The following is a 72,089-nucleotide window of genomic DNA, read 5'->3' on the forward strand; positions in this document are numbered from 1 at the left end:
GGCAAGAATTAACGGCAATGTCTAAAATATAGATGAAACCATTTATTTTAAATTTATCTTCTTCTATTAAGAACTTATCCATAGATTTTTCGTAATCAAATTGGCGCCTTTTTCTCGTGGCTCGAATTTCATTTTTCGCTGGAAATTCGAAACTTATATCAAGATTTTCTGCAATTTCATTAGCAGTAATTTTCATTTGGTCACAGCCAGATTGTCTGTAAATTTTCATTTTTTCTGTAGTTGCTGACACATTTTTACACAATCTGACAAATTTATAGTTACATGTTGCAACATCTTTATACTACACCGCTTTTCTATCTTCTTCTTCTTCAGGTGCCATTTCCGCTACGGAGGTGGGCAATCATCATAGCTATTTTAATCTTTGAGGCAGTAGCTCTAAATAGTTGTTTTGAGCTACATCCAAACCATTCTCTCAGGTTCTTCAGCCATGAAATTCGTCTTCTTCCGATGCTTCTTCTGCCATCTATCTTTCCTTGCATTATGAGTCGTAGGATGCCATACTTCTCGTCCCGCATCACATGTCCGAGATACTGTAGCTTTGTTTCTTTAATTGTAAGTTCAACTTCCTTCTCTTTACCTATTCTTCTCAGTATTTCATTGTTCGTAACTCTATCTACCCAGGAAACCCTCATAATTCTTCTAAAGTCCACATTTCAAAGGCGTTAGGTCGTCTCATAACGTCTCATAATCTCAGTCGGCTTTTCTATAACTTTTCTAAATTTGTCAAAATAAGTCCTCTTAAACCTTCACCGGTTGAATCACTAGCTTAAAAAAACAGTAAAAAATTCGTCGATAATTTATTCTGACTAAAATTAAAAGCGACAACTCTTATCGTCAATAAGAGCTGTTTAATATGACTTACGTCTGGGGTACAATCGGCGATTATCGAAAAATATTTAGCGATTTTTGCTACATATTTCGACAATTTGTTTAAAATAACATTACCCATTAAACTTATCAATGCTTCTTGCCTTCTGTTGCTTAAATAAGTCACAAACCACTTATCAGACTCTCGTTAACACGTTGACGGACAGAACGTCTATAGACGTCTAATTTCCATTTATGTAATGTGGCACAACGTCTATAAACGTTGTATTTTTCTCTATTCTACTTTGCAAAATACATATAGTGTCACAACACTTGCTTATACATTTGACGCACTGTCCGTCAACGTGTTAAACTCTCCTGATATGTTCTTCCATTACTGTATCAAACTCAGAGAGCAATTGTACTAACTTCAAAAAGTTTTCATTATTAGGTTGAAACAAATGAGCAGTTGTTCCACGAAAAGCTAAACATTGTGAGGCCAAAAGTCTAATTCTTTTCAATTCACAACTTCTCCCCAATCTTGAATTATCCATTATTACATTAGATTTTACTGATTATGCCGCTTCCCTTGTGATGCCGCCTAATGCGACTGTCTGATTATAATATAAATTACCTGAGTAGTTAAAAAAATTAATATTGTACAAAAATGACCCCTTTTTAATTATTTAAACAATGATCCCCTCATATGATTTGGATACTTTTTTGAAAATATCTTTTGTATTCACCTAAATTTTGATATAAAATTTATTCCAACCTGTACGGAATTACATTTTGATTTTTTTTTATTTTATTAGGCTATTCTGCGTTTAAATTTTTTCAAAAATACTTTAAAATAGTTTTCTCAGGATTCGAAAAAAATTAATACATTTAAAACACATTGAAAATTTTGACAGGCGACATTTTGCGCCTTTCCCCTTAATGATATGTTGCTGGTGGAAAATATACAGTGTGTTTAACAGGTTCAGTGCCAAGTTGGTTAGAGCAATGTCTACCTAGAACCAAATAGTTATTTTTGCAATAGATGTATAAAATATAAATATCACCTTCGACTTAGTTTTGACATGTTTGGAAGATATCTGTCAAATTGACAGCTTTAGACAAGTGTCCAGTTGACTGGACGTCAGTATATTTTGTCAATATTCATTTCAGTTACCAGCGTCCAGTTAACTGGACACACAGAAAAATTGATTTTTTCATTAGTATTTAGAATATAACAAAAGAAATAAAACAACTATTTGAACTTGCAAAAAACTTTAATCAAGAAACAAACTAATGAAATTAACAGAGGAAAAATATCATTCATCTAAATAGAGCAAAAAAATAAAGAGAAGTCAAGGCCAGATCTTAGGCCAGGGCCCGTTTCAAAATCTGTAATATAGCGCAAGATCCCACCATTTTAAGGAACTCGTATATTTAACATTAAATTGACGTCCTGAACCTACTTTTACACTCCAAAACTTTATTTTTTATTAGAATGCTATCATTTGATAAATTTCTTCTAGTTTTCTGAATACCATAATAAGAATATGGTATGTCTCTTGTCACAGCTTCCATGAATCCATTCCATCCTAAAATACCGAGGATGTCTCTGCTTTTCCCTTAGAGCCACAGAAGATCAGGCACAGAGGTGGAGTTACAGTATCAGTTGGTGTGAACATTCCCTTCGGATCTGTTATCTTGATTTCTGATAAACCTTGAGGTTTTGTCCTTTCAAAATGTATTAGTTGAACAGCTCCCTGACTTTCATAAACCTCAGGAGCGGGTTTAGTTTTTAACCGAGGAATGGATTGGTTAGGAGCTACTGCATGTTTTGGTGAAATACAAGAAATGCCACCCATGACTTGAAAAATGTGGTATCCGTCGATTGTATGTACGTTAAAATTAGTGTATACACGTGTTGTGTAAAGCACGGCTGGTCAATTTTTTGCGGATCGCCTGCGATTGCTGACACTTCCAGACAAGTAACGCGGTTGCTCAAAATCTTGTAGCGGCAGTAAGGCCCAGATAATTCGTCTCGCCATTCCTTGCAGGGTTTGGCCGTTTTCTCTACAAAAAGTACGGCTCCAGAAAATAGGTTGATGTAGTTTCCTCTTTGGGGTTTTGTTCATCCTATACAAAAGATGTAAATAAAAACACGGCTTTGAAGGTTTATTTAATTAAAAATATCAAACGCACTAAAATTAACAACACAAAACAATATTAACAACAAAACAAAACAATTCAATAGCGGATATGTCCACCTCTCGCAGCAACAACTGCTCACACTATGTTTGGCATCGAATAAAGACTCTTTATTAAAGAGCTGTTATTCTTGGCTGGGGAATAGCCCGATATTCCTCTACCAGGGTCATAACTGTACCAAATTTTCTGGAGGCCTATAATGACAGCGAAGAACTATTTTTAATTCATCCTATTAATGCTCAATAGGATTGAGATCTGGGCTGCATGCGGGCTGTTCTAATCTTATCAATCCAACCTCTATTTAAGGTATTGATGCTTATGAGTCAATCAGTGTTTTTATTTACAAAAAATTGTACAGCTCTTACAAGAAAAGAGATATTCGGATAATTCAAAAAACAAAATCTTAGGAATACCTGCAGGATATTACAAAAGGAGTATGAAACAAAATCAGCCCTCGAATTATTACACAGAATTTTTTAAAACTTAGAAGAAAATACAACGCTTCAATTCAAACCCGTATAATTCCATCTAAACACAAAATATTTTTGTTACCAGAATAATAACAAACGACATCAATACACGTATAGTACCCTCGGAGATCCGTGGAAAAAATTTACACCCAAAATAACAAAATTCAGTTTGGCAACACTGTGCGAATGTTGATACTAACATATCCTTTTTAAGATAAGCACAACGTTAATTTAGTCCAAACAAATTAATATATTTTTTTTGCCAACAAAAATGAGATTTTTCAACCAAATTATGTTTCAAATATGATGTGCAAAATAATTTTTAATTGGGTTCTGCTAATGGGCTTGCTTTTTTTGTCATTAAAATAAAAAAAACTAAATTTTACTCACTAAATCAATGTTGTCCGGTTATCGTCTTAATTATTTTAACTGTACTAATATCCGTCGAGTAATTATGAATGATTAATAGGTCGTTAAAACATTTTATCTATAGCGGCTTCTGAAATATCTTAAAAATATCGAATTTCATTGATAAAATGCGCATATTCCACCGATCTTCGCTTCGACAATACCTACAAACTGATGCAAGAATCTTGAAAATCGGAGTACAAATAATAAAGTTATAAATTATCAAACTTGATAAAAAATTTTGGGTGGCGGCATTTTGTGCCGGTGAGTGTATAGTATATTAAAATATTAAAATTAATATTATTTCTACATTTTTAGATTAGCGAATTTCAGCGAAAGTCCGCCACCCAAAATTTTTGATTAAGTTTGACAATTTATAACTTCATTATTTGTATTCTGTTATTCAAGATTTCAAGATTTCGATTTCAGCGAAAACCGCATATTTCTATCTTGAACCGTTTAGAAGTTATAGGCAGTTAAAATGGGGGAAGATATAAGTGGACACCTGGTATAAAACTGTATGAGGGAATTGATTAGGAATAATTGTCTACTAAAAAAACATATGGATGTAACGAAATTTTGGTCATATTTGTATAATCTCACCAAAGAATTTGTATGTATGTTATTTTTATTTTGTGTATAATGACAATAGGGATGTTCACAAAAAATTAAAAAGTCATTTCAAACATGTAAAACGATTAAGAAACACCCTAGGAATAATTGTCCAAAATTTCAACAAAATTGAAAAAGCCTTTCTATAAAAAATCTTTATTAGAAATCTAGCATTATTTTAAATTTCAAGAACGCTTCTCTATTGGCCTGACGTCACTAGTTGCATACCCCAAGCGCGCGCCATTCTGATAGTGTTACTGTTTACCTGTTTGACGTTAAAATAAACAAATAAAATGGAAGAAGGTTTTCAGAAAGCCGATTCATATAAACTACCGACTGTAGTGTAGATCTAACAATGGTGTATGATTTATTGGCATCTTGTAAAAAAATAAATCTACCACAGCTTTACTGAGTGTATATTCCATATAATTTTCCATGTCTTCTTTAAGCTAAAAAAATAAATGCTTAATACTCCACAAAAAAAATAGAGAAAGTTGTATGCATGCATTGTACGCATGCATATTGTATACATACATTGGCTGGTTATTACTTTACCTTGGTTAGGTGTATTAAAAATATTTTTATTCTTCTTCATGTGCCTTGTCCGTTGTGGACGTTGGCTATCATCATGGCAATTTTAATTTCATTTGAAGCGTTTCTGAATAACTCGATCGATTTTTGTCCAAATCATTGGCGTAAGTTTTTAAGTCATGAGTGTCTTTTCTTCCGGGTCCGCGTTTGCTCTCTATTTTACCTTGCGTTATCAGTTGGAGTATACGATATTTATCATGCCTCATGATATGACCGAAATATTTAAGATTTCGTTTCTTACTTGTAAAAGAGATTTCTTTTTGTTTTCCCATTCGACGCAATACCTGTACGTTGGTGTGGGTCGCCCAGGATATTTTGAGGATACGTGGGTACACCCACATCTCGAATGCCTCTAGCTTTTTCATTAATGTTTCCATTATTGTCCAGGCCTCTGCGCCATATAGCAAGACCGGAAATAATAACGTTTTAGCAGCCGCATTTTTAGTGGGAGAGATATTATGTCGCAATGGGTGAAAATATTTCTCATGCATGTTGTTAAATGTTGCTATGTCCTTTTCAACTCTAGATCTTATTTCGGTTGTTTCGTATTTCGAGTTGACAACTGTTCCAAGGTAAAAAATATTTTTGAACTTGGGTATTATACATTTTCATTTCAACCAATCTTTTCACTAAATTATTAATGATTTTAATATAATATAAAGTCATACCTACATCCACATGTAGTTATTTCAAGGTTTACTTTTACTGTATGTATTATTAGAATTCCGTTTTTAGGAATATCCCAGTTTAAGGAATACAAATTTGAGGTCCCGAAACTTTTTCATTTACTCTTTAAGGGGGTAGGTGCAAAATCTTGGTCCAATGCTATTTAAATTCATTCATTTTTTTCGAATCCTGAGAAAACTAATAAGTATTTTTGAAAAATGTAAATGCAGAAAGAACAATTACATTATTACCAAGGGCCGAAAGTCTCTGGAAAACTTCTATAATGTTTATTTTATTAAGTTAGTTCTTTAAGTTGGTTATTTTTAAGTTCTAGCTGCAACAAACCATTTCTTTTTCTGTTTTAAATTGGCTGGAACGGTCATAAAAATCTTGTCAGAACTGTTTTTTGATGTATTTACACACCTAGGAACAAAACACCACTTATTTGGCTTTATTTTTAATAATTAAATACGTAAAAAACTGCGCACATTCAAATACACTGAGTAAATAAGTATACAAAACTAGTCGTCGATCAAAGACGTTACGACTGCTGACGTCACAGACCGTAGCCTCGCTGCAGGGTACCGTTTTTCTAGCCTCCAAGAAAATCAACATTATGAACTCATTTATCTTAAAAAATATATATTTTTAAACAGTTTTATGATTGTTACGTTTTTATATACCTTGTAATCTATTGAATTTAACTATATTTAAAAATTAGTGAACATCCCTATTATATACAGAAATTTATATGACATATGTTTTTCTTTCTTAATAAAATGTTCCAAATAGGAGTTTTACTAAATAGAAAAAACCTCTTAACAAAATTAACAAACTAAAACTAAGTAATATTTGATGAATTTTATTGTACGGGGTTGACACTGGCAAGGCTTCTCAAACAGATGGAAAACAAAAATAATAATCAGAGGACAAAGAGAAGATATAAAGAACTACTAAAAACGAAGCACATTCAGAAGGAAACATGGGCAGACTACTTTCGATCCCTATTTCCTAAAGGTGACGATAATTAACCACCAACACCAGCAGTGACGACAAGCGAAGAAATAAACATGAGGAAGAAGAGATGAGATGAAGGAAGCATTAAGGAAATTAAAAAATAGAAAATCAACAGAAGAATACATAATACCAAATGAACTCATAACGTACGGAGGACCAGATCTGATCAAACAACAATCCAAAAAATAATAGAACAAAACAGAATACCACAACAATGGATATCTAGCATCCTAATACCTATCTACAAAAAGGTAGGTAAATCGGACCCGAAAAATTAGAGAGGAATTAATTTATTAAACACGTCACTAAATTTAAAACCAAAATGATAACAAACTGAATGAAATCACACTAGAAGAACAACAAGGTTTTAGGCCGGGAAATCATGCACCGTCGCTAAATTTATAATAGGGCAAGTGCAAGAGAAATCATTAGAATACAACAAACCGGCTTTATTATGTTTCTTGGACCTTAAGAAGGCATTTGACAGGGTCAAATTAAAGGACGTTATCCACTTATTGTACGCAAGAGAGATACCTCTAGGAATAATCAAAACTATCAAAAATATCTACCAGAACAACACAATAAAAGTAGAAGAAGAATTAACTTACTCAATTAAAGCTGGCAATAGGATAAGACAGGTGGATTAAATAATATAAAAAATGGAATAATATAAAAAGTAAAGTTGGATTTATAGTTTGACGTAGCGTAGACGTAGACGCAACGGAGACGCACTGGAAAAGATCAACACCGAATTTTGTGTACTCGTGTTTATAAATGAACGCAAGCGCCTGACGGAACGTAAGAGAAACGTAACGGAACGGAAGAGTTCACCAACGTTCATCTTTTACAGTGCGTTTCTTACGTCTGGCCAATCAAAATGAAAAATTTTGTTCTGTCATCCAAAGTGGACACGCCCTCATCAATTTTGTAAAGAAGTTGTTTATCAACATATTCGAATTTTGTTAATTATTTGTTAATACAGTGGATGTTAAGTTATTCATTTAATAAAAATATATCATAGAGTCATTTTAATATTTCAGATAAATATGAGATGTTTATTAGCCTAATTCGGGGTTATCCACACATATTATACGATAGGTAAATCCAATAAACATTTTAAAGACCAGGAAATGAAACAAAATAGTTGGAAATCCCACGGCATGCGGCACTAAGGAGCATGGAGCATACCTTTGTTTATTTCCTAATCCATGTAACACACAAAACAGATAAATATTATAATAAATAATAGTATAAGTATAAATAAATAAACACAAAGTTTGTTTACTGTTCGTATAATTTATAGGCTATGTTGTTGAATTAGAATTAAGTCATTGTTTACTCTTTCTACTCATGCGCAAAAATTCCGCTACGTCGATTTATAAATTGGCATATTATTTTCTTACGTCTCCAGTCCGTTTCTTCCGTCTCCGTTGCGTCTACGTCTACGCTACGTCAAACTATAAATCCAACTTAAGAACTAAAAACGGATACCAAATGGGAGAAAAACAACTTAAAATAATCTGCTATGCAGTCGACGCAATACTGATCTCTCAAAGTGAAGATGATTCACAACGTATGCTGCACCAATTTACCGCCAAAAAAATTAACATGTTTATTTCCCCACAAGAAAAATTAATAGTTACAACATCTACTAAGATGTGAATTAGAGCTGGAGGGTTATATATATATATATATATATATATATATATATATATATATATATATATATATATATATATATATATAGGATATATATATAAATATATAAATATGTATACCAATTTTCGTTTTTCTAACTAGAAACGTTCTGGAGGTATTTAAGAAAAACTAATTAAAAGACGCCATCTTCAAAGAGCTCTAGCCCCCTTAGGAAGCATTATCGGACTAGGTGAATTTGGTTAAATTGTCTTAAAATTATCTGAGGAATCTCCCGTTTTCGTTTGTCGGTAGAGTTTCTGGACACCCTGTATATATAGAACAAGTGATGGGGTTTAAATATCTATGCATCACACTATCTAGCTCCGTTAAGTTCGAAACAGAAATCGAAGATCAAGTAAATAGAGCACACAGAGCCACAGGTTGCATGAATGAAACAATATGGAGAAATAAAAATATCAGGAAAGCAAAAAGGCGGAATTTACAGAACAGTCATGAGGACATACAGAGGACAACAAGATTACTAGAAACAGCAGAGACGAAAACCCTTAGAAAATTCTATGGTAAGATACTGTGGGACAGTAACAAGGTGGAGAACATCAAGGAAGAAATAGAAATGTAGAATGGGACGATCCAACAAATAGAGTGGGAAGACCACGAAAACGATGGAACGACAACTTACTAAAAGCACATTGAAAAACAGACTGAGTTATGTCTGCACAAAAAGAAGGTCGAAATGTGGAGAGTGATAAACTCTGAAAGGAATAAAAAAAGACCACACAAGAACCCTTTAAACATGGACAGAGGAAGAAAAAAGTACATAAAGAACAAAATAAATGTATAAAGGAACTGAAATATTTAGAAAGACGAAAAATGATTGTGCTGTTAACTACCTCCGAATTTTCCTAAAAGCGAACCAAAACCCATCACTCGGGCAAAGATTAGGAGAAGTAGGCTTGAGTTTGATCGGTATTTGACTTTTCTGCGTCTTAACTATTTCAAAATGGTATAAAAGATGGAAGAGAAATGTCTTCACTTCCAAGAACGCCAGCCTATACCCTATGCAACTTCTAGGGCCAGATCCAAACGCTAGAAATGTGCCAGCCTTGATGTTTTGCTTGTTTTCTGGATTAAATCGTTCTGGGTCAAACGTCTCTGGATCTGGAAAGTACGAAGGATCATAATGAAGAGCGTAAATGGGCAACCAGAAGATTGAGCCCTCTTTTAAGTATACTGGTTGCTCATCTGGCACTTTCGGTTGAATTGTGAATGACTTGGTGCACACTCTGTCCGCTGCAAAGACTGGAGGCCATTTTCTAAGAGTTTCTATAATAAAAAAATGTTAACAACCAGCACAAGCTTATTAATGATAAACTTGCCTTTTAGAACCATGCCAAAGTATTTTAACTCATTGATCGTGTCATATGTGACTGCTCCTCCACACTTGTCGAAGCTTTCCTGTACTTCTGCCCTTAGTCTATCTTGTATTTCGGGATTTACAACAATTTCGTAGCAGCAAAAACATAAGAGAGTAGCTACATTGTCGAATCCTGCCAGATAGAAGAAGAAAGCTTGGGCTGCGATATCTTTATTCGTTAGTTGGATTCTTTTGTTATCTGAAAGAACAAAGAACAATTCAATAAAGTAAGTATATGGTAGATAATCCCTTTACTCGACCCCTGACCAACTTAACAATAAAAAATAGGAAATATATATTGTCGGGTCTAAGAAAGTTGGTCGACAACACTTCGTCGACGGAAAATTAGTCGACAACATTTGGTCGACAAACAGTTGGTCGAATGCACAATTCATCGAATGTACCGGGTGTCCCAATAAGAATGGCTCTCGGCCATATCTCAGGAACCCTTTATAGTAGAGCTTTGAAATAAAAATTTTTATAACAAAAGTTGCCTCAGGAAAAGCCTGGAAATTATTTTCATAATTGTGGGACCACCGCTAGAGGGCGTAATTGAATATCAAAAATTAAAAAATCTAAATTTTACAAAATTTTCCTAATGAAGGGGCACTGGAAATCCGATCATTGTATTTTTCATAAAATTCTACGCATATTTGATTTGACAAGTTTAGGTCTACCTTTGGAAATAAGAGGTGGGGGTGAGTGGGAACCTTGTTATGAAAAACTGGCTGTGAGTCCGGTTCTGCTTAATCAAATTTTGCAAACTTGGTCTTGTTGAAGACAGATCTTTTTCGTCAATGTAAAAGTTATGATTTCGAACCAACTTACTGAGTAATATGCCAGCTAGAAGGCGTTATTTAATTTTTTTCAGAAATCTAGTGTTCCTTGGAAAATATTAAATACAAACATGCATTTTTATTACCATATTACAAAATTAGACAAAATTAGCAACAGAATAGCGAAAACCATATGTTGATACCTTTTTTCTATCTCAAGATATCTTACAAAACGTGTAAATTTAAAAACATAACTGTTACTGTCACCGGTAAACGAAATAATTCATTAAAAGTAGTGTGCTATGGAAACAACAAAGAAAGTTTTCCAGCTATCAACGTATATTAGGTCTTTTCAACGCTTCTCATTTGTTTCGGGCCTCGTTCATATCTCGTATATTAATATTATACACGGATTATACGGCATATGACAAAGGCTCGAAACAAATGAGAAGCGTTGAAAAGCCCTATTACAAAGAAATAAAAACAACTATTTAGTGATCACATAAACGTTCAAATTTTTGCCCATCATTTTCGTTGCAAACATTTACTCTTTCAAGAGTAGATTGAACAGCAGTCTCAATTTCTGCTCTCGATATGCTTTGAATGGCGTTTAGTATTCTCTGGATAATGTATTCTAGAGTAGTGTATGGTGGGCAACAATTTGAATATTTAGGTCGTCACTAAGTAGTTCTTTTTGTTCTGTGTTATATTTAATTTTAATAGTATTGTTTCTCTTTATATTGTTGTTTTAATTAATTATATTTTTATACGTTGACATCTGGAAAATGTTATTTTGTTTTTTTCCACAGCACACTACTTTTCATTAACTTAGTTTACCGGTGATAGTAACAGTTATGTATAAAATTTACACCTTTCTCGAGATATCTTGAGATAGAAAAAAGGTATCGACATGCGGTTTTCGCTATTCTATTGCTAATTTAATCTAATTTTATAAAGTATGATTAAAAATGCATACTTGTATTTAATATTTTCCAAAGAAAACTAGATTTCTGAAAAAAATTAAATAACGCCTCCCAGCTGGTTTATTACTTATTAGGATGGTTCAAAATTATCACACTTACATTGAAGAAAAAGATCTGTCTTCAACAAGACCTAGTTTTCAAAATTTTATTTAGCAGAACCGGACTTACAGCCATTTTTTCATAAGAAGGTTCCCACTCACCCCCACCTCTTATTTGCAAAGGTAGAGTTAAACTTGTTAAATCAAATATGCGCAGAATTTGATGAAGAATACAATAATCGGATTTCCAGTGCCCCTTCATTATGACAATTTTGTAAAATTTAGATTTTTTTATTTTTGATATTCAATTACGCCCTCTAGCGGTGGACCCACAATTATGAAAATAATTTCCAGGCTTTTCCTGAGGCAACTTTTGTTATAAAATTTTTTATTTCAAAGCTCTACTATAAACGGTTCCTGAGATATGGCCGAGAGCCATTCTTATTGGGACACCCGGTACAATAATTCGCCGACGAACATTTGTTCAAATGGATTTTTCGTCGACAAACTGTTATTTATCTTTAGGATAAAGGGATTAATGGTGACAAACGACGGATTATTGGTTTTTATTTTGTTAACTGGAATATTGTATTATACATATCTGAATTTATTTATTTTTTGGGGTTTTGTTAATTTTTTTTTCTAAATCTTAATTATTTTTAAATTTAATGAAAAAATTGGCTGCGGTGGGAGAGTAGACAGCAAATTAAACCGATATTTTAATAATTAGTGGTGTTGTACCGTTCTTCTTTTTGGTGTCGGCGCACTTGCGAACGGATCATTTCCGGACAATTGATACTTATCAACATTTTAGAATACAGCAGAAAATTTAAACAAAATCTTGAAAAAAAAATAAAAATCAATAATCCTTCATTTGTCACCATTATTCTCTTTGGGTCTTTGTCGACGAAAAATCCATTCGATCAAATGTTCGTCGACGAATTGTACATTCTATGAATTGTGCATTCGACCAACTGTTTGTCGACCAAATGTTGTCGACTAATTTTCCGTCGACGAAGTGTTCTCGACCAAACTTTCCGACACCGAATAAGGGTAATGAGCACGGTTGAAGACCGTGCGCCATTGCGCACTCTGCTCTATAGTAGAGCTATTGCTGAGATGTTCAACTATATACAATACAAATTATTGTGCTCTTCTTTTATCATGTGCAACTTCAAATAATCGTTAAGCTAACTCGTTAGGATGCACAGATAGTGTCACGTAATATCTTACATTATATCCACTTATCATTTCTTTTAATGACAAGATTGCTATATCTTATTGGGACATGCTACAGAGTATAAGAATCATCCTTATTGTGTTGTCTTAGAACCTCTGTATTATATTTAATATTGCTCTTAGAAGTGGCTTCCCAAAGCTAGATACCATAAAGTGAAAATAGATTTTAAAATGGCTTTGCAGACCAGCAGTATGTTTTCTAGAGGAAACCTAACGGTTTGCGTATATTTTCACTTATTTTTCGATATAGTATCTGTTGAGGTTGACACATTTTCCATCTATGTTCTAATATCTGTAATATTTCTCGAAAGAAAAGTTGTAAGACACTGCTATACCGCTCATCCTATTATTTAAAGAAAATCGTATACCAAGCAAGTCTTCTTTAAGTTTTGTAAACAGGTGGTAATCGCTAGCGGCTAAATTTGGAGAATATGGTGGATATAGTCGATTCGCTAAACTCAGACACAACTGGCTAGTGATTTTAGTTGGTAATTTTTTTGTTTTTTGCCAATTTTGTCAAAATTGGCAAAATTACTAACTATTTAGTAGTTATTAACTATTTAGTAATTATTTTTTGCCAATTTTACCAAACTGGCAAAATTACTTGTATTGCTAAAATTAGCCAGTTGTGTCTGAGTTTAGCGAACCGACTATACTAAACTAATTTGAAGCTTTCTGGAGCGATTCTAGTCTCTATATATGTGCATATCCGTCTGCGTACCACTATATCATTCATATTCATACGTTAGGCTACGGCCAGACAAGACCTATAATTTACAGCGCTGTAAGGCTACGGCCAGACAAACGGCGCCGTAAGAGCAGTAAAGTGAAGCGCGAAAGTGGGTCCCACGGTGAGTTTAGTGGATGGCCAGACTGAGCTGTAAAATATCGCGCAGTAACATCGAACGGGCCCATCTTAGGCGTCGTGTCGCAAACGAATGGACCTGGGTCCAAATTTGTAGCTCATCTAGCCACAACAACGACCAACACGTTGTATTTACATCACGCGACACGCCGTAATTTACATCCCCGTCTGGCCATGCTTTTTACTGCAGCTACCGCCGCTTCATTTTACTGCACTCACTGCTCTTAAGGCCGCGTCCCACCATCAAATAATTTGATCAAACTGGTTTGAGCAAACTGAAAGTGACAGTTAGTGACGTCACATCCTGAGTGTTCATTGTGGATAATAATGAAAAATTTTAATTTTAAATAAAGTACAAACAAGTTAAGGCCGCGTCCCACCATCAAATAATTTGATCAAACTTGACAGTTAGTGACACAAAGTGATAGTTAGTGACGTCACATCCTGAGTGTTCATTGTGGATAATAATGAAAAATTTTAATTTTAAATAAAGTACAAACAAGTTAGACAACTCAATACAAAGAATTTGATCAAACTAGACTGATAGTGAGAGCACAGATTTTTAGAATTTCAAAAAAACTGCAATTGTGACGTCACTTTGACGTACTTCCGGAGTTTGCTCAAACTGTTTGATCAAATTATTTGATGGTGAGACTCGGCCTTTACGCTTTGGCAACACGAGCGATTTTTTACGGCACGATAATTTACGGCGCCCATTGGTTTGACTACCTCCTCCACCAATTTTAGATGAAATTTCATCTAAAATTGGTGGAGATCAATTTTAGATGAAATTTCATCTAAAATTGGTGGAGGAGGTAGTCAAACCAATGGGTGCCGTAAATTATCGTGCCGTAAAAAATCACCAGTGTGGCCAATGCCTTACAGCGCCGTAAATTATTGCTGTTCTGTCCGTAGCCTAAGAGCAGTAAAATGAAGTGCGAAAATGGGTCCTATCCTATGTTGCTATGTTACTGCGCGATATTTTACAGCTCAGCCTGGACATCCACTACACTCACCGTGGGACCCTTTTTTGAGCTTCATTTTACTGCTCTTACAGCGCTGTAAATTGTTGCTTGTCTGGCCGTAGCCTTACGCTTTGGCCACACGGGCGATTTTTTACGGCGCGATAATTTACGGCGCCTATTGGTTTGACTACCTCCTCCACCAATTTTAGGTGAATAAGAAATCGCCCGTGTGGCCAAACCGTTAGGCTAAGGCTCCACGGGCGAGAAATTGACGCTAGCAGTAGCCGTAAAACGAACTTAAAGTTCCGCGGAACGGAATAGGAATAGCCGAACTGAACCGACTACAGGATTTGTGCGTAGTCGGTTCAGTTCGGCTATTCCTCTTCCGTTCCGCGGAACCTTAAGTTCGTTTTACGGCTACTGCTAGCGTAAATTTGTCGCCCGTGGAGCTTAGGATCAACTCTTTTAAATCCAAGTAATTAATCACCGCTCGTTGCTCGACACAGTTCATTTTGAGATTAAGATCTGACTCTCTGGAACTCAGGCCTTTATTGTAGGCACGCTTTAACAGCTTTAAACTTGTAATTTGGTAGCTTGAGTCTATACATAACAGGTTACAATATAATGTAAAGATAGTTCCTTCACTGACTGAATTTTAAAAAACCGCTTGGATTTACATGGAATTTGGCATACACATAACTAACATATTAAAGAAAAAAAGTGATATTATGCCGATGCGTGCCTTTGCTCTGGGGGTGAGTTTCACCCCTACTCGGGGGTGAAAAAATATACGTTCAAAATAAGTCCGGAAATTGATATAACTGACTAATTTTAAGCAACTTTTGTTGTATAGCGTTTTTTGATTAAGTTAAATTTCGAGCTATTTGCGAGTAAATATTTATGTTCATTTTTCAACAAAAAAAAACATGTTTTTAGACGGTTTTTGGCAAATAACTCAAAAAGTAATTATTTTATCGAAAAAACATTCTTAGCAAAAATAAAGCTCATACCATTGTGAAAAAAAGTAATGTATGCATGAGATCTCTAGACCCAGTAAAAGAAGAGTTGTAGCTAATGAAAAATAGGTTCATACTTGCCTAATTCCAAATCGAATATTTCAACGTCAAAAAACCAAAAACTGGAGCACTTTTTTTAAGGCGTTTAGAAAAAGCTTCATTTTATTTTAAGTTTATACATTAAAAGTAAGCAAGTTACGCTCAAAATAAATTTGGTGTCTTTTTTTTTGGTAAAAAATTCGTGAAAATCACTCCCAAATTAGAATCCCAAATGAAATTAATCGTTACCACTTCACAAGTTGCTTTACTCGTGTACGGATTTTTTTAAATGATCTGTAAGTTTCATCGGTTTAAAGTGCTTATTTTTGAAAAGGCTGTAGTTGAAAGGGTTTGAATGAGTCACTAATAATAAGTGTAAAATTTATACTTTTTAAGTTATTTGCGAAAGACAATCTAAAAACTTGTTTTTTTTTATTGAAAAATGAACATATTCACTCGCAAATAACTCGAAAAGTAATAACTTAGTGAAAAAACGCTATAGAACAAAAGTTTCATAGAATTAGTCAGTTTATCTATTTCCGGAATTATTTTGAACGTATATTGTTTCACCCCCGAGAAGGGGTGAAACTTACCACCAGGGTAAAAGCACACATCGGCATAATATCACTTTTTTCTGTGATATGTTAGCCATGTGTATTTATGCCAAATTCCATGTCAATCCAAGCGGTTTTTTTAAATTTAGAGCAAAAACCGTGAGTAAATGAACTAAGATACATGTGTTGACTTATAAATGGGTCAGAGGCAGCGCAAAGAATCAGTCCTCATATTTATTTCGCAGAAACTCTTAAAAAATCTGTGCCGATGCCACAAAGGCGTTAAAATAAAGGGGCACGCCAGGTTTTCTCAATACGACTCTACCTTATCGGCAGAGTCTACTAGAAGTGTACGGTAAATTGAAGCTGTAATTACAAAAAAAAAGAAATATGTATGTCTTTGTACTCACTTTATAACGCTCAAAAAATTACGGAATCTGGATTTCGATGCATATTTTTTTTATAATTCTCGTATTAAAGTTACACGTGAAGTTAGTCGTATTGATGACAGTTGAGAAAACGTGAGCGACCCAAAATAAAGATACTAAAATGGAAGAAAATCCTCTTCCTTACCTACGTTACCTAGTTTCAAAAGCATAGACAGTAGAGATCTACAAATTATATCGAATCTGTATCAAAATCAGAGAGCAAGAGTAGGAGTCGAATGAGAACTGACAGAGGAAGTAAGTATACTTAGAGGAGTTCGACAAGGGTGCATACTTTCACCACTCTTATTCAACGTCTACAGTGAAGTGATATTTCAAGAAGCTTTATTGGATATTGTGGAAGGTATTTTGGTCAACGGAAGTAGCATTAATAATATTAGATATGCGGACGATACGGTCATATTCGCAAGTGACATGGAAGATTTACAGTACATAATACAACACGTATACAATGCATGTGAAAGGCACGGACTGCAAATAAATCTCAAGAAAACGAAATCAATGATAGTCTCAAAAAAACCACAAAATGTAGATAACCTGATCATCAATAATATCTACAACAATCGAAAGAGTAACAACATATAAATATTTAGGAACGTGGCTAACCGAAGATGGAGATTAAACAAAAGAAATCAGATCTAGAATAAAAATGGTAAGAAACACGTTCATAAAATTAAAGAACTTACTTTGCAACCGTACCCTTAATCTAGAGATCCGCACAAGAATTCTACGTTGTTACGTTGTTTCTACTTTACTATACGGCATGGAAGCGTGGACAATAAAACAGTCTGAAATCAAAAAATTAAACTCCTTTGAGATGTGGTGCTACAGGAGAATCCACAGAATATCGTGCACTGAAAAAGTAACTAATATAGAGGTGTTACAAAGAATGAAGAAAGAATGTGAAGTAATAAAAACTGTTAAAATTAGAAAGATTCAATATCTGGGTCATATAATGAGGGGCGAGAAGTACGTATTACTTAGGTTAATTATGCAAGGGAAGATACAAGGGAAGAGAAACCCAGGACGATGCAAAATATCCTGGCTAAGAAATTTGAGAGAGTGGTTCGGTTGCAGCTCACTAGAATTATTCAGAAGTGCGGCCAATAAAATTAAAATAGCGATGATGATTTTCAACCTCCGATAGGGGAAGGAACCTGAAGAAGAAGACTTCTTTTTGTTTCCAAACTTGAAAAAGTTACTCTCCGGGCAGAAATGTAAGTCGAATAATGAGTTCATCACGGCCACGGAAGCCTACTTTGCAGACCTCGAGAAAAGGTATTTTTCAGATGGGTTAAAGAAGGTGGAGCATCGCTGGGTTAAGTGTATCGAGCTAAAAGGAGAGTACGTTCACAAATAAACCGCCACTTTCCAAAATTTTCGATTTTCTTTTAAAGGCTAAGTACTTATCGGACCGCCCTAGTAGTTTTCATATAAATAACACAAAAGTAAAAGCAGGAACGCAAACATTAAAGAATACATTAACACCGGGAAGAATCAGACCAGAAGACAGTTTTCATAAGCCAACTTCATTTTAATGGACAAAATAATAGAGCGTGTAACTGATCGCAGCATGGGATACAGAATCAACAACAATTGCGCGGTAATTATAGCCGATGGCAAATACAATGCAGGACTATGATATTTCATGATAAAAAAACTGTAAATATCAGAGATAATTGCGTAATAGAGGTAAAAGGGGTTGAAGTTTAAAATTTGAAAGCTGGGCCATCAGCACTATTAAATGTGAAGGTCAAGTACATATTAATGGATCTTAAAAAAAGGATAATAAGAGAAGACGAAGATATATTATGATAAAAACTGCAAAAATCTTATACAATTCCATAATACAGCAAAACATGGATTTATAAAAAAAAGTGCAAGAGAAAAAAATCCTAGGCAGATTTGTTGATATTATATGCTATAAGAAGGCCATGAACCGTTCATTCCCGTACCTGCATCTTCAGATTTTCCATTATCAATATGTATCTCTTTAAGAGATTCTTTCTTGGCTTCCATCAGCAAGTGGATCATGTCAGGTCGTACTATTCCCCGCTCTTCACGCATATGGATGGTATCTTCCACAAGCTTTTCAAAGAAGTCGTTAACAGTGGTGTCAAATACTGGTAAGCCTAGAAACTATAAAACAAATCCTTTATAAAAGGTATATATTTAAAATCCCTAAAAAGGGCTACATCACAGAAATAGTTTTCGATTGGTTGACCAATCATCATCAGTGCTTACGTGAAATTTACATGCTAACCACCACCAAGATATGTATATTTTTACAAAAATATGTGGGTCATAGCCCTTTATAAGTGATCCGTCAAGGAAACATCGGTTAAAAATGCTAACTTGAGCATGGATGTTAGAAATATTTCGTTAATACGCCCCAGGTAACATCTGAGCTATGGTTGGACTTGTTCACATAGTGACAGTATGGCAGCAAGTGATTGCTGTAGCCCTTTGTAGGGATTTTAAATATATACCTTTTATAAAGGATTTTATTGTTTTTTGTATTACATGGTATACAGCCAACTACAGGAAAACTTTTTCCTTGTGAATTTTTAGAAACTATAAACATATGATTAGAGAAAAAACTTATTATGCATATGATTATCACAATATTGTCTCCATAGGCGGATTTGTAGTGGCGTAGCTGAAGATTGGGAGTCCTTCCGCGACAATTTTTGCGGGCCCTCCTATTATAAACATGACGGCAACAACTAATAACAGTATAATTACTAAAACATGTGTAAATGAGAACATTTGGCCTTTATTTAATAAATCTTCATCAGTTAGTGTTTATAAATTTTGTGGGAATAGACATGAAAACCTATTATACCTACATGTCTCTTAATCCGACAAACCTATTGGTAAGTTGTTATTTAATATTACATATAGTCCGTCCGCTATAACTTTTCCCATGCGGTACGATTCATTTTCAATCAAATTAAGTCAAAACATAAATTGAAACGAACGTCGATGTGTATATACATTTTGTATACTGTATACTATATACTACAAACATCGGCGTATGTTTCACTTTCTGTTTTGACTTAATTTGATTGAAAATGAATCGTACCGCATGGGAAAAGTTATAGCGGACGGACTAGATATCTAAATTTACATTGAAAACATTAACTTCAAAACTTTTTTTGTTACAAGTGATTTTTTCGTCGCAGATGAGCTCATCGTACAATTTTTTATACGATTTATTCGTTTATTTTTAAATTCCGATATAATACTACACTATTCTGCTATTTCTGCTGCTTGTTCTAAAGTTTCGGAATACGAATTTCTCATTTCTCGAAGATTATCACGAGTTTTTTCAAAAAGTTGAAGGGTGTCCGTTAACGCTGCCGTTTTAGATTGCGCAAGTTTTGATGTTAGATTAATAAAGTTAATACACCAGGGAAATAAGGCAAAAATATACCATGTTCGGGACACTTGAGCAGCCAGGTTTCAAATGGGTTTTTTGGGTACTATATACCTAATACATTATAAATACAAAAATACTCGTCACAGTTTGGACGAGAAATTTAGTTATTAACAAATAAGGGTCAAAAATGAGAGTTTTTTCGTTTAAATCGCTACAGGTAAAAATAGGGTAATTAAATGTCTTATTTATAATATTTTTCTTTTAGCAGATAATCCAAGGTTTAAAATAGCGTTTTTTGAATTTTGGTCCGATTATTTGTTGCTTCGGATATTGCAAAATAAAACAAACATTTCGAAAATAAAAAATTTGCTATAACTTTTGCGAAAATGAATTTAGGACTTTAATATTGGACGAAAAGTTGAGTCAAACAGTCCGTACAATGCACACAAAATTTTGAAACGATGTGTCAATTAGTTTAAATTTTATTCAATTTGTTTATCTCAAAGAGCTTTTTTTTCGCAATGTTATTGTTTAGAAAATAATAATGATACAGCAATTCTGTGAAAACAACCAGAAAGAAGAATAGTCACATTTTCAACTCATTTAAAAAAAAACATTAAAAAGTCATTTTTATCACTCAGAAAACATTTTACTAAAGTAGAGTCATTTTTGGCTTATAAACAATTTGAATAAGTTTGTTAATGTTGGCTGTAGGCTAAAACTGCAATATAATTTGAAGAACTGATATTTTTATACGAATTTTCGAAGAAAAACTTTTCTCCTAGGTTAATTATGATCAAAGTTAGCCACTTTTTTATTTAATTGACGGCTACTTTGTTTATAACAATTAAGCAACCTAACTAGAGCCATGTTGAAGTTGAAGATATATAGGTTATGTGTAAAAGTTTAAGTAAACTTTGAACCTCAACAGAGTGGTTAATAAAGCTTTAAAGGTCGGTGGAGGGGAATTACTAAAATACGTTCACTCAAAAAATGAAACTGATTCTGCAAACATATGCTGCGATTAATATCGCTGGAACTTGTTGATGGATTTTGATCATAATTTTTATAATTTGTATGTACTCGTAGTCTTATAGATTATAGAGTACGTTATGTACACACAACCCCACCTAACATTACAAAATGTTAGGGGGAACTCTCCTTATCACTCAGGGATATGACAAATATAATATAATATAATATAATATAAGACCTACCGAATATACATATATAATTTCATAAAAATCGGTCAAGCGGTCTCGGAGGAGTATGGAAACTAACACTGTGACAGGAGAATTTTATAGATGTAAATATAGAGATGGCTATTAACAAATAGGGGTTGGTGATAGAAGAGTGAAAATTAAGGGTTATATGTATTTTTTAATTCTACATCATATAAAATTAAAGTAGATAATTTTGTCCCAAAAAAATATAAAAAAATGTCAGGGGGGCAACCCCCTTATAACTTATGGGTATAAAAAATAGATTAAAACCTCTTCAACGTCCTACAGGATAAACGTGTAAAATGTTATAAAAATCGGCCAAGCCGTTTCGGAGTAGTATGGTAACTAATACTGTTACAGGAGAATTTGATGTATATAGAAGTAACTGCGAATTAAATAATAAAAGTGGCTAACTTTGAACCTAATTAACCTAGGCAAAAAGTTTTTTTCTGAAAATTCGTATAAAAATACCAGCTTTTGAAGTCCTAAAGTAGATTTACTCTATAGTCAATATTAACAAAGTTATTCAAATTGTTTAGAAGCCAAAAATGACTCTATTTTATTAACCTTTTTTCGGAATGATAAAAACGACTTTTTAATTATTTGTTTCAAAACTTTAAAAATATAACTATTATTCTTGCACGTGATTTTCACAGCATTGCTACAATGTATGTCATTATTATTTTCTGAACAATAACATTGCGAAAAAAAGCTCTTTGCGATAAACAAATTGAATAAAATTTAAACTAATTGACGAATCGTCTTAAAATTTTTTGTGCATTATATGGAATGTTTGACTCAACTTTTTGTGCAATAATAAAGTCTTAAGGTTATTTTCGCAAAATTTATAGCACATTTTTTATTTTTAAATTTTAGTCTTATTTTGCACTTTCCGAAACAAAAAAGGATAGGACCAAAATTAAAAAGTGCCACTTTAAACCTTGGCTCATCTACAAAAAGAAAAATATTATAAATAAGATATTTAATTACCCTATTTTTACCTGTAGCGATTTAAACGGAAAAACTGCCATTTTTGACCCTTATTTGTTAATGACTAAGTTTCTCGTCCGAACTGTGACGGGCCTTTTTGTATTTATAATGTATTAGGTATATAGTCTGGGCTGATTATCGGAGAAGAGGCCATTTTTAGGAAAAGTTATTTACCAGCAATTTTATTGCTGGAATCGAATTATAATATCCTGTATATTAATAATATAGATATGCAAAGTCCTCAGATAGTGTGCTACTTTTTTTATAAACAAAATGGCGCCCGAAAATCGTGTTTTTTTCAATTATTGCTCTATAACTCCGAAGATTTTAACTTTACAACAAAAACACCCAAATAAAAATTCACCGTGATTAAATTCTGCATAGAAACATGTTTTCCCGATCTGCTCCGACGAAAATTTTCCTCGGAAAATGCGGGTTTTCCCAACAAAATCTTTAATTTTCAAATAAAGTTTTAGATAAGTAATTATCTACCAATAATTAAATAATTTGGTGACTTAAAACCCTTCTTGGTTTAGATTACAGTTCCAGAAGCTGGTGAAAATTAAATGAATATTTTAGCAACAATTCAATTGTTAATTAATAAGTTACGGTCGCAATAATAACCAAAATAATTAAGATACACTGATCAAACTTTGAAACCATATAAAGATGAGATGCCTATTTAACATTTTGTCGACAAAATATAATTTTTTTATTTTTTTGCATAATCTTTAAATGTTCAAAAAAAAATAGTTATAAACAAATTAACGTTTCTCAGAAAGTTTTTATTATATTATAATTTTAAAAAATATCTAAAATGCGCATTTTAAACATCTTGAAAATGAATGCTTTAAAACTTTTTTGCAACTATTTGCAAAAAAGTTATGAAACAGCAAAGTAAACATACGATTATTACGGTGTTTATAATTTTTTTTAATTATTTCAAAGCGTAGAAGTGAGTTTAAAGTACAAGCTAATTATTTACAAAAAAATATCGATTATCAGATTAATGGTTATATTTTAATTAAAGATTATAAATATATTTTTTTGTAATTTACACGCGCGAAAGTAGAATAATACAGGACTGTAGCTAAAAATTTTCACTCGGAGCGACGGTCGACCGCGCGACGTACACTTTTAATAAATAATTTATGCGGCGTGTCAGTCGCTTCGAGTGAACATTATAGCTCCGACTCTGTATCAGGCCTACTTTTGCGCTAAAAATTACAAAAAAAAGTATTTTTAATCTTTGATTAAAATATAACCATTGCACTAATTTTTGACATTTTTTGTGAGTAATTATATTGTACCATAGACTCACTTTTAAGCTTTGAAACAATTAAAACAAATTATAAACAACGGAGAATTCGTATATTTATTTTGCTGTTTCATAACTTTTTTGCAAATGGTTGGAAAATTTTTTTAAAGCATTCATTTTCAAGACCTATGAAATGCGCATTTTAAGTATTTTTTAAAATTAGAATATAATAAACAATTTCTGAGAAATGTTAATTTGTTTATAACAATTTTTTTTAAACATTTAAAGATTATGCAAAAAAATGAAAAAATTATATTTTGTCGACAAAATATTAAATAGGCATCACACTTTTATAATCTTTCTAAGTTTGATCAATGTCTCATGATTATTTTGGTTGTTATTGCGACTGTAAATTGTTAATTAACAATTGAATTGTTGCTAAAATATTCGTTTCATTTTCACCGGCTTCTGAATTTATAATCTATACCAAGAAAGCTTTTATTTCACCAAGCTATATAATTATTGATAAATAATTACTGGCCCAAAAAATTTATTTGAAAATTCGAGATTTTGTTGGGAAAACCCGCATTTTCTGAGGAAAATTTTCATCGGAGCAAATCGGGAAAAACATGCCTCTATGTAGAATTAAATTGGGGTGAATTTTTATTTGGGTGTTTTTGGTGTAAAGTTAAAATCTTCGGAGTTAGAGAGCAATAATTGAAAAAAATACTATTTGTCGGCGCCATTTTGTTTATAAAAAAAGTAGCACACTATCTGCGGACTTTGAATACCTATATTAATAATATATAGGATCTTATAATTCGATTCCAGCAATAAAATTGCTGGTAAATAACCTTTCTTTGTATTTTACTAATTAGACCAGCGTATTATAACTATTTCTTTTTCAGAATTTAAAGATTATGCAAAAAAAAGAAAAATTTATATTTTGTCGATAAAATCTTAAATAAGCATCTCATCTTTATAATCTTTATAAGTTTGATCAATGTATCATGATTATTTTGAAGTTGTTCTGAAGCTATTTTCTTGTGGCATTTTTACAATTTTAACTATTTAGAATGGGAAATAAGCCACAATATTATTAAAAAATGATTTTTATTAACGTTTCGACGCCCAAATCGGGTGCCGTTGTCAAAATACAAAATACTATTAATATAAACAAAAATGTTGTTGCTTAGTAAAAAAATTCTTCTAATAATTTATTTAATTTGACTCATTTATATCGGCAATTCAGATACATATGATACATTTTAAAGTAGAAGACTTTAAAATGATATTGCCAATATTTATGAGTTGCGTTCCTGGGACGACTTTACTGAAAGATAGTTCATTCGATTACATGAAATCAACCCCAACTCAAGAATATCCGTCACAAAAAATCATAGCATGTGATCTGTCTTTAAAAAGACAACCACATGCAACGGTGACATTAAAATTCTCGCGTTAGAGATCTCATAAAAAGAGAAAAATCAAAGAAGCGGCTCTAATTATGCTAAACGAAACCAATTGTGTCGCAAATTCCTCGGTGGAATGCAGTAGGATGTGGATACCCATACTGAAAGAGGAAGTCAATAGAAAGAAAATACCACAATTAGTAAGTCAATAGTCGAGTTAGTACATATTTTATATTTTAGTATTACTTATATACCCATGTATTATTGATATTATTTATAATTTAAACAAAATTATAGTAAAGTCAGAATTTGGTATTAATTTTGAGAGTAAATTAAATGTAAGACCAAATACTTACGATGTCGGGATAGTATCACGAGGTTTTTCCTGGTTTTCCCTCGTGATTTACTATGAGATCTCTAACGCGAGAATTTTAATGTCACCGTTGCATGTGGTTGTCTTTTTAAAGACAGTTCACATGCTATGATTTTTTGTGACGGATATTCTTGAGTTGGGGTTGATTTCATGTAATCGAATGAACTATCTTTCAGTAAAGTCGTCCCAGGAACGCAACTCATAAATATTGGCAATATCATTTTAAAGTCTTCTACTTTAAAATGTATCATATGTATCTGAATTGCCGATATAAATGAGTCAAATTAAATAAATTATTAGAAGAATTTTTTTACTAAGCAACAACATTTTTGTTTATATTAATAGTATTTTGTATTTTGACAACGGCACCCGATTTGGGCGTCGAAACGTTAATAAAAATCATTTTTTAATAATATTGTGGCTTATTTCCCATTCTAAATAGTTAAAAATGATTATTTTGGTTATTATTGCGATCGTAAATTGTTAATTAACAATTGAATTGTTGCTAAAATATTCGTTTAATTTTCACAGGCTTCTGGAATTTCAATCTACACCAAGAAAGCTTTGATGTCACTAAGTTATTTAATTATTGATTAATAATTACTTACCTAAAACTTTATTTGAAAATTAGAGTTTTTGTTAGGAAAACCCGCATTTTCCGAGGAAAATTTTCGTCGGAGCAAATCGTGAAAAACATAACTCTATGCAGAATTTTATTGCGGTGAATTTTTATTTGGGTGTTTTTGTTGTAAAGTTAAAATCTTTGGAGTTATAGAGCAATAATTGAAAAAAATACGATTTTTCGGCGCCATTTTGTTTATAAAAAAAGTAGCACACTATCTGCGGACTTTGCATACCTATATTATTAATATATAGGATCTTATAATTCGATTCCAGCAATAAAATTGCTGGTAAATAACTTTTCCATGAATTTTGCTAATTAGCCCAGAGTAATATACTACCCAAAAAATCCATTTGCAACCTGGCTGCTCAAGTGTCCCAACAAAAACCTTATTTCTCTGGACTATAAGTGTTTTAGATTGAACAGTAATGTTAACGGCAAATTCAAAATTATTCATATGCTCTAATAAGCTTCTTATTTTTCATAGTTTTTTAGATAAGTTTTGCTTTTAGTTTCGTGTTTAAGGTTTAGGATTTCGTTAAAAATTTAATTATTTAGTACTCAACGGAATTCTCAATATTGATATAATACACACACCGGCAAAATTAGCCGAACACCTGAAAAATGGGACATGTTTGATGTCTCGAATTTTCTATACCAGTGGTCCGATTTGAGTGATTCTTTTAGTATGTTATAGCCTTATTATTTAAGAATATCGTTGTGATAATATTGTTGCTATACAGGTAAAAATCATTTTATACCGGGTGTACCAATCATACTGTGTTTTTTTCTTAAAGAAAATATTCCACCTTGTGGAATATTCTAGCATATGTAAAATATTAAAATTAAAACTCGATTATAGAGTTAGGCATTCTTAACATTTTCCTTTTCGATTCATTTAATTATGTGGGATAATAAAAAAGTTATATGCGTTAACAACTATCCATGTTTTTCATCAATAAATCCTCATAGTAGGGGAGGAAAGTATGCTAAATTTGCAGTTACTCGAGCGTTATGGGGACCTATTGGATTGTGAAGAGTATGTGCTAAAACCAGAAAAAGGTTAAGTTAAGTTTTCCGTATAGTGGGGGACTTTTCAATTTTTAATTTAATTTTCCATTTGAAACAATCGTTTTTTTTTCGATTATAGCGCGATCTATCCATAATTCGAAAAAATGTGTCGAATAAAAGTTGCTTATTTTTAAGTAAAGAATCCAAATCTACAATAAAAATTGGGGGATCCTATTTAAGATTTTAAATTAAATCCCCCACCCCACCTCCGTGGGGGCTCGTGTTTGGTGTCATTCGATAGATTTTTCAAAAATATTAAATAGGTACGTGTTTTTGCAGTTTTTCGATCTGATGTTAATTTTTCGCCGATGTTGTATATAAAATTTGTAAAAAACATGCAAAAATAAATACTGAATATTACATACTTGATTCAAATGCATGTGCGCTCAGCGTTTGACATTGGGTGCGTTCGGACGACCACAGCGGCTGGACAGCTGAGCCAGCAGTAGCTGTCAGACGTCACCGCTGGAAGCCAGCCGCTGAGAGATTTACTAAGCTTTCCCTATCACGGCTGGATGCAACCACTCAGCCGATTTCTGCTGTCAGCCAGCCGCTATGGTCGTCCGAACGCACCCATTAAAACTCCCCTCGAAGCTAGTTCAGCTGAAATCCACGGGAGGTCGTCATTGTGACATCGCTTAGTAATTTATTTATTTAATACATCTATTGAATTACTTTATGCTTGTTTATTAAACTAAGCAGATAATGATGGTAGTGGAGCCCAAGCGGGGATTTTTGCAGTTACTCGAGCGCGTCAAATTATCACATGGGGAGAAACCTTGTACCTTGTAAATGTACCTATACCATATATTGGTTCTTAACACCGGGGAATTCATTAAGGGGGGACCGAAAAAAATCTATTCTTAGAAAAACTCGAAATCGTCATGTTAAGATAAGGTAACTTAAGTACCTACATGCAAAATAGTGTATATTTCAAAAATCTGACGATTTGGCGTAAGAAAATGGGCGAGCCACAAAGTGTCACAAAAAAAAGCGAATATTTCGCGAAATAAAAGTCAGATCGAAAAACTAAAAAATACGTGTTCAATATTTTTCAAGAATCAATCGAATAATACTAAACACGACACCCCACGGAGAGTGGTGGGGGGTAAATTAAAAATTTTAAATATGATATTTCGCGAAATGAACATCAGATCGTAAAACTGCAAAATACACGTATTCAATATTTTTCAAAAATCTATCGAATGGCACCAAACACGACCCCCCACGGAGGTGGGGTGTGGGGTTTCTTTGAAATCTTAAGTAGGAGCCCCAATTTTTATTGCAGATTTGGATTCTTGACGTAAAAATAAGCAACTTTTATTTGCAACATTTTTTCCAATTATGGATAGATGGCGCTATAATCAGAAAAAACGATTGGTGGAAATGGAAAATTAAATTAAAATATGGAGAGTCCCACAGTTTATGGAAAACTTAACTTAACTTTTTTTTGCTTTTAGCACCCACTCTTCACAATCCAATAGGTCCCCATAACGCTCGAGTAACTGCAAATTTAGCATACTTTCCTCACCTACTATGAGGTTTTATTGATGAAAAACATGGCTAGTTAGTTATAGCCCATAACTTTTTTATTTTTCAACGTAAGCAAATAAATCAAAAAAGAAAATGTTAAGAAAGCCTAAGGCTATAATCGAATTTTAATTTCAATATTTGATGTAGGCTAGCTAGAATATTCCACAGGGTGTTCCGAACTTTGAGAAAAAACACAGTATGATTGTTACACCCGGTATAAAATGAGATTTACCTGTCTAGCAACAATATTATTACACCGATATTCTTAAATAATAAGGCTATAACATACTAAAAAAAATCACTAAAATCGGATAACAGGTTTAGGAAATTCGAAACATCAAACATGTCCCATTTTTAAGGTGTTCGGCTAATTTTGCCGGTGTGTGTATATAATGAAACATCTCAAAAATATTCATTTTCCTTTAAGTCATCCAAGATGTTCTATCATATTATTATATGCATCTATAAAAAAGTTAGTGGTTGAATGTTTTGGGAAGACTGTCCTGGCGAGATGCCAGAAGCGTGTCAGATGAATAATTGTGAGCAGGGCGTCGGGATGACTGGTGAGCAGAAAGTCTTCATTTGCGCTTTTATAATAATAGCTAATTTTGACTTACCTCATACAAAGCTGGCCACTGCACCATAATATTAAACTTAATAAGATTTCCAAACCCACTAGTAAAGTTACACATCTTCTCAGCAATTTCCAAGAACTGATTGTTCGGATTTTTAAAAGAATCAACGGCCAGACCAAACGACGTAGATGTCAATACGTCGTTGGTGAATCTTGTAAAAACATCCTTCAGTTCTACTTCGATGACGTCTTCATTTTTCTGCAAGAAATGGTCCGTGAAATTCTTAGCACTATCGGTGATAAGGCCGAACATGATTTTTAGTTTATTAGAGGTGAAAGAAGGGGAGATTATGTGTCGTATTGTTCTCCATCTTTGACCTAAACAAAATTAATTGAAATAAATAAAAATACATTATTTTTCAAGTCTTATGACCTATATAAATATATAGGTTCGACTATTTGGATTGAGACTAAATCGATACAAGAGCAAACATGATAGATCAGTACCTCTTTATCAGATCTCTTTGTAGTATCAGTATAGCCATAGTTGTTAAAAATACCAATTAAATATACCTACTTAACCCTAGAATACGGGACCGTTTTTGCCAAACGTAAATACGGGACTATCGTAAATTTTACTATTCCATAGAAAAAAGCCTATATTTTTTACTTTGAATTTTTTATTCATTGTATAGAAAACAATTAAGATTTTTAGTATAAAAACAAAAACATAAATTTATGAAACAAAGATATTTGGGTATTTTTAGGAACATAGGAAACAAATATCTCCTCGGTGTTCTCCGCAAATTGACTTCTTGCACTTCTTGCTATAGTTGGTGGTCATGCGCTTTTCTTTGCTTGGACAGTAGAAACAAGTCTTCCTCTTCTTTTTCTGGGTCATATTTGCATCATCTCCTTTAGTTATGTTGAGGATTTAAGCTATGTCTTGGAGAATATTTCGATGTAAACTTGCGGTGTTGTATCTGCTTATCGCCATGACTATGACTGCTATCGGAGCCAGAGGATTCAGTTTTTAAATTCTCCTCTTCCCAGTCACTACCACTATCTTCAAACGGATCTGGATCACTCTCTTCCCCGTTCATAATACGTGCCGCTTCCTCCTCCAGTTGTTTTGCGAACAAAAACTTTGAATTTGACATCCCAATCAGAAAAGCCCAAATATTTAATAGTATATCATGTAATGAGGATGAAAAACAATTTACCTTAATTTTTTGTTACTTAAACACTCAAAATCAAAATACAGAAATAATAACCAGCTGATTTATTATATGACATAAACACGGGACTTTCGTAAAATTTACGAAACAAGCGACGAAAAATGGTCTTAGAATTGGAAATTATAACAACCGTCTGCTACACTATCAAGCTCAATACTAATGTGGAAGGTACTCAATTAGGAAAATCGTTATAATGAACGAGAGTGGACAAAAATGCCTTATGAGCCTCGTAAAATTTACGAATGACCCGTATTCTAGGGTTAAGTATTCATTCATAAGGTTTTCATTGCGGATGGAATTATTGCCGCTCTTACTTAAAGCTCTTTGATTCGCTTATTGCGATGAATCACTCCACATTCTTCTTATGGATTGTCTAATTTTGGTGTATGACTTAGCTTTCATTACAATTTTCTTCCACTCATTTTGATATAGGCATAGGTTTCTTCCGGTTTCTCACTTTCAGAATTATGATATCTTTCATGATATGGCCTCCCAGCTCTCTTTAGGTCGTGGTTCTTTTTCTTTCTGGCTTCCATCTGACTTCCATCTTCTTCTCTCTCTATGTGTCCCAGCCATCTCAGTCTCTGCGCTTATATCTTCTTCCTTCATAATGTCTCTTATTTCATGGCTTATTCTTTTCTTTATTTCTCTGTTTTCCATTCTTATTGGGTTCATAATTCTTCTGACGATTTTCCTTTGGAATATTCTTAATCTTTATAGGAGCATTTTTCTACTGACAGTAAAGTACTTAGAACACCAAAGTACTTAAGTACTCACTTTAAGTCTTTTTATTAAGCGCTTAGGCGCAAAATTTTGCGCCAATGTGTTTTAACCAATGTGTATTGGTCCTAAACACTTATAACAAGATACTGAAGTATCTTTTAATTTACATACCTTTAATTATGAACAAACTCTTGCCCCACATTGGTTCAAATTTCTCTGAAATCATATACTGATGATCGGTAAAATGGTCAAAGTGTTTTGTAGTGAGCTCTGTGATCAGATCTGCATCTTTTAGCACCAAAGCAGGCTTTGAGAACTGATAAACGCCGAAATATCTAAAAATAGAATATAATAAATGGAATTGAATTCATTTCATATTTAAAAGTATATACAGGGTGGGCCAAAGAAAACAGTCTACCTCGATATTTGGCAGTAGTTATAAGATTTTAAGGAAATGCCTAAACAGGCTGATTTTTAACTAAAAATAATATAAAAGGCTGTTACAACAGAAAAAGAAATACATGGTTTCATAGATGTGGAAAAAGCTTTCGACAGAATTAAAAGAGAAAATATTTGAAAAATACTAGAGAACAGAACGAAATCTATGCGAGGACAAGAAATGAAAAATCAAAAATATTCGACAGTAACATTGGAATTAAAAAGGGTTGTGTTCTGAGCCCACTACTCATTAACCCTTTAACCCAGTACTAGATGACGTAATAAAAAACTGCAAACACAAATGGAGAAAAAATAATGTAGGATATTGGAAGTTGAGAATGATACGAATAACAGAACTATTCTACGCAGGCGACCCAGTGATCATTGGGGAGTCAGAAAAACAATTACAAGGAAATATAAACATACTGTATCAAGAGCTAAAAATTATAAACATGAAAGAAACAAAAAAAAAATCAAAAACAATGATAATTGGAAGACAAAAAGAAAAACATAAAATAGAAGTAGACGGTAAGCAACTTGAACAGGTAGACAGATATAAGTATTTGGAGGTAATCATAAGCCGGGATGGAAAATTAGAAGATGAGATAAATGATAAATTGCAAAGACTGGTAAGCTGTACAATAGTATCAAGAGTAACTTTTTAAATAAGAAAGAAATACCTAAGAATATAAAAACGGAGATAGTAAAAAAGATTGTGAAACCCATTCTAACCTATGCCTGTGAATCTTGGGCATTAATAAAAGGACAAAAAATAGACTAATAAGCACAGAAATGAGATTTTTGAGAACAATAGAGGGAAAAACAAGGAAAGATAAAATTAGCAATCAAATCTTTAGAGAAAATCTGAAAATACACCCAGTTACAACAACAATCGAACAAGGACAACTTAGATGGCTCGGACATGTACTGAGAAGAGACAGATATACGAAGCGAAAGATATGGGAAGAAAGAAGAGAGGAAGACCAAGAAAGACGTGGACAGAAGAAATGAGGGAAGCGGCCGACAAAAGAGGAATAAAATGGGAGGAAACAAAAGCATTGGACGCATGGATAGAAGGAAATGGAAGGAAATGTGGAAGAAAATGACGGAGAACCCAACTTCGCAATAACTCACACCGAAAGGTAAAAGAGTTCTGGATTAAGTAAGTAAGTTAAGTAAGAATTAATGTCAACAATTTCAATTGTCGATGACACGGTACTGATTGCTTCCAATGAAAAAGAGTTGCACCGACTTTTAAACAGGGTGACCGAAACATGTGTTGAATATGAGCTAAAACTTAATATTTCTAAGACAAAACCTCTACGGTTGTCAGCATGTCAGCAAAACGGAGTTACAACCAATAAAAATTAGGGCGTACCTATGGAATAAAGTTAATAGGAGTCCACATTATCACATAAGTATTTGAGCGTTAACTTTAACGATAACTGGAATATAAACGAAGAAATAAGAATACGCATAAAAAAAACCAGAGCCGCCTTCTATAAACTAAAGAAAATTCTCATTGGAATTCTTAACCTTAAAATCAGATTAATACGCTGCTACATATTTTCCACATTGTTGTATGGCGTGAAGGGCTGAACTTTTTCAGATATGCTAATGAAAAAATTGGAGGCCTTTGAGATGTGGATCTACCGACGAATATTGCAGATAAGTTGGATTGATCGAATAAGAAATGAAATAGTTTTATACTGAATGAAAAAGAGCACATAAATAACAAAAACAATAACAATTTTAAAGTTAAAATATTTTGGCCATCTAATGAGACATCCAGATATATGTAACCTTCTACACCTCATAATACACGGTAAGATCGCCGGAAGAACAGACCCAGGGCGTATACTCCAGGGAAATAAGCTAGAAATAGATCATGTTCGGGACACTCAACGATCCAGGTAGCTGACTACTTTTTTAGTTATTGTATACCTATAGGATGAAAACCTACCTGTTTCCTGCCTAAAGTTGGCGTCCGTTTTTTAATTATTAACGATTTAGTGCAAAAATCGCGATATTTTCGATTTTTTGCACTCCATTCAAATCTAAATAATTGACACAAAATTACAAAATTTAATTTTTTATAACATTGAAAACCTTCAAAATGCCGATTTTTGAAAGTTAAAAAGTTAATTTGTTGCTACGCAAACTGCAAAATAAGTGAAAATGGTTATTTGTTAATAAATTTTACTAAAACTACCTTAGAACTTTAGTGTTTCACCCAAAGTTGGGTATTGGGATACTTAACAACCCTTAAAATTTGAGACCGATCCGCTAATTAGTTTAAATGGTATTCTATTTGTTTATCCCAGAGACCTTTATTTTGCAATATCATAAGACAGAAAATAATGAAGATAGGGCAATTCTGCGTATGTCAAATGAAAGTACAAAAGTGATACTATCAAAATATACTAAAAAGAGATAAAAAATTATCTAATATGTATAGTCAAAAATCCTAATGCCGAATTTTTGAAATTTTGTTTATAAACATTTTGAATAACTTTAAAAATATTGTCCGTAGAAAAAATCATTTTACATACTCAAAATACTGATAGTTTTCACAATTTTTTTAAAATGTAGTTCAACTGGTAACTAGTCGTTGTAAGTGAAGGGGGCTGGGCTACAAACATTCAATTTGTCTAGACATTTATTAATTAATAAACAGTCTAATTTGTTTAAACAATTTTTAAAAAATAATTTTTTCCCAAAAATCCATGTTTTTAATCACACTAAGATTATTAATCATACAAATAGTTAAGGTATACTTTTATAAATAAATTATATTCAATAAATAATTATCTAAGATACGTAGAAATTACATACGAATTAAAAAAGAATGGTCAAAATCCATTGAGTTGATCCGGAAATACAGAAAATTGTATTAGCTTGAAATTGCTTTTTCGTTATTTTAACTCGGTGGATTTGTAGGTTCCCCCTAGTAACCGTTTGAACTACATTTTTGTAAAATCGTAGAGGGTGCTGTGAAGGTACAATGTTTGTGCAAATTTTTTAACAAAAAATAAATATCCCATTATTTAAAATGGCATTAATGAGATTCCATAATTATTATAAACAAATTAGCTGTGAATTAAAAAAACAGATGGTCAACTTTTGTCCCAAATGAACACAGGCAAAATTTTTTTATATGCAAATTCATGGTAAAATACTAGCTTTTCGAATGTGTAAAAAGATTGTTGCTACGGACAATATTTTCATAGTTATTCTAAATGTTTATAAACTACAAAATTTAAAAAATTTGGCATTAGGATTTTTGACTGTATTACAGTTAAATGTACACTTCGCGTCAAAAAAAACTGGTACAACTCTTATAACCGAAAATCGTGTTTTTCAAGTTGTGTAAGTTGATCTTGTCACAAGTGTCATTCTAATTTCTAGGGCAACGTTGCCAGTTCAACGAAAATATTATATCAAACTAGGTAAAAACGGGGCTGAGCGACAGACCGCATTTTTTAATATACTAAAAACTAAAACAATTGTAATTTTCCGTCATCTCAATTAAGTATTCATACATTGAATCGTGTTTTATTATAATTTATGAAAAGATTTCAATTCAAAAATAATGATAGATAATAAATCTTGAGATGACTTTAAATAATTATGTTTAATGTCAAGTCGAGAGGTGTGATTGGTTTCTCGTAAATTGTAGGACAAAACTGCATTAAGTTGTGTAGAATAAATAAAACACACTGGAAAATTTAAAAATTTAATTTGAAATTAATATAAAATTAATAACTTTTACAGTGAACAAGTGTGGAATTTAAATATATGTATTACATTTCGAAATATACATTTTAAACGTTATTTTTTTGTATTTAGATTTAGTGCAATTCCGTTGTCTGTGATGGAAACAACGAACTGATTCACAAACAATAATTGTCAGTCTGAACACAGGTTTACATTGGGAAAAAAAAGTGTACCAGTTTTATATGACGCGAAGTGTACCAAGGGTATTTTAAGGATAGAATAGAATAGAATAGAAATATGCTTTATTGTCACTGAAAAACACATGCTAACTTTGACCCAAATGAACCCAGGTTAAATTCTTTATTTGAAAATTCGTGTTAAAACTTCTCGAACAAGTATTGGCAGACCAAGAGAAAGATGGTGCGATAACTTAAATAATTTAGGAAGCTAATATTGAAGAAGAAACAGGCTTTAAAGCCTACATACAAGAAGGAAGAAGAAGAAGAAGTGTTAAAATACTAGCTTTTCGAATATACAGTATGGTGCAAATGAAAGGAATAAATTTCGTAAACCGGCGACGTTAGGGAAAAATCCCGAAACAGGTTGATTTTTATTTTTAGATTATGATCGATAATTTTTTTAAATGAGAATAGAGGTAATGTGGTGATTCATTTGAAAGGTTATTCAATTCTCTATTCAGTAATGTAAACATTAACATAATTATTTATACAGGGTGTCCAAAAACAATTTTTTAAATTAAATTAATTGACAAAATTGGACACTCTGTATAAATAATGATGTTAATGTTTATATTACTGAATAGAGAATTGAATAACCTTTCAAATGAGCTATCACACGACCCCTATTCTCATTTAAAAAAACCATCGATTACGTCATCACTTGATGACGTCACTTGTGTGATATATATGCCAAAATATCATAATTTAAAAATAAATATCGACCTGTTTCGGGATTTTTCCGTAAAGTAGCCGGTTTACGAAATAGCTAATTTATTTCTTCCATTTTGCACTATACTGTATAAAAAGATTGTTTCTACTAGTCCTGTCGCCAGGGGGGTACAACGGCCTTCTTAATTCAGATGGACTTACCCAAGTTTTTTTTATGTATTTTGGCCCGTAGAACGCGATTTTTTTGGGTAACAGTTGATCCGGATATCGATAAAATTGTTATAAACAAAGAAGTTGAGGAATTCCATAACAGCGTTTTCTCGCAAAACAAAACATTTTTTTGTATTTTTTGGGTCATTCTAACCCAAAAATGTTCCTACAAGTTTTTTCGTAGGATGCATAGTTTTCGAGATAAACGCGGTTGAACTTTCAAAAAATCGAAAAATTGCAATTTTTGAACCCGAATAACCTTTGAATAAGAAATAAAATAGCAATTCTGCTTACCGCCTTTAAAAGTTCGAGTCAAATTATATCTGTTTTGAATATTTGCATTGCTAAAAATTTATTTTTAGATTGTTAAAAAAGCTATAAACACATAGTGTTTCTCGTGCCTAATACATGCGTTTTAATACATGCTACGTAGAAATAGCCCCGCTTGCACTTTTACCTCTTCTACCTACTCGTTCGATTTTAAATGAGAAATCATTAAAAACATCACTCAAGCACTAGGTGTTTATAGCTTTTTTTAACAATAAAATAATAAATTTTTAGCAATACAAATAATTATAACCGATATAATTTGACTTGAACTTTCAAATGTGGTAAGCAGAATTGCTATTTTATTTTTTAATCAAAAGTTATTCGGGTTCAAAAATTGCAATTTTTCGATTTTTTGAAAGTTCAACCGCGTTTATCTCGAAAACTATGCATCTTACGAAAAAATTTGTAGGAACATTTTTTGGTTAGAATGGCCCAAAAAATACAAAAAAAATGTTTTGTTTTGCGAGAAATCGCTGTTATGTGATTCCTCAACTTCTTGGTTTATAACAATCTTATCGACATCCGGATCAACTGTTACCCAAAAAATTCGTGTTCTACAGGTCAAAATATATAACAAAAACTTGAGTAAGTCCATCTGAATACAGGAGGCCGTTGTACCCCCCCTGGCGACAGGACTATACGGATAGAATAATATTTTTTAAAGTTATTCTAAATGTATATAAACTACAAAATTTCAAAAATTTGGCATTCGGATTTTTGGCTATATTAATTAATTTTTTATCTTTTTTTAATACATTTTGATACTACAAGTCTTCTACTTTCATATGGTATATTCATAATTGCCCTATGTGCATTATTTTCTGTCTTATGTTATTGCAAAATAAAGGCCTCTGGGATAAACAAATAGAATAACTTTTAAACTAATTAATGGATCGGTCTCAAATTTTGAGCGTTTGTTAAGTACAGAAATATCCAACTTTGGGTGAAACCGTAAAATTCTAGGTTAAATTTAGTAAAAGTTATTAACAAAAATCAATGTTCATTCATTTTGCAATTTGCGAAGCAAAAAATTGACTTTTTAACATTCACAAATAGGTATTTTGAAGCTTTTTTAATGTTCTAAAAAATAAAATTTAGCAATTTTATGTCAACTATTTAGTTTTTGAATGGGGTACAAAAAATCGAAAAAATCGCGTTTTTGCACTAAATTGTTAATAATTAAAAAACGGACGTGGACGCTAGACAGGAAACAGGTAGGTTTTCTTCCTATAGGTCTACACTAACTAGAAAAGTAGTCAGCTACCTGGATCTTTGAGTGTCCTGAGAAAATCCTTATTTCTCTGGACTAAGCCGAAATCTCCGAGAGTGGTATCAAGAGACATCCGCTAATCTGTTTCGAGCTGTCGTAGACAAATTTATTATTGCCAATATGATCGCCAATGTTCGATAATTGGACAGGGTACCTACCAGGGCCGTAACTACACTAACTAACTACCATTGGGGCAACCGAGACAGTGCCCCGGGGCCCCGGTTTGGTTGGCCGTGCATAGCTTTTAACGAGGAAAATAAAAATATGTATTTTAAAAGCAGATCCCAACGAAATATTTTTAAATGACACAATTTTAAAAAGACCTTACAGGGGCACCCTTGACTGGGGAAATTAGTCTTTTCGACTAAAATGCAATTGGAACAGAACAGGGGCCCCTGAGGCCTGAGTTATGCTGGGTCCCACGAGACCTTAACATAAAAATTTAAAATATTATTACTTAGGAAACTAGTTATTTCGGTGTAATAAAACCTAAAATGCCATTGGAAGAGGGGTCCGGGCTATGCTGGGGCCCCCGGGACCTTTCGTAAAGATATAAATTGTTACTGAGGAAATTACTTATTTTGGCGAAATAAAAACTAAAATGCAACCGGAGTAAGGGCAACCGGTCCCAGCTACTAATTTACCCCAGACCACATCTTGGTACGTGAAAGGAACCACATAGTACCACATAATGAAAAAAAAGGTAAATTTTTCCGGACCCCCCCTCCGCTGGCGGAAACCCCCCAGACTAACCCGGCAGGGCGCCCACCGATCACGTTTGACCCGGACCCCCCAACATCGTACTTACGGCCCTGGTCTACTGAAAGAAGAAGATGTAATACCTTGCGTTTGGAATGGCCACAAAAAAAGAAGAAGATTAATGATTCATAGCGAAAACCACAGGTGAAAATTAACCTTTTCTTTTCTATGAAATTAACTCTTAAGTGATAATAAAGAAACAATTATCATTTTGAACATAATATAAAGTTTTTACGTGTATATTATACCTTGCGTTTGGAATGGCGTTATAAACATTTTTACACATATCAGTCATTATCCTTTGTCTGCAGTACACTTTAACCAGTTCTTTCAACAAATATATCGACGAGACCGTTTTGACTCCATACTGATCCCAATACCGGAAATATCTTTGCACTCGATATATTATTAAACAGATGACTATCCCAGCAAGGAACAGTCCCAACATATTCTTAAGATGTACCTAAAACTGCACAATAGAAAACAAATTCACCATGAAAACTTTTTTAAACATAAAAGATTAAGTTAACCTTTAAGAAACAAATAAATAAAGAATCTCGTTTCACCTTCATTAATACAAAAACCTGTAGGTATCTGCCGAAATTTATGCAAAATAGTTTTTTCAAATAAAATCCACTGGCGTGTATAAAAATAATGTTTTTATAACAACCCCTGTTGAGCCGCCCCACTTGCAGAAACTAATTTTGAGCTCGTTACACTGGGCAGGAATTTAATATTTTAGTGTGGGGGCTCAGCCCACTACTTACAAATTGATATATTAAATCTATCTTTGCAGCAGAATTACGAGCTATTTATGAGCTTTCGAAGTGATATAGTTTTGATTTTTGAGCTCATCCCCTTAACCCCCAAACAACCCTTTAATTGATTCAACTCAAGAAAAAAATGTTGAGATTCTTCTCCTTCCTACACTTATCTTGCACTGGATTTTCCCTTGTATAATTAATTGAAGTATCTTGTATCTCTCACTCATTACGCATAGCATGCAATATGCCCCAGGTATTGCAGCCTTCGTGTCTTGATGGTTTCCAATATTTCCATTCTTTTGTTGACTCTTCTCATGACTTATTTGTTTGTTACATGCTCGGTCCATGATATGTATCTTCAGGGTTCTTCTATACACTCACAGTTCAAATGCTTCCAACTTTTTAGTAGTCGACGCTTTAAGTGTCCATCTTCTATCCCGTGAAGAGGAGTTGAGAAAATATAACACCTTGGCAGCCTAACTCTCAAGTCTAATTTCAGTTCTCTTGCACAAAGTATCTTTCTCATTTTATTAAAGTTTTTTCGTGCTTTCTCTATTCGAACTTTGATTTCTTTGGGGTAATCGTTTGTGTGATTAATTATTGTGCCAAGATAGTTGTAATTTTCAACTTGCTCTAAAGTTTTACCGTTAATTATCATGATTTCATCATCATTATTTGGGTTTTTGATATCATCATAAAGGACACCGCACACATCTTATGGAAAATATATTGTCACTCAAATGAAATAAAATTTACATGAATAGATGCGTCCTGAATAGTGATGTAAGTCGAGAATATTTCCAAGCGAATATTCGCGAACATTGGAAAGTTTCCGAGAATATTCGCCTATAAAAAAGGAAATATTCTCCTGACCGCGAATATTCCCGGAAACTTTCAATGGAAAATTCTCGAGAATATTTCCGAGAATTTTCAAGAATGTTTCCGAGAACTTTCCATAATATTTCCGAGAACTTTTGAGAATATTTCCAAGAGCCTTTTGCACATAAGGGTCAGTGACGTAATTTGAATTTACATGGAAGTAGGTAGCGCTATTTAATTCACATGGCCGGCGAACCTATACCACTGCCAAGTGGAACATTGTTTTGATCATTACCTTCATTATATTTATACTAAAAATGCCTAAACTATACTAACATCACAATAAAGATGCACTAGAAATAAGCAAACTAAAACATGTTGAATGTTAAGAGGAGTACTCCCGAATCATGATTTAAAATGTATAAAACATTGCAAATCATGATTTGGGATTTACAATGTACATACATAAATATTGTAAATCATGATTTCCCAAATCATCAATTTCCCAACAATCGTCCAAATCATCAAAGTCCTCATTGAACATTCAATGTGTCTTTGTTTGTCTATTTCTAATGAATTTTTATTGTGATGGTAGTGTAGGTATAATGCATGGGAATATTTAGTGGGTATAAAGAAAAAAAAATAATAAATAAAAAGAAAAAATTCAAAACTACAATAAACTTAGATCATTAAAACTTCTTGTAAAAACTAGATGGGGTTCAATCCTTAATTGTATAAATAACATTATTACGTTTAAAAGTGCTTTACCGATTTTTATGGTCATAGAGGGAGAAAATTTAAAATTTTCATGGAATTTTAAACAGAACTGTCTGGATGATGAAATATTTTCGATAAGGTTGCAAAGTTGCTAACACCAATTGTGAAATGGATTAGGTACTTTATTGGAAAGCAATATGTTTAAAATATCCCAGGTTGTCGAGTTATTTAAGATACAGAAAATATTTTTATCGCCAACCATCACTAAAGTCATTCATTATTGTACTCATATGCCGCCATTTGCGGCAGTAAAGTACACTTTATTGTACTGAAAGAAGAATTTTACTTTACCTGCCACGATTAATCAAATTAACTGAGATTGAATGTAAGTGGTCGATGGCAGTAATCGCTAAATTGATTTGAGTGAACTTAAAATTTATTTACTTTAATTATTAAAAATATTGTATAAAATTTACGTTATTATTAATTAAACTTATGTCAGAAAATGAAATTCTGTACTATTTTAAAATTATATTTATAAAACATAAATCAAAACTTTACAGATTTAGTAATTAGGTAGGTATTCAATATTGATACCTAACAACTATCGATTAAACATCGAAATCGGCCATCATGCAGGAGCCTTCTGTCATTACTGTCATACGAAATTTTTATTTCGTGTAAAAGTAAAATAATTCTTAAATCGGATGTTTCGGATTAATGAGAATATAGTATGAAATGGTGTTTTTGTTAATTCGATTATATATAGGACGGTGATAGATATGTGGTACTGATAATTTGTTAGCAAATATATTTATTTAGATTTTCTACTATTCATTTCATCACGGAAAAGCAACTTCGCTGGCGGTAGGCTACACTTCATACTTCATAAACAATGACGTAACCATTAACGGTATTTTTAGTTTTTGGTATTTTACTTCAAGTATTAAAATTAGTATATTATTTAAGTAAAAATACGATAAAACTGTTATAAAATATATGTATTTCGTTTAAATCATAATAATAGAATTATAACTTCTTACGTGCGTACAAAGTACACACATTCTTTTTTCATTAGAAGGATGTAATTAAGTAAGTGTTAAGTAAGTGTTAATGTTTTTTATGATTGGCGATAAAATTTTGTATGCACCACGTCAGTAAAGACTCTTTATCGAACTCGTCTGTTACTCGCCTCGCTCGCTTCGCTCCCTCTGCTCGTAATATCAGACTCGTTCGATAAAGTGTCACTTTACTGACTTGGTACATAAATAACTATTACCTAGAATATTCCATTACTTCCAATCAGTAAGTCTGAGGAAAAGGAATGCTTATCTAAATTAGAAAAACAAAATGGCAGTGAAGCCTGTGCACTATGCTGCAAACTTACTTAATTCTTCTTTAACAGGACAAAGCCTCACTGGTGAAGAGCATATATTAGCTATGCAGTGTATAACTGCATTTTAATATATTTTTTAAATAAATAACTTTTTTTTTTAATTATAATGACTAATAACAAATATTCAGAGTATTTTTTTAATTAAGTTAAATAAATTTTTAGTACTTTTGGACATTTAATTTTTAACAGATTTTTTCTGTAGTCGTAATACCACAACAATAAGTAAAGATAACTACTGATTTGTATAATTTAATATAATAATTTTAATAAAAATGCAATATTTCCATAAGTTTCCCAAAATTTACAATATTCCCGGAAAGTTTCCGGAAACTTTCCGGGGTTTGAATCTTCCCGAAAATTTTACATCACTAGTCCTGAAATTTCAATAATTTGATACCATTGCGCCAACTCTGAATTTTGCTTATAGGTCTGGATCCCGCGTATGAAAAAAAAAGTTGATTAATAGCAAGCTGAAAATTTGTTAATAGCTTAAGGGTGTCTAGTCGGACAAACTTTGATATATGGGAACACTGGAACAGGGGAAGTTTTAATTGTGGAACAGGTTAAAAATTTGGAACGATCAGACCACGAAAACGGCACATGTATTTTGTCCGACAGAACAGACTTAAACTCTTCGAACAGAGAATAAACTCTCATGCAAAAATCAGACTGCTATTTATCACCAAATGGGCGTTTTAATGAGTGGAACATGTAGAATATGTCAAATGACAGGAACTATGACAGGTGATAAATGGCAGTCTGATTTTTGCATGATAGTTTAATCTCTGTTCGGAGAGTTTAAGTCTGTTCTGTCGGACAAAATAAATGTGCCGTTTTCGTGGTGTGACCGTTCCAAATTTTTAACCTGTTCCACAATTAAAACTGCCCCTGTTCCAGTGTTCCCATATATCAAAGTTTATACGACTAGACACCCTTAAGCTATTAACCAATTTTCAGCTTGCTATTAATCAACTTTTTTTTCATACGCGGGATCCAGACCTATTAATTAGGGCGTTAATTGTAATTAAAGTTTATCGAAATCGCATTTTGAAGTTCATAAAACTGGCATTCATAAAAATAATATTAGTCTAGAGGCTATTGAAAACACTCTATTCACCACTAGCTTAAGCCGATTATAGACGGTACAACTAACCAAATTATACCTACTTTATTATCAATAATAATAGGAAAAGATAAGAGTAAGCCATTGCCTTAATTTCTCAGAAAGATTTATGGAGTAAGCGAACCACAAGATATTTTTTCTCTCTTTGACACACGTACATTCCTATTTGATTTTAGATTTATTTTTGTCAATTTACGCGCTTGGTTATCAAAATACAGAGTTGGCGCAATGATATCAAATTATTGAAATTTCAGGACGCATCTATCCATGTAAATTTTATTTCATTTGAGTGACATTATATTTTCCATCAGATGTGTGCGGTGTCCTTTAGTTTAGTTTTAGTTTTAAGAATAGGGTTTTAGAATTAGAATTTTTTAAATTTTAGAATAGGGTTTGAGAGCTTGTAATCCAGCAACGAGGTCATTATTAACTACTAAAAATTATAGGTACTCACAAAAGATGCATTTGCCCGTGAATACTTAAATTGGCGAATAGAATATTGGAATCAATTAGTGTTTATAATTGGTCACACTAGGTCACACTAGATTGCTTTTTGGTGGCTCAAATGGGCAGTGATCTCGTCTTGATTGAACCGCACACAGGTACATAACTGGGATCCTACAACATTATGTGATGTCCTGATGTCATATGTTGAGTTTATTAGCAATGGTGTTCTGCTAATGCAAGATAATGCGAGACCACATACGGCAAGGATTGTAGCACAGTGTCTTGAAGATAATGGTATTCCAAAAATGAAACGGCCTTCCAAAGTCAAAACAAGCCTATTGAGCCGTCTCAAAAGGCGTGTAAGACGTCGTATAACTAATTTAACAACATGTGAAGAGCTTCGAATAGCTCTCATTGCAGAATGGACCACTTTTCCCCAAAGGAACATCCAAAACGTGATCACTTCTATGCCAAATCGAATGATGAGTGTCATCTAGAACCGTAAGGTTCTGGATGACACGTGTGGTGGCAACACACATTATTGAAACGAGTAACACGTTCCTTTTCTCGACGGTATAATTATATTATTGTTATAACTGTAACTGTAATGGTACATCGACATTTTCTATAGATACATTTATTATTTTCTCAAATTTTGCCTTATTTTACATTTGTTGTGTGCTACAAGTCTTCTTCTTCTTATACTTGTTGTAAATATATCGATCTGTTAATTCCGACGTTGAAGTATTTCTTGAGAGGTAGACTGCCAGCTATCTCTCCATCTTTTTGGTGGTCTCCCCGGTGGACGCTTGCCTGCTGGTTTTCTTTCTAGCGCAATTCTTGGTAGTCTGTGCTCATCCATTCTTTTTACATGACAGAACCATTTCTTTCATCTTTGCCTGCCCCATCTGATTACATCTTGCAGGCCACATTCTTCCCTGATGATTTTGTTTCGTATTCTATCTCTTCTTCTCTTCGCTGCTATTGCTCTTAGTGTCTTAATTTCGGCTGTTCGTAGCATGCTTTTGGTTTTATTGGTGTCTTCTCTTGATTCAATGTCTTAGGTCATAACAGGTCTGATGCAAGTTTTACAAATTCTAACTTTGCTGTCCATTCTCATATATGGGTTATTCCAGGCAACATCTCTCAAACATCCGGACAAGACAGCGGCCTTGTTAATTTGTCCTCTTAGGTCTCTGGTTGGGTCATAATAACTTGATAACTCTACACCTAGATATTTGAACTGGTTTAGCTGTTCTATGGGTTTCCCCTCTACCACGAGCTTGCATCTAATTGGGTCTTTCGCAATGGTAATGCATTTTGTTTTCTGTGTGGATATGTTCATGTTGAGTCGTCGACATGCTTGATAGAATGGATAAAGTTGTCTTTGTAGGTCATCCTCGTCCTCTGCAATCAGAGCTGCATCATCCGCATAGCACACTATACTGATTCTACTGTGGCCGAGTCTGTATCCTAGTTGTAGCGATTCCACATCTTTTATTATTTCATCCATTAGCATATTGAATAGAAATGGGCTGAAGCTGTCTCCCTACCTGATTCCTCCTGGTGTTGGTATGTTGGCCGTAGTGGTGTCGTTTGTTTTGATTTTTGTCATGTTGTTATTGTTCATTTGTTTTATGACTTCAACGGTGTTTGCCGGTATCCTTTTTTGCTTAATTTTCATTATTATATCGCTGTCTTAGGGCCGGTTGTTCGAACGCTAATCAACAATGATCATTATCAAATAATTAATTACTGTCAATGTCAATTGTTAAAATATAATTAATTACAATTCTGAGGCTATAATCAATTAATATAACAATAATTATTAACATAATTAATAATAAATCTCATAATTGTAATTAATTATGTTTTCAGCAACCCAAACAAAGTTGACATTGACAGTTTTGGTGACAGTAATTAAATATTTAATAATGATCATTGTTGATTAGCGTTCGAACAACCGGCCCTTACTCTATCAAATGCTTTCGTTAGGTCTACGAAGCAAATATATGCAGGTTTGTTATATTCTATCGACTTCTCTTTCACTTGTTTCATGACAAATATTGCGTCCGTCGTCGACCTGTCTTTTCTGAATCCTTGCTGTTCTTCTCTGTTCTTTATCTGTGGTTCCAATTTATCCTTGAGTATGCCTGTTAATAACTTCATTGTCGTGTTTAAGAGAGTTATTTCTCTGTAGTTGTCCGGGCATGATCTTTGTCCTTTCTTAAAAATCGGTATTGTGATACTGGTGTGCCAATCTTGTGGTATCTCTGCTCTGTCTAAGATTTTGTTAAATAAAATCTTAGACAGAGCAGAGATACTGCTACTAGAGTAACTGAAACAAAAAAGTAAAAAAGATATAAAATTTCTTAAATTTTATGAGTGGCCCGTTTTTCTCTGACGCGCATGGTATAATTGAATACTCCGAGAAAGGGGACATGGTTTTCAATTATGGTCCCAACAGCATTCACAAAATCAAATTAGTTTGGAAATACTGCATAAAAACATTTTCTTATAAAACAAATTCTTATATATTCCACCCTTCAGAAATAATACGGTACGACTCTGGAAATTAAAGAATTAGTTTAACATATTATAATATTGCAACTGCAGTCAGTCCCGGATTAAGAATCTTGAGGCCCCTAGGCAACCCAAGCTATGCGACCCCTTAAGAAACCTCCGCCTTGTTCCTCCAAAACCTCGGATAACTCCTCCAAATAAACAAAATAAAATATAAAATATCTTCACATTCCAAAGTTTTGACACATCATTCTCAAAAGCCACAATTATTGAGAGAAATCTAGTCTATTTTGTGCCATGGTCGAACGGTGACAGATTTTAATAATTTTTATTGTTGAAAATTACCTTTCGCCTGTTGCATTTATCATCATTATGGTAGGGGAGCAAAGTATGCTAAATGTGCAGTCACTCGAGCGCTTTGGAGACCTAGTGGGTTGTGAAGAGTAGGTCCTAAAACCAAAAAAAGTTAAGTAACATTTTCCATTTTAGTGGGCGCTTGCCATTTTTTAATTTAATTTTCCATTTCCAACAATCGTTTTTTCCGATTATAACGCCATCTATGCATAATTCGAAAAAATGTTTCCAATAAAAGTTACTTATTTTTTCGTAAGAAATCCAAATCTGCAATAAAAAATAGGGGCTCCTATTTAAGATTTTAAAGTAACCCCCCACATCACCTCCATAGGGGGTCGTGTTTGGTGCCATTCGATAGATTTTTTAAAAATATTAAATAAGTGTATTTTACACTTTTTCGATCTGATGTTCATTTCGCGAAATATCGCGGGATTCGTATTTAAAATATTAAATTTACCCCCCACCCCTCTCCGTGGGAAGTCGTGTTTGGTATCATTCGATAGATTTTTAAAAAATATTGAGCGCATATTTTTTATTTTTTCGATCTGGCTTCATTTCGCGAAAGCTTTTTTCTTGTGAAACTTTGGGACTCGCCCATTTCCTTACGCCCGGCTCAAATCGTCAGATTTTTGAAATATACACTCTTTTGCATGTACTTAACTTACCTTATCTTAATCTGACAATTTCGAGCTTTTTTAAGGATAGATTTTTTTTTCGGGCCCCCCTTAACGAACTCCCCTGTGTTAAGAGCCAATATATGGTAGAGGTACATCTGCAGGATACCAGGTTTCTCTCCATATGATAATCTGACGCGCTCGAGTAACTGCAAAAATCCCCGCTTGGGCTCCCCTACCATTAGCGTAAGATAAAGACTAAAAGCTACCTACTTAATGACACATTTGGAAACGTCAATTCGAGTTTGTTCTCATAAATAAACTAAAATGACTGTGAAGCAGGAATAAATTGTTCTCCCTGCAAGTCTTAAGGCATTGCTATAAAATTTTTGAACTGCACTAGTTCGTCTTAGATTTCAGGTTCACTATCATCAGATTAGTTTTAATGTAGTTTTGAAGCACACTCCTTTATTTGAGTATTACTCAGTTTTGGAAAAACACACAAAACACCAAATTATACTGAGTTCACTGACTCGTATGCTGTCAACCGACGACTCAGTAATTAGCTTAACCAAAATTAATAGATGCGTTTCAACCTTTAACTTTTCCCACCCCGTAAAAATCTTCTTTGAAATTAGCATCATCAAAATGTAGTTTTCTTGCTTTTTCGTTAACTCTCGAATATTTAGAGTATTGTGGATCGCAGGCCTTCTGTTCGTACTAAGCAAAATTATCTCTTTGCGATTTTAAGAACTCCAAAAGTGAATTTAGAAGCTGAACTGCTGTTTGAAGTTCAATCTCTTCTCTCTGTAATGATTTACTGACAGCGTTGATGCATTACTAACAACAAATTGTTGCCCAAAGCTCATTTATAATGAATGTTTCCCATTTTTTTCAACGAACACTTAGCCTCATGAACTGTTTCAGCTTTCCGATTAGTGTCTTCAGCAAGAGTATAAAGAGCAGATTTAAAGATGTTGTAACCTTTAGACAAAGTTCTTGTTGCATCAGCCCTTGCACTTCATCTAGTGCTGCTTGTTCTTTTAAGGACTAGATTGTAGCGAATGGGATCGCTTTAGTGGAGTTTCATTTAAGCCTTCGCTCATAACTTCCCAACGGTTAGTAGAGGCTGAAAAAAAGTTGTACGCCGACTGAACAAACCCAAAGACCCAAAACACTATATTGCTCCAACGCAACTTTCAGCAGCACTTACCCCAACTAAATTAAGCGAATGTGCGGCACAAGGAATATAAATTGCAAGTTTGTTAATCTTAGATAAATAAGCCTGGAGACCATTGTATTTGCCTGACATGTTTGCTGTGAGAAAACGCTCATACACTCTACTATTAGATGAACAAACAGATCTTAATATAATATACAATTGATCAATGGAGACAATTTTGTTGTTGAATCGACACCTAAGAAGTAGTATTTGGCTTCCTTAATTTTTTTAAAAACTTTATGTAAAATGCGTTTTCCCATTACTTACTTCTTCACAGATCTTTGAAGATAAGTAAGAACGTTTCCCAATACCCTTATTGCCATACTTAGCCTAATTAGAGCTTAAGAAAGGATCGTACTCTACAAGTACCTAGCTCTAAATAAGTAGTTCCCATTATTTTGTAAATCAAGGATCTCTGTAGGTATCACCTCTAAACGCTAATCCGCGAGATGATAGAAACTTAACCAAAGAGACCACTCTTTTAAGAACTTGCATCCAGTAATCTCGTTCTTTGACCAAACTAAGAAGAAATAAGAGGCTAAATGATAAATTCCGCGGAAAAGTAGAGCAAAAGGCAAAGGTGGAGGAGGAGAGGGTAGGGAGGGGGCGCTAACTCATTTGTTCTTCTTGCTCTTCTACTTTTCCAAAAAACCGTACAGACTGACAGGCAGTACTGTTGTACTGTTCCTGCTACCTACGGCATTCATTAGCGACTTATTGTCACAAAATAGGCTTTCTATGTGAACAAAACTATGCAATATAGTTTTATATGTCCACCATCACTTTAATGGTATTGCGCGATATTTGAATTTTTCATAATAATATGATTTATAGTTTCTATTTAATTCTAATTATTATTTTTTGGCTCCTAGGCAACTGCCTACTTTGTCTAATAATTAATCCGGTACTGACTGAAGTTGTTGTTTTTTAATCGATACCGGTAAAACTGGTTTTCTTAAAGAAAAGGAAACAACACATTAAATCCTATTAGTGCATTAAGTCTGTTTTCAGCCAAAAACTGTGTTATAGTCTATCTTTATGACCAAGAGAATAAATATTATGATAGCATAATTTTAACTATAATTTTATACATAATTTACTCTCTCGGTCATAAAAATAGACTATAGTCCATGTTGTGAGGTCACTTCCGTATGAAAAAATTTCTGATTCAGCTTCTTTGCAGATTCTTGTTCAAATAATGTCCCCTTTAAACAAATTAGAATGGTGCTGGGAGAAATTTTTGGGCAGACAATTTTTAAAAAATGTTTTTAAACAATTTTTGAACAGAAGGGTACTTACCGGGCGCCCATTCGCGGGCACGACTGCATAGGTCCGCGAATGGGTAAAACAATATTTTTTATTCAAAGAACTACCTTATTGCTCTGCAAAATATTTTTTAGATTTTTTAGATCATTTTAAACAAAAAATGTCTGTTGTTATTTTTAACAAAAGTTGATAGTTTTCGAGTTATAAGCAATTTAAAATCTGAAAAATGCGAAACTACGCATTTTCTTTAAAAAAATGTAAATTATTGTTTTTGGACAAGGACACGAGTCCATTTGAGACTTAACAACCAATTATTATAATTAATCACTGAGTTTTAAAATAACAGGTAAAGATTGGACGCAAGGGGTAAAAACAATGAATATGTAACTTTGTTTCTCATTTTACCGAAAATTCTTGCAGATAGGCATTCATCGTTCTTTCCCTTGGCTCTTCATATGTTAATGCCAGTTCTCATTTTGGTACCGAATACCAAACCGAGAATTATACACTTCTCCAAGAAATTAAGACACCTCCTTAAAAATGGGTCATTTTTGATGTCTCGAATTTCCTAAACATGTTGTCTGATTTAAGTGATTTTTTAATATAATATAGCCTTATTCGTTAACAATATCGCTGTAATAATATTGTTGCTAGAAGTTAAATTGTCGTTGTATAGGTACCCGATAACTTATCGGTACTAATGAGTGTACCAATCAAACTGTGTTTTTTTCTCAAAGTTAGCATCATCCTGTGGAATATTCTAGCATTTATAAAATACTGAAATTAAAACTAGTCCTGTCGCCAGGGGGGGTACAACGGCCTCGTTAATTCAGATGGACTTACTCAAGTTTTTTTTATGTATTTTGACCCGTAGAACACGAATTTTTTGGGTAACAGTTGATCCGGATGTCGATAAGATTGTTATAGACCAAGAACTTGAGGAATCAAATAACAGCGATTTTTGGCAAAACAAAACAATATTTTGTATTTTTTGGGCCATTTTAAGTAAAAAATATTTCTACAAGTTTTTTCGTAGGATACACAGTTTTCGAGATAAACGCGGTTGAACTTTAAAAAAATCGAAAAATTGCAATTTTTGAACCCGAATAACTTTTGATTAAAAAATAAAATAGCAAGTCTGCTTACCGCATTTGAAAGTTTAAGTCAAATTATATCGGTTTTGATTATTTGCATTGGTAAAAATTTATTTTTTTATTGTTTAACAAAGCTATAAACACGTAGGGTTTCCCGTGCTTTTACATGCGTTTTAACGCATGTAACGTAGAAATAGTCTTGATTGCACTAGTACCTATTCTACCTACTCGTTCGATTTTAAATGAGAAATCATAGAAACATCACTCACGCACTAGTTGTTTGTAGCTTTGTTTAACAGTAACACAATAAATTTTTAGCAATGCAAATAATCAAAACCGACATAATTTGACTTGAACTTTCAAAGGCGCTAAGCAGAATTGCTGTTTTACTTTTTAATCAAAAGTTATTCGGGTTTAAAAATTGCAGTTTTTCGATTTTTTGAAAGTTCAACCGCGTTTATCTCGAAAACTGTGCATCCTACTAAAAAACTTGTAGAAATATTGTTTGCTTAAAATGACCCAAAAAATACAAAATATTGTTTTGTTTTGCCAAAAATCGCTGTTATTTGATTCCTCAAGTTCTTGGTCTATAACAATCTTATCGACATCCGGATCAACTGTTACCCAAAAAATTCGTGTTCTACGGGTCAAAATACATAAAAAAAACTTGGGTAAGTCCATCTGAATTAACGAGGCCGTTGTACCCCCCCTGGCGACAGGACTAAACCCAACTACAGTCTGATATTTTTTTAACATTTTGTTTTTTCATTCGCTTATGTTGGATAACAGTAAAGTTAGGTATTTTAACAACTAGCCATGTTTTTCATCAATACAGAATGTTTTTAAATATGTATGGCAAATTTAAGGGGTAATTCTAAACAAACGGGTCATGTTACTCGTATGCGCGCCAATGGTGAATATTAAATTCTTAATTGTATGTCAAAAATGCGTAATAACTACCTCTTAAAACCCACCAAATTTCATTTGCATATCTCAACCGGTTTTAGAGCAATAAATAAATCGTCAGTTTGTAAGAAAAATTTTAACGCCCCCTATTTCGGAAACGAAGCATTTGCGAACATACATTTATAAAGCAAACTGTCAAATTATTTTTCTTGCGAAATTACCCCTTAAAGTTTGCCATACTTATTTAAAAACACCCTGTATTGATGAAAAACATGGCTAGTTAAAAAAGTACCTAACTTTTTATTATCCAACATAAGCGAATGAATCAAAAAACAAAATGTTAAGAAAATATGAGGCTATAGTTGGGTTATAATTTCAATATTTTATAAATGCTAGAATATTCTACAGGGTGATGCGAACTTTGAGAAAAAAATACAGTTTGATTGGTACACCCGGTATACAATGACAATTTACCTGTCTAGAAGCAATATTATTACAGCGATATGTATAAAGGATAAGGCTATATTATTATCAAACATTAAAATCAAATAAATAAAAAATCAAATCTATCAACCACTTAAATCGAACAAGTCTAGGAAATTCGAGAATGAAAAACGATGTGTCGAATGAAAGCTTATAACCCAAGGATGGTACTTAATTAAGGCGAGAAATTTGACCTATGACTACCTGTTTTAGAAATGCAACCGGAAGTACTGTCTTAAACTCGCAGGAATAGTACAAGTGATATATATTATTCGACGCGCCTTAGCAAAACGAGAACAAATATATACTTCCGGTTTCATGGCTGTCTGTCCGTCTCTCCGTTGTCCGCGAATATAACTCCTCCGTTATTAATGCAGATAGAATGACAAATGAGATGTCGAATGAAAGCTTATAACCCAAAGATGGTATTAAAGATAATAAATTTGACCTCGCACTTCCGGTTTTAGAGTTACAACCGGAAGTACCGATTTAAAGTCATCGAAATAGTATAAGCGATATATTAATCGTCGTACCCTAGCAAGATGAGTACAAATGTACCTACAGTCCCTGCTCAATTTATTAGACTCACCTTAGAAAAAGCAGATTTTTTAATTTCAAGCACCTTAAAAGTATCTTCAAAGTGATACGAGACTTCAATTTTGTTAAATAATAATTAATAATTTTGATACATAATTTAAGTTAAAAATGGTAAAAATTTTTTTGAATTGTGAAAACTTAACAGATGGTAATAGAATGTGCTAAAAATGCACAAGGACTCGACTTTTTTCAACTTTAGTTTTTTAGTTAAATTAGTGATTGGTATTCAGTTTCCCTAAAATTTGCAGTGGTGAGTGTTATTATTGTTCTATATTAATGTTTATTTTAATTTGTTTAATTTATTTTAAGATATTAATACAAATATGTTAATTTTTAAAAGACGAATATCTCGGATTGAAATTTTTTTATATGAGTGATTGTAAAAATCTGTCTGTTAAGCAAATCTCTTCTGTTACTGCTCTGTTAGAAAATACCACATGTATCAAAGAGAAATAGCAAAAAAATATGGTATATCTTAATCGTCAGTTCGAAGGTTGAGTCAAAAACTTAAAGAGACACATCCTGTTACATCTGTTTGGAGGGGTCGGTATGGCCGAAATATTTCAGTCACCCCCAGAGGGCAACGAATTTTAAAGAATTTGGCTGTAAAACACAGAAGAGTCACCCATAGCGATATAACCAATAAATTGGAAGAATCAGAGTATTCAGTATCGGAGTCCACTGTACGCCGAAATTTGTACAGAATGGGATTCAAATGTCATAGGCCAGTTGAGGAACCAAAACCATCACTACAAATGTCAAAGAAACGATTAGTTTCGGCCAATTTGCACAAAAGTTATATGGCAATAGAGTCTTTATGCAAATTGGCTCAAACTAAGCGTTTTTTGAGCATTTGTGGTGATAGTTGGTTATTTTCTTGGTTCCTCAACTGGCCTATGAGATTTGAATCCCATACTGTACAAATTTCGGTGTACAGTGGACTCCGATACTGAACACTCTGATTCTTCCAATTTATTCCGTATACGGCAATGGGTGACTCTTCTGTGTTTTACAGCTAAATTCTTTAAAATTCTTTGCCCTCTGGGGGTGACTGAAATCTTTCTACCGTACCGACCCCTCCAAGCCGATGTAACAGGATGTTTCTCTTTAAGTTTTTGACTCAACCTTCGAACTGACGATAAAGATATGCCATATCTTTTTGCTATTTATCTTTCATACAAGTAGTATTTTCTAAAAGAGCAGTAACAGAAGAGAGCAGAAAACATTTGCTCAACAAAACGTTTCCTTTGAAAACGGTAAATTTCCAGAGTGCCTAAAGACAGCCATTATTATTCCTCTACATAAAGGTGGCGAAAAATCTAATGCCTGCAACTATAGACCTATTGCCCTACTACCGGTACTCTCCAAAATTATTGAGAGGCTCATAAAAACACGACTTATATCCTTTCTCTTTGATGACAATATTTTATCACAAAATCAATTTGTTTACCAAGCACTAAACAATAATCTTTATACTGCCACTGTTTTCTGTGACTATTCCAAAGCTTTTGATTGTGTAAATCACAACATTTTGATTAAAAAACTTAATTACTATGGAATTCGGGGTATTTCTTTGAATTGGTTCAAATCTTACTTAGATAATAGGAAACAATTGGTTAGAGCAAATGATACTGACTCTAGTCTCAAAAACATTATATGTGGAGTACCATAAGGTTCAGTATTGGGTCCTCTACTTTTCCTGATCTTTATAAATGACATCACTAATTTAAAAATCGATGGAAAAATTTTTCTTTTTGCTGATGATACCAGTATCACTTGGAGCAACTCAACTATTGCAACTCTTCATGCAACTATAAATAACTTCTGATCTTCTTACGATAAAAACCTGGTCTGACTCTAATTTACTCTCCTTTAACGTGGATAAAACGGTAGCATTATCATATAAAGGTGCTCTTCAACCCCTGCTTGTGAATAGCAGCCAGATCTCTACCGTTGATTCTGTAAAATTTCTTGGTATTCTTTTAGACAGCAACCTCAAATGGTCCCTTCATATCGATTTGTTAAGTAAGAAACTCGCCTCGGCCTGCTATGCCATAAGATCTGTTTCGAAGGAACTCAATTTAGCATCTTCTAAAATAACATATTTTTCTTTATTCGAGTCCCATCTTCGATATGGTCTTCCTTTTTGGGGGTCTAGTACAGCTGCCCAATTTGATGTTATTTTCAAATTACAAAAAAGAGCAATAGGATATCTGTTTGGCCTCAGAAGAACAACCCATTGCAGCAGTTACTTTAAAGATCACGAAATTTTAACCCTTCCATCTTTGTATATTTTAGAAACTGTTTGCTTAATTCGTAAACACATGCATTCTTTCCAGCAAGGCCTCATCATGACTACTCCACCAGAAATTCAACTTTTGATGTCTATTTACCGATCCCGTCTTCTGAGTTAGTAAAGAAATCTATACTATATTCCGCAAAAAAACCATACATCTCCAACCATCTCCCTTTACAACTCAAATCTGCAACATCCTTTCTCAAGTTCCGTAAAATGACAAAAGCTCATTTATCTAAAAGACCATATTATTCAGTAGAAGAGTTTCTTAATGACTAACTAAGAAATCACAGTAATGTACAAATAACTAAAATGTATTTATCTATATTTGGGTGTCACATACAGCAGCTTAAACTTATTAGTTCCTTTGTTTGTGTTTTATTATATTATGTTGTATGTTCAATTTTGCAATTTATAGTAATTTTGCAATATATTGGTTTTTGTTTTTTTACTTCACTTTTTTAACTTGTTTATATTTTTTTTATTGACGATTTATCTAATTTTATAAAATTGTATTTGTTATTGTTATGTATATCTTTTTCGTGAATCTATGTTAAGCTTTGTCCATAAAATTGTATAATTTTCAGTGACAATAAAGCATATTTCTATTCTATTCTATAAAAAGATCTTTACAATCACCCATATGAAAAAATTCCAAACGAGGACATTCGTCTTTTAGAAATTAACATATTTTTATTAATATGTTAAAATAAATTAAACAAATTAAAAACTAACATTAATTAAGACTAATATTAACACTTACTACTGCAAATTTTACGAAAATTTGAATATCAACCACTAATTTAATTAAAAAAGTAAAGTTAAAAAAGTCGAGTCATTGCACCCTTTTAGCCCATTCTATTGCCATCTGCCAAGTTTTCACAATTCAATCAAAAAGTCTCACCATCTTTAATTTAATTATGTAGCACGATTATCAAGTAATTATTGTTATTTAACCCATTCAGCAGTACCGTATGACTTTGAACATACTTTTAAGGGGTTTCAAAGAAAAAAACTGATATTTCTAGGGTGAGTCTAATAAATTGAGCAGGGACTGTATACTTTTGGTTTTTATATCATTTTCGGTTAAAAGTTCTAACCGGAAGTGCCATGTTATAGTCACAGAAATAGTGCATGTGACATATCAATCGAAGCGTATTGAAAAGTCGATCTTGAATCTTTAGTTCTGGTTTTGAAGTCATTTCCGTTTAAACAATTATGGCCGAAAGTTTAGTAGTAAAAATGACTCAAAATTAATTAAATCATATATCAATCGACGCAAAGTTACAAGAAGAGAGAAGAGTTCAAATATCGACTTCTGGTTCTACGTTCGATCACTTTGAGTAAAAACCTAGGACTTACGAAGTCCAATTACTTGTTTAACATTTAAAAAATGTATGTAACAATTGGACACACTCTTAGTCTTAGTAACATCACAAAGAGGTCCAACGTTAGTTTCTTAATTTTTTATAACAATAAATATCATTTTTCAACAACTTAAAAATGCTACTTTAAGGCACTAGTGCTTTAATAGTTATTTTCCTAACAAGTGCAGAAAGTCATTCTTTTCCGCACGCGACTGCAGTTTGCCGAACGACGCGAAGCGGGAGTTCGGCAAGCAGTCGAATGCGGAAAAGAGACTTTCTGCAAGAGTTAGGAACAATATTTTTTCTAAGAGTCTTTAAAAAATTACCAAATCTTAATCAATTAATTTAATTAATATGAAAATTCCACACCTGTAATTTTGAACCAATCCAAATACGTTATTTTGACAGATCACCATGGCAACGGAGGTATTTTATCGGAAATTTTTTGCTCGTGGGGTACCCAACAGCGAATTATAGTGGAAATTTTTGGACGTTTACAATAACAGAACATTTTTGACAGACTGGTTTTTATTTGTTTACATAATTTAGTTTTGATTCATTTTCTATCACTTGTAGTTACTCAAAACTTATGTAAAATTGAAGAATATACTATTTTCTATCTTGAAATGGTATTCCCATGCAACTACAATGAGTAGAAATTACGAATTTGAAAGCCTAAATAATTGCTGACAAAGCTATGGCGCGCTATTAATCTGTTCATGCAGCTTTGGATTTTCAAATGCAAATTTGGTGTGGAATTTTCTTACCGAATACCACGCGAAGTCAAATTAATATCCGGAAATTTTTTTTTGATCTTGAATATTTTTAGAAAATTTCCCTCGTCTGCGACTCGGGAAATTTTCAAAATATTCATGATCTCAAAAAAAATTTCGGAAATAATTTGACCTCTAGTGGTATTACTAGTGAAAATACATACACAAATTAATTCTTTGACAAGGTTGTCAAAACCAAACTTTCAATATAATTAGTTAGCATGACGACGATCTTGGTTTCCATGACGATGATTCAAAACGACTGTTATTGTCTACCGATTTGACTTTCGAATATTATGTCAAAATAATTTTATTTCATCGAATTATCAGTAGTAATTGCACAAGAGCTCTAAAATTATTGAATTTTTCCCGAGTGTCATTTTGGCAGTTTTAATTTCACGAGCCGAAGGCGAGTGAAATTATGTCAAAGTGAAATTATGTCAAAGATTATTTCATGAATAAAACTGTTCAAAACCAAAATTTTATTGTAATTTATATATGTAAGTACCAATTAGTGAAATTAAACACACAGTTGTTATAAATATGTATTTGACGGTTGAAAGGCATCACTTTTATAATTTTTAAAACATTTGTCATTAATGTCACTGAATGTATTTTTTCGTAGCAACGAAGGGCATCTGACGTAATATGCTTAACGACGGGAGATTATCAAAAATTATCACCTTAATTTGCATGTCTGTAGCTTTCTATTGGTCAGAATCTCCTATGAATGAAATAATCGCGTTAATTTCATTAAAACAGGAACACAATAAGATATATTTGAAATAAATTAGTAAATAATATCTAAATATTAGTTTATTGCATGTATTATAATTAACTTTAAGGCCATATTGACATATCTAAATTAACACGCGTGCGGAAAAGTAAAAACCGCGTGCGGAAAAGTAACACGCGTGCGGAAAAGTAACACGCGTGCGGAAAAGTAACACGCGTGCGGAAAAGTGAAACTTTCTAAACTAAAATGCGTGCGCGAAAGTAGACATTTTTGCACGCTCGTAGAAAAAATATTTTTAAGGCACTGCAGTTCGTATTGACCGTATAGACAATTTTGATGTAATGTCAAAAAATATAAAAATGGAATGTCAGTCAAGTTCAAGTAAAAGTTTTTGTAGATATTGTCCTGTAATTACGTTTGTAGAAAAAATATTGTATGATATGCGTGTTAAAAAGTACATTTTTAAGGCACTCATGTGAATTGCAGAACTCGGTATCGCTCATTCTGCAAACTTTCACATGCGTGCCTTAAACGTGTACTTTTAACACTTATATCATAAATAACTATTATTTATTAGTAATAATGCTAGTTTTGTTTATTATTTAATAATCAAACTTCCCTTCTCTTATGGTCAACCAATTTAGAAAGAGTTAAATAATAGACCTGGATCCCGCATACCAAAAAAAGTTGATTAATAGCAAGCTGAAAATTTGTTAATAGCTTATTGGTGTCTAGTCGGACAAACTTTGATGTATGGAAACACTGGAACAGGGGAAGTTTTAATTGCGGAACAGGTTAAAAATTTGGAACGTCAGACTATGAAAACATTCCATGTATTTTGTTGAACAGAACTTCCAATTGATTTGTTACCATTTCATTAAACTCACATGGAAAAATCAGACTGGTGTTTATCACCAACTGGGTATTTTAATGAGTGGAACACGAACAACATGTCAAATGGCAGGAATTATGTTGGTTAGTAATAGCAGTCTGATTTTTGCATGAGACTTTAATGAAAGGGTAACAAATCAATTGGATGTTCTGTCCGACAAAATACATGGGACGTTTTCGTAATCTGACGTTCCAAATTTTTAAACTGTTCCACAATTAAAACTTCCCTGTTCCAGTGTTCCCGTACATAAAAGTTTGTCCGACTAGACACCGTTAAGCTATTAACAAATTTTCAGCTTGGTACTAATCAACTTTTTTTGGTACGCGCTATCCAGGCCTATAACGTAGTTGTGTAATTATTTATCTTTTGATAGTACAGCTCCCGGAGCAAACCATGGCCGGTGAGAGAAATCCTGTCTACATAGAGTTTAGGTGGGTGTACAACCGACGACAGCGTTTCTCATCGGCCATGGTTTATTTTGAAAAGAGTTTTGTTTGTCTCTCTGTAAAAGGACAAAGTGGCGACTTTTCGGTAAGGTGTTTCTGTATTGTACCTATTTTTCTTTTATTCTATCCATTATCCTCTAGTTTAGCTCTAGTAGCTATCATCCCTTTGATTTTATTTTTCCCTGACCTAACATATATTTTTGAGCTAATAAGAAAAATACAAAGAACCACCCCCACATCTCTTCCGACTCTGAGCAATGGAACCTTCGTTCAACCCCTTGAGTGCAATTTATTGCAACAATATGAAGGTCCTAAACTCCACTACTATCTGCCTATGCTATTTAAATGGGATTTATTTTTTTCGAATCCTGAGAAAACTAATAAATATTTTTGAAAAATTTACACGCAGAATGAAAGAATGTGTTATTACCGATGGTCCAAAGTCCCTAAAAACTTCTATAATGTTTATTTTAATAAGTTACAGGGGTGAAAAACTAAGAGGAAATTTAGTGTGATTTTTAATTTCAAATATCTCATTGAAAAGAGACTTTTTATTTATTCTAAGGGACTTTCGGCCCTCGGTAATAATTTAGTCTTTCATTATGCGTTTAAATTTTTCAAAAATATTTATTAGTTTTTTCAGGATTAAAAAAAATGAACACCATGTCCGTGGTGATATTTTATAAATCGAACATTCGCTATATTTGTCATACAACGCACTCAGTCAAACAGAATATGCTGACAAGACAGTGACAATTTTAAATATTTGACACGGCTTCAGGTACATTTTGAGTTGTCCACAAACCATACATACTCATAGACGTTTCACGACCATGTTAATCTTTCGGATCGAATTAACGCCATCTCTTGATTGGAATGGGAACTAAATTGACAAATTTTAGTTACGTGGGAATTTCAAATTATAAATTTTGCGGGATTTTTGATGAAATTTCGCAGGAAATTAAAACAACAGAAAGACAATTCAATGTTTTATTCAATAATTATACTATGAGTTAAAATTACCTTAAAAGTTCCATCTACCTACATAAAAAATACCTACTAAAAGTATTGTCTTTCTGTTAGTAGGTAGTGTTGTAATCGGGGCTGAAATACCAATATAACCAAAAATCATAGTTTTCCGGTTTTACTGAAAACTTCAAATATTCCAATTCGTTTTCAAAATACTAAACACTACTGCCATGTGTCACGTGAAAGCACTGAAGTGTAATGAGTTGAATGAAAATTTTTGAAAGAATCTTGTAGGATGATTGTTTAGATAAATACCTTATAATCTTTTACAAACTTCCAAAAATATATAGGTCCGAAATGTTGATGACACACTTGTCTATTGGAATAAACTGTTTCAGGATCTAATATATTGTTTTTTTAAATGTGGAGAAACAACACGGGATGATCAAAGCAAACTAAAAATTCTACTCATAAAAACGGAGAGGAGGTTTTAATACAATTGATTAAAATTGTGATTAAATCTAATTAAAAACGTAACACCACTATAATAAAATAATTAAGCCACAAACTGTAAAATAAAAAGTAAATAACAAATTAATTTAATTGTCAACTGTCAGTTGTTAAATATGACAAGAGAATTGACTGACAGCGACATCTCTGGATTGGAATGGTAACTAATTTGCTGTCTTGACCTTGACAATTTACGTGAAACGTCTATGAGTATGTATGGTTTGTGGAGTTGTCTATTAAATAGTATTGATAGTGTATTTGATAAATAAATTGATTTAAGACGTGAAATTAATAAAAAGTTATTTATTGTTTATTATTTATGGAAGATCTAAGCACAGAATACACCAGGGTATATTCTGTGATCCAATTATTTTGTTGTTAAAGATGTTCAAAATTTAACCATATTCCATAGTAACAATATATTATTAAAAAAATTTATTTTATAACTTTTCACTTTATAACTTTTCCTCTTTTCTCGATTAAGTATTAGTTTTTATTGTATAGTATATAAATTATTATAATTACTGAATACATAATTAGTGAAAAAATTATCAGTAGTAATTGCACAAGAGCTCTGAAATTATTGAATTTTTCCCGAGTGACACTTTGACAGTTTTAATTTCACGAGCCGAAGGCGAGTGAAATTATGTCAAAGTGTCACGAGAGCAAAAATTTTATATTAATTTCAGAGGTCGAGTGCAATTTGTTGCAATTATTTCATGAATAAAACTGTTCAAAACCAAAATTTTATTGTAATTTATTTATGTAAGTACCATTAATCACACAGTTTTTATAAATATTTGACGATTGAAAGTCATCACTTTTATAATTTTTAAAACATTAATTGTCATTAATGTCACTGAATGTATTTTTTCGTAGCAACGAAGGGCATCTGACGTAATATAATTAACGACGGGAGATTATCAAAAATTATCGATTTAATTCAGATTTCTGTAGCTTTCTATTGGTCAGAATCTCCTATGAATGAAATAATCAGTAGTAATTGCACAAGAGCTCTGATATTATTGAATTTTTCCCGAGTGACATTTTGACAGTTTTAATTTCACGAGCCGAAGGCGAGTGAAATTATTTCAAAGTGTCACGAGAGCAAGAATTCTATATTAATTTCAGAGGTCGAGTGCAATTGGTTGCGATTATTTCATGAATAAAACTGTTCAAAACCAAAATTTTATTGTAATTTATTTATGTAAGTACCATTAAACACACAGTTTTTATAAATATTTGACGATTGAAAGTCATCACTTTTATAATTTTTAAAACATTAATTGTCATTAATGTCACTGAATGTATTTTTTCGTAGCAACGAAGGGCATCTGACGTAATATACTTAACGACGGGAGATTATCAAAAATTATCGATTTAATTCAGATTTCTGTAGCTTTCTACTGGTCAGAATCTCCTATGAATGAAATAATCAGTAGTAATTGCACAAGAGCTCTAAAATTATTGAATTTTTCCCGAGTGACACTTTGACAGTTTTAATTTCACGAGCCGAAGGCGAGTGAAATTATATCAAAGTGTCACGAGGGCAAAAATTCTATATTAATTTTAGAGATCGAGTGCAATTTGTTGCGATTATTTCATGAATAAAACTGTTCAAAACCAAAATTTTATTGTACATAATTTATTTATGTAAGTACAAATTAGTACTGTTAAACACACAGTTGATATAAAATATTTTATGATTGAAAGTCATCACTTTTATAACTTTTAAAACATTAATTGTCATTAATGTCACTGAATGTATTTTTTCGTAGCAACGAAGGACATCTGACGTAATATACTTGACGACGGGATATTATCAAAAATTATCACCTTAATTTGCATTTCTGTAGCTTTCTATTGGTCAGAATCTCCTATGAATGAAATAATCAGTAGTAATTACACACGAGAGCTCTAAAATTATTGATTTGTATCCCGAGTGATACTTTGACAGTTTTAATTTCATGGCCCGAAGGGGAGTAAAATTATGTCAAAGTGTCACGAAGGCAAAACAAATCGATATTTTAAGACTCGAGGAGTAATTCGGTAAGATTATTTCATGAATAAAACTGTCTTTTTAAATCATTTTAACTAATGTTTTATTGATATCTTCACATGAATATTTGCTAAACCTGTTTCTTGGTGTTCTCTGTGACAAGTTGTAAAACATTAATAGTCATTAATGTCACTGAATGTTCATTTTTGCGTAGTAACGAATGGCATCTGACGTATTGATTGACGACGGGAAATTATCAAAAATTATCGCTGTAATTTTCTATTGGTCAGAATCTCTATGAATGAAATAATCATATTAAACTGAATTGATAATTTAAGCGCTATACAAGTAACAGTTATCCAAGAATATGCAAAAGCCATATCTTTAGTTAATGATGACAAAATCATTGTCAAGTAATGTTTACATATCCATACCAGTGAGAATTTTACTACACGTAATTTGCCGTGTAAAGAAAGAAAAAGTAGGGATAACAGTAAAATATTTGCGCCTGCACTCTTAAAATTTGAGAGTTGACTAAAATTTAAAAATCCTATTTATAAATAAAATTGATAGAATGTACCTAGTAAAAATACGACGGAATTATTTGCTAAAATAATAATTTGAAAGTGGCCTAAAATCGAGCACGGTATAATATGTATTTGTTTCTCTTTCAAAACGTTTTAAAAGTCATGGAATGGATTTCCCAATATCGAACGAAAACATAAACAAGTCAAAGTGTGATTGCAAATCGTAATAATTATCCATTGTCTTGCTTTAAAAGGTGCTAATTGTGGTTTCGAATTTAACACATTACGAAGTCGAGTGCAATGCTATTGGTTTAATTTATATACACACACCCAAACTTATATGGAATCACCATGTATTTCAAAGTACCTAATATTTATTTCTTTTGAAAAAACTTATTATTGATGAGAACAATAAAGGTTTTTATTGAGAATAAACAAATATATAAGACAATCGGATAGTACAGCTCGGTACGGTACCTATATGTTATTTGCTTGAGTTGCAAATTGAACGAAAATAAATAAACTAACTTTTGCGTCCAAAAACGAAAATATGCCTGATGTGGGGTTATAGAAAATACAACGAGGAAAGATTATTGGTCTTGTGGAGAAAGTAATGTTCTCAGGGGGGCATAGCTGTAGAGCTAGGCGTAATACTGGGCGTTCTGTCCAAAACCTATGCTAGGTAACAGGAACTAGGAAAGCTTAAAAATAAAGCAAGGGAAAGTCGCCAAAAGTAATAACGGCTCTCCAAGATCGTTTAATTGTCCAATCAGCTGGGAGACACCCAACCATTTCTCACCTGAAGCTCCAAAGGCAGCTTTTGGAAGCTACGGGTGTAACGTTTTCAGTTGAAACGATAAGAAGAAGAGTTCGTGCCAAGAAGTATACAGCAGAAGACAGTTATGTGTTCCCGAGTTATCCAGGCAGCACAAGATTGATCGCCTAAACAGGTGTCATCACCACCAAAACTGGAACATTGGGAATTGACAAAATGTGCTATTTTCAAAAAAGTCAGGATTTGTGTAAAATCAGATGACTCATGAAATCGTGTACTTAGAGGTCGAGGAAAACAAGCAAGAATGAAAACTGTCAGATCTGTTCACAATGATACAAGGGGAAGTGTAATGATCTGGAGAGGAATTGTGATCCGTAAAAAAACTCCTTTAATTTTCATCCAATCAACTTTAACTGCTCACAGGTATGTTGATAACCTGTAGTCAGGCTCTGGAGAGGTGCAATAGGAGAAAATTTAATTTAATTGCATGATAATGGACCTCTACATACCATTAGAGTGACTGCAGACATCATTGAAGCAGAAGATATCCCTTGTTTGGAGTGGCCTGCTTGCTCACCCGAGCTTACATAATAAGATTATGTAAGCTCGGGTTATGTATATACAGGGTGTCCCGAAAAGAATGGTCATAAATTATACCACACATTCTGGGGTCAAAAATAGTTCGATTGAACCTAACTTACCTTAGTACAAATGTGCTCACAAAAAAAGTTACAGCCCTTTGAAGTTACAAAATGAAAATCGATTTTTTTCAATATATCGAAAACTATTAGAGATTTTTTATTGAAAATGGACATGTATAATTCTTATGTCAGGAACATCTTAATCCACATCTTAAAACAAAATTATAGTTAAATTTGTCCACCCCATAAAAAATTTATGGGGATTTTGTTCCCTTAAACCTCCCCAAACTTTTGTGTACGTTCCAATTAATTCATTATTGTAGTACCATTAGTTAAACACAATGTTTTTAAAACTTTTTTGCCTCTTAGTATTTTTTCGATAAGCCAGTTTTTATTGAGATGCGGCTTCTTTTTGAATATATTTACGTAAAAATTTTATGGGGGTTTTGTTCCTTTAAACCCCCCTAATGTTTGTGTACGTTCCAATTAAACTATTATTGTGGTACCATTAGTTAAACACAGTGTTTTTAAAACTTTTGTCTCTTGGTCTTTTGTTCATAAGTCACCTTTTATCGAGATGTAGCTTCTTTTTCAAAATATACCTAAAAATGTAAATTATAAATAAATTTTCAGATTATTAACAGGTCTCTATAACATGTACATAAAGTTAGCGAATCACTTCTCGCAAATCTTATGGCAAGCACAATGGGAATTTGCCGCTTTTTTGCCGTTAATTAGTTGTGAAAAAATTAATTTTGTCGCTCTTTTATTTTTCTTAATATTCGATGTTTCGCTAACTTCATATGAAGTTAGCGAATCACAACAGCAAAAAATGTTTCAAATTCAAATCGAGTTGGTGCTGAATTTGCCGCTTTTTTGCCGTTAATTAGTTGTGAAAAAATTAATTTTGCCGCTCTTTTATTTTTCTTAATATTCGATGTTTCGCTAACTTCATATGAAGTTAGCGAATCACAACAGCAAAAAATGTTTCAAATTCAAATCGAGTTGGTGCTGAATTTGCCGCTTTTTTGCCGTTAATTAGTTGTGAAAAAATTAATTTTGCCGCTCTTTTATTTTTCTTAATATTCAATGTTTCGCTAACTTCATATGAAGTTAGCGAATCACAACAGCAAAAAATGTTTCAAATTCAAATCGAGTTGGTGTTGAATTTGCCGCTTTTTTGCCGTTAATTAGTTGTAAAAAAATTAATTTTGCCGCTCTTTTATTTTTCTTAATATTCGATGTTTCGCTAACTTCATATGAAGTTAGCGAATCACAACAGCAAAAAATGTTTCAAATTCAAATCGAGTTGGTGCTGAATTTGCCGCTTTTTTGCCGTTAATTAGTTGTGAAAAAATTAATTCTGCCGCTCTTTTATTTTTCTTAATATTCGATGTTTCGCTAACTTCATATGAAGTTAGCGAATCACAACAGCAAAAAATGTTTCAAATTCAAATCGAGTTGGTGCTGAATTTGCCACTTTTTTGCCGTTAATTAGTTGTGAAAAAATTAATTTGGCCGCTCTTTTATTTTTCTTAATATTCGATGTTTCGCTAATTTCATAAATGGTGGGGAATTAGTGTGAAGAAGTCCAATTACTCGTTTATCGTAGAAGATACGAAAAAAAGTGACTTAGTTAAAAGTTGGTGCCTAGACAGGACCATAATCTGAAAATATTTTCAAATATACAGGGCTATCCGTATTGACGGGGTGACAAAAACTTATGTTTTTTTTAAATAGGACATCCTATATATTTTTACATTTTTGGACTCTCCTGTACGTCGACTTTCCTAAAATATAGGCTTTTGTAGTAATATACGAAGTAGTTTAAAAGATAATTACGTGTTTTGTTAATTTCGTAGCAATATTCACACCCTGTAGAATTGTAGTAACTTGACATAAAAATTTCTATTTATATTGAAAATATTTTTAATATAGTCTACTATTGTTAAACATTATTAATATAGAGAAACGTTTAGTTTTAGTATACAAGGTTGGTCAAAACTAGGAATGAGTATTTTTGAGCTTTCTTAAATGGATTTTAGTATAGTATTTTGGTATTGTGAACCAACAAATTTGTGATAATTATAGAGGAATAACACTGCTAAGCACAACATATAAAATATTGACTTCAATAATACGAAAAATATTGTCAAAGATCACGAAGAAGAGAGTGGGACAGTACCAATATGGAGTCACAGAAGGAAGATATATGGAGGAAGGAACAATAATGGAAAAAGCAAATGAATCCAAACTGGAATTAGAAATGCTACTCATCGACTTTAAACATGAGAACTACCAAAATTAGCATAAAAACGCAAAGAGGCGAGGCAGATGAATTCATTATAAATAAAGGAGTGAAACAAGGGGATGCCTTATCCACTGTTTAATCTAACTTTAGAATATGTACTACGAAATATAAACAAAGGAAACCTAAGAACAATAGGTGGACAAATAATCGCCTACGCAGACGACATTGTTATTATTGCAAAGAATAGAAACTTAATGAAAGAAATGCTAAAAGAAATAAAGGAGAAAGGGGAGAAAATGGGACTCAGATTAAATGAAGAAAAGACAAAAATATTAAGACTAGGGAAAACAGCAATAAAAGGAAAAATCAAAATAGGAACTTCAGAGTTTGAAGATGTAGAACATTTCAAATACCTAGGAGTGACAATAAGCAAAACGGGTGAAAGAATACAGAAATAAAAGAAAAAAATATTGGCAGCGAATAAAGCTTATTTTGCACATAAAACACTGCTTAAAAGCAAAATACTGTCTATTAAAACCAAGATAAGAATGTATAATACCATAATTAGACCAATAATAATATAATGACGATGACTAAAAAGGACCAATCAGAACAGAGCAAAATTAATATAGAAGCCGGACAAATGCGGAGATTAAGAAAGTATTAAAAGAAGATATCGTGACCAAAATAAAGCAATGCAGAATTAGATAGTTAGGTCACATCTGACGGGCAGGAGATGAAGCAGTGACATATACTATGATAGAATGGAATCCAGTAGGAAGAAAGAAAAGAGGAAGACCAAGATCAAAATGGTTGCAAGAAGTTGAAGAAGACTTTTGCCGCTATTTTATTTTTTTTTAATATTCGATGTTTCGCTAACTTCATATGAAGTTAGCGAATCACAACAGCGAATAATGTTTCAAATTGAAATCAAGTTGAAATCAACTAATTTTGCCGCTTTTTTATTTTTTAAATATTTGATGTGTCTCTAACTTTATATGAACATAGCGAATCACAACAGCAAATAATGTCTCAAAAATTCAAATCGACTTGGTGCTGAATTTGCCGCTAATTATCGGCTAATATAAGCTTCGAGAACATTCATAGATGTAACAGTTAGTGTTCACGCTTCCATTCCGTAGATGAGAACTGTGAATATGTAGCATTTCAACAGGCGGTATTTTGTTTTTAATGATATGTCTCGACTGTTAAAAATGGGTCTCATTCTAACGTATGCTGCTTCTGCTTTTATTATTTGCTGTTTAATTTCTGTTGAGTGGTCCCATTGGTTTTGTTACTGGTTAGTATTGGTTTTTTTAATAATTGTCATAAATTTGGTCTTCTTTATACAGGGTGTTTCATTGGGAAAGTAACATACGTTAACTGTAGAAAGAGGACCCTTGGGCGGTCTCAAAAATATCATACTTAATGTGTCTTACTTCATTAATAACAAAGATACTGGGTGTTTTATCTATTTTGCCATTTTATTATTTGGTTCATAACTTTTTAACCACACTGTATATTTATTTTATATTTGGCACGCAAATATTATTTAAGGTGTACAGTCAACTACTTTATTTAAAATTGTAAAAAATCCAGGTCCGGATTAAAACATATTGCAAAAATTTTCCGACCCAAAAACAACACACTGTACATTGAATTTTTTTGAAATATATTTTGCATTTGAAAAGAGGATGAAAAACTAAATTTAGTGGTATACTTTGAATTTTTGGCAAAATGACTTTTCTGGTCAAATTTTTGAATTTGAATTCTGAAATTATGTGACTTGCAAGAACTCAAAGTAAAAAAATTAAAATGTTAACATTTTAGTATTTTTTTTTTATTTTGTCGACAAATAATTCCATAACAAATATTCACCTTTAATTAATAAATAAATAATACAGAGTCCACAAAAAATACATAACTTTAGTCAACGAACTAACTTAAATATTAAAAGAAAAACAGAAAAAGATTGCTGAAAAATAACTTTTGGATATCTAATATCCAAAATTTCGAACGAGGAAATAAAGAGTAGAGAAGAACTTTTTGAGCGGATTCGAGACGCCTTCCAATAAATGAAGAATAACCCTGACGATATTAGGAAGTCAGTCAGACAAATAACAAAAAGAGCAAGACTTTGGCCATTTTCAACAATTACTATAATGTTGATGGTGGCCATTTTGAACCATTACTATAATTTTGATAAGTTTTTTTTTGGAAAAATTTTTGTTTTTTTTTAATTTGTAAGATAGTTCGTTGATTAAAGTTATGTATTTTTTGTGGACACTTTATTATTTTTTATTCATTGATTAAAAGTGAATATTTGTTAAGAATTATTTGTCGCCATAATAAAAAAAAACACTAAAGTGTTAACATTTAACCAATTTAGAATAAATAATGGCACTGCTAGTGCACTAAAATAGATACTTATAAGACACTTATAAGACACTGCCTAAGTGTAAAATGCGAAAATGTGTTGTTTAATTTTTGTGTGTTATCTACTTGTCGATTGATTAGCGAATGGTGTTCAAATTTCTTTATATCAGGTCAGTGTCTTGCAGTGAAATAATATATTTTGCGATAACAACGCGAGACATTCATTATGTGTTGGATTATAAATACCGGCTGAATTGCATTTTCAAATAAAGAACCTTTTATTCATTGTGTTTCCTACTGTTCTACTGAAACAGTAGAACTGTTGTTTGGTAGTTAGTCACAATCATTATATTGTATCTATGTTTTTGTATAATTTAAATATACACGGGGAAACAAAGAAGTACAGATGTTGACATTTTAACGGTTAATGGGAGAGAGCGACAATAATTATTGGTGTATGTTTGTCGTTTCGATTTACACTCCGGAAATCGTTTTCAAAAAAGATTATTCTACAAATTCTGGAAACATTTTATAGCCCTAAACAAATCAGGTCATAAAACCTTCACATGATCTATTTTTAGAATAAGGTTTTTTGAGAACAATTTCCGCAGTGGAAATCAAAACGTCAACCATTAGTTAATTAAATATCTATTTTTATTACATCAATAATTACGGATCAATCTCATTTAAACATAATATACATAAACATACATAGTGAGGGCGTTTGAGATGAAATAAATTGATTATTTGGAGAATGTTCGAATTTGTAGAGAAATCTTGAGACAGGTCGATTTTTATTTTTAAATTATGACTTTTAGCATATATACTATACTCGTGACGTCATCCATCTGGGCATGATGACGTAATCGATGATTTTTTTAAATAAGAGTAGGGGTTGTGTGATAGCTCATTTGAAAGGTTATTTAATTCTCTATTCAGTAGTATAAACATTAACATAATTGTTTTCCTCGTAATACGAGAGATGTCGCTAGATTGCGTCTCAAAAGGTGGGTTCATTGCATCGCGATGGTTTGCCTTAAAAGAGGCAGAATGTTTATATTCCCTTCAGAGTTGTGACTGCATAAACTTCACTGATGATGCATAAGGATGCTGAAATAGTTGCTATATGGAGATGGTAGTCCAACTCTGAATCGAATATAAACAAAACCTGCCTTGAACCCTTTTTTAACTTTTTCATTTTACTCAGTTTTTGAGTATTTAGAAACTGTCTTTCGGTCCTTTTCCTAGACGAAGAGAAGGTAAATGCGTGGCCTAAGTGTCCTCTATTTGCTTTCTCCTATTTTCGTCGTCTCTACGTGATTATATATTGTAAAATCCGGAGATATAGGATGCAGCCAGAAAGCAGTTCATTAACGAAAAGTCTTAGATTTAAAATATTGTTTATTATATTTTTATTTCAATTATTATAATTGTTTAAAAAGTAGTAAACTTTGTATCTGGGGCTTTTCGTTGTTTTCCTCGTAATACGAGAGATGTCGCTAGATTGCGTCTCAAAAGGTGGGTTCATTGCATCGCGATGGTTTGCCTTAAAAGAGGCAGAATGTTTATATTCCCTTCAGAGTTGTGACTGCATAAACTTCACTGATAATGCATAAGGATGCTGAAATAGTTGCTCTATGGAGATGGTAGTCCAACTCTGAATCGAATATAAACAAAACCTGCCTTGAACCCTTTTTTATCTTTTTCATTTTACTCACTTTTTGAATATTTAGAAACTGTCTTTCGGTCCTTTTCCTAGACCAAGAGAAGGTAAATGCGTGGCCTAAATGTCCTCTATTTGCTTTCTCCTATTTTCGTCGTCTCTACATGATTATATATTGTAAAATCCGAAGATATGGGATGCAGCCAGAAAGCAGTTTATTAACGAAAAGTCTTAGATTTAAAATATTGTTTATTATATTTTTATTTCAATTATTCTAATCGTTTAAAAAGTAGTAAACTTTGTATCTGGGGCTTTTCGTTGTTTTCCTCGTAATACGAGAGATGTCGCTAGATTGCGTCTCAAAAGGTGGGTTCATTGCATCGCGATGGTTTGCCTTAAAAGAGGCAGAATGTTTATATTCGCTTCAGAGTTGTGACTGCATAAACTTCACTGATGATGCATAAGGATGCTGAAATAGTTGCTATATGGAGATGGTAATCCAACTCTGAATCGAATATAAAAAAAACCTGCCTTGAACCCTTTTTTATCTTTTTCATTTTACTCAGTTTTTGAGTATTTAGAAACTGTCTTTCGGTCCTTTTCCTAGACGAAGAGAAGGTAAATGCGTGGCCTAAGTGTCCTCTATTTGCTTTCTCCTATTTTCGTCGTCTCTACGTGATTATATATTGTAAAATCCGGAGATATGGGATGCAGCCAGAAAGCA

General features: G+C 32.7%; 1 protein-coding gene across 1 annotated transcript; it reads right to left on the bottom strand.

The window, feature by feature from the left end:
- Positions 1–2,730: 2,730 nt before the first annotated feature.
- On the bottom strand, positions 2,731–39,365 carry LOC126881968 (cytochrome P450 9e2-like). Its single transcript, XM_050646715.1, has 7 exons — positions 39,068–39,365; positions 31,359–31,522; positions 29,270–29,604; positions 18,744–18,927; positions 9,830–10,066; positions 9,344–9,776; positions 2,731–2,958 (listed from the first exon to the last, which is right to left on the bottom strand). Exons 1-7 carry the CDS (start codon positions 39,265–39,267, stop codon positions 2,766–2,768), a joined length of 1,746 nt encoding a protein of 581 aa, XP_050502672.1. The 5' UTR covers positions 39,268–39,365; the 3' UTR covers positions 2,731–2,765.
- Positions 39,366–72,089: the final 32,724 nt, after the last annotated feature.

Source organism: Diabrotica virgifera, chromosome 3 (genome assembly GCF_917563875.1).
Source record: "Diabrotica virgifera virgifera chromosome 3, PGI_DIABVI_V3a".
NCBI lineage: Eukaryota > Metazoa > Arthropoda > Insecta > Coleoptera > Chrysomelidae > Diabrotica > Diabrotica virgifera.

Coding starts and splice junctions, on each gene's coding strand:
- LOC126881968 (XM_050646715.1), bottom strand. CDS start 39,267: ATGTTGGGACTGTTCCTTGCTGGGATAGTCATCTGTTTAATAATATAT. Junction 29,605..31,358: donor GAGTTTGTTCATAATTAAAG/GTATGTAAATTA, acceptor AATTTTGTTTAG/GTCAAAGATGGAGAACAATA. Junction 18,928..29,269: donor AGTGGCCAGCTTTGTATGAG/GTAAGTCAAAAT, acceptor TTTGTTTTATAG/TTTCTAGGCTTACCAGTATT.